Here is a 72,089-nt window from a genome sequence, read left to right as displayed (position 1 = left end):
GTCTGATCGATATCATCTCAATATGGATACATGAAAAACATCATGAATACAGTCTAATTCTGGTGGTTGTTCTAACTAATATGCCACTAGGCCAACTCTCTTAAGAATACAATATGGTCCAATAAACCTTGGACTCAATTTCCCTTTGCGACCGAGTCTCAACACTTTCTTTCAAGGTGATACTTTAAGGAAAACCCGATCATTAAAATTAAACTCTATAACTCTTCTCTTCAAATCAATATAAGATTTTATATGATTAGATGCTGCTCTCAAACGATCTTGAATAAGTTTCACAATTCGCTCAGTTTCCTAAATCAAATCTGATCCCAACACTTTCTTTTCCCCCAATTCAGTCCAACACAAAGGTGTCCTAAATTTGTGACCATAAAAGTCCTTATACAGAGCCATCTAGATACTTGACTAAAAGCTATTGTTGTACACAAATTCAGAAAGTGGCAAATGATCTTCCCAACTACCATGAAAATTGATCACACAACCTCTCAACATGTGTTGAAAAACCTAAATAACTCTCTCGGATTGTCTATGAGACTGAGGATAGAACACTGTACTAAAGTTCAACCTTGTGCCAAGAGCCTTATGCAGCTTCTTCCAAAATCGAAACGTCAAACGAGGATCCCAATAGGATATAATAGAAATCGGTACACCATGAAGTCTCTCAATTTCAGAGATATACAATCTGGCTAATTTCTGCAATGAAAAATCGGTGCACACTGGTAGAAAATGAGCAGACTTGGTCAGTCGATCAAAAATCACCCAAACCAAATCTTCTTAGAAGGCGTCAAAGGTAGTCCACTAACAGAGTCCATAGTAACATGGTCCCATTTTCATTAAGGAATCTAAATGGGCTAAAGCAACCCAGAAGAAACTTGGTGCTCGGCTTAACTTGTTGGCACGCTAAACATCTTGCCAAAAACTCAATCACATCTCACTTAAGTCCTGGCCACCAATATTGTTCACGAACATCCCTATACATCTTGTTTCCTCTGGGATGCATAGCATAAGGGCTACTTTGTACTTCCCGTAGGATGGACTGTCTCAACTCTTTATTTGAAGGTACATAATAACTACCGTGGAAACACAAAACCCCATCTGAATTAATCTTGAAATCCAAAGTCTTACCTTCTTCAATCAGCTTCACATGAGGTACAAGAGACAAATTTGAAGGTTGTTTCAATCTAATCTCATCTAACAAAGTGGGCTTAACTTGAAGTTCTGCAAGCAATCTTCCATTCTCACACAAGCTCAACTTTGCAAACATTGCTCTTAACTCAGTCATCGACCTCCTACTCAATGCATTGTCTATAACATTTACCTTACTCAGATGGTACTTAATGGCACAGTCATAGTCTTTAAGTAATTCAATCCAACGCCATTGCCTCAATTTTAACTTTTTTTTGGTGAGGAGGTATTTTAAGCTCTTTCGATCGGTGTAAATAGTACACTTCTCACCATAAAAATAATGCCTCCAAATCTTAAGGGCGAAGACAACTGCGACCAACTCGAGGTCATGTGTTGGGTAGTTACACTCATGTGGCTTGAGCTGTCTCGAAGCATAAGCCACAAGTTTCCCATCTTGTATCAACACACAACCAAATCCGGTGTGAGACTTATCACTATAAACCACATAGTTTTTCCCAGATTCGGGCTGAATAAAAATAGGCGCTTGGGTCAGCACTGACTTAAGTTTCTCAGAGATAGCTTGCTACTCCTCAGTCCACTTAAATGGCATGCTCTTTCTCAACAGTTTTGTCAGAGGTGTCGCAATCAAAGGAAACCCCTCAACGAACCTTCGATAGTATCCTACAAGTCCAAGAAAACTCTGTAACTCACTGACATTTCTAGGTTGCGTCCATTCCAGAATTGCCTCGATTTTCTTCAGGTTGATAAAAATACCTTCAGCTGATACCACATCTCCCAAAAACATCACCTCACAAAGCCAAAACTCGCACTTACTCAGTTTTGCATACAACTTTTTCTTACAAAGATTTTACAGAATTATCCTCAAGTGTTCTTCATGCTTCAACTCAGACTTGGAGTGGATCAGAATGTCGTCAATAAAGAACACTACAAACTGATCAAGATAAGGCTAAAAAACCCTATTCATGAGATCATGAAAATGGCGAGAGCATTCGTAAGACTGAAAGGCATTACTAGGAACTCATAGTGACTGTACCGAGTTTTGAAAGCAGTCTTAGGTATGTTCACTTCTCTCACCTTAAGCTAATAGTAACTCGACCTCAAATCAGTCTTAGAGAAAATCATGGCACCCTAAAATTGATCAAAAAGGTTATTGATCCTTGGCAAAGGATATTTGTTCTTCATAGTCAACTTATTCAGTTGGTGGTAGTTAATATAAAGTCTCATTGATCCATCTTTCTTCTTTATGACCAGAACTGGAGCTCCCCAAGGTGACACACTCGGCTTGATAAAACCATTGTCTAATAACTCTTACAACTGGGCTTGAAGCTCCTGAAGCTCCTTAGGTTCCATGTGATAGGGAGAAATGGACACCGGAGTTGCCCCAAGCAGCAACTCGATCCCAAAATCAACCTCACATTTTGGAGGTAAATCGGGTAATTCTTTCAGAAAGATGTCTGAAAACTCTTTTACTACACAAATGCTCTCTAACACTAACTCATCAGCTTTCGTATCGAGAATGTATGCCAAATACGTATCACACCCTTTACGAACCAATTTCTAGGCCACCAAAGCAGAGACCACATTGGGCAAGTAATCTCGGTGCTCACTAATCATAACTATCTCTTTTCCTACTGAAGTCCTCAGAGTAACCCACTTCATATCAAAATCTAGGCTAACTCGATGCTCTTTCAACCAATCCATGCCCAAGATAAGATCAAATTTCCCGAAAGGTAGCCCAATAAAATTTGCTGGAAACAATTCTCCCTGAATTTCTAAAGGACATCTCTTACAGATTTTATTCAAATACACAGATTGTCCTAAGGGACTAAGTATAGTTACATCACTAGCAGTGTTTACCACTAGAACTCCCAATTTATCAATCATAGAGCAGGCAACATAAGAGTGAGTTGATCCTACATCTATCAAAGCAAAGTAATAAACAAAATTTATTGTAAAAGTATCTGCGCTAACATCACCTGCATCATGGTCTTCTCGGTGCCTCGCTGTATAAACAAGGTAGGCTGTCTAGCATCAGTGTAGTTCACACCCTAACCAACTGTCCTCTGCCCAGTATTACCATTTCTATTATTACCCCACCCCATTTGATTTTGATACGATTAGGGTTGCAGTGCTTGCCTCTGATCCCTCATCAATGAACAATCCTTAATCTAGTGCTCCATGGCCTCACACCTAAAACACGTTCCCTTGCTCTTCCAACACTCCCCACTATGAGACTTCCCACAATGAGCACAATTACAACTCTGATTTCTGTTACCTGCAGTAGTCGGGTACTGACGCGGTCTATCTTCACGAACCCTCTTCGCTGCGTACGAATTAGAATTTCCTGAACCAAAATCTCTCTTCACTAGAGTCTTGGTCTAATCTCTTTATCTCGCTCAGCCTCTTTCAGCTCTTCAAGGATGTTCACCTTCTCTATTAAAGTCTCAAAGACTTTCTCTTATAGCATGGAAACTTGGACCATGAGATCATACCTCAGCCCATTCTCAAATCTAACACACTTGTCCTACACTAAGGCAACTATTCCTTGTGCATACCACCTCAGCCTTAAGAACTTAACCTCATACTCAGATACAGTTCGGCCCCCTTGCTTCAATTCTATGAACTCCAGTCTTCGGGATTCAACATACCTCGAGCTCACATATTTATTACAGAAGGGAGTTTAGAAGTATTCCCAAGTTATTCTCTCTAGTTAGATACACTCCATGATAGATTTCCACTAGCAATATGCCTCATCTCTCAAAAGAGAAATTGTACCCTTAAGTTTTTGCTCTGCAGTACAATCCAGATCATCCAAGATCCTTTCAGTAGATGCCATCCAATACTTAGCTACTGTAGGGGTCCTCCAAGCAACTCCCATAAACACTTCAGCTCCACTCGATTGAAGCCTCTCAACAATAGACTTGTGGCCTCTAGTTCCAGATTAGCTTTTAGCAGCTTGCTATAAAACCCTCAATAGTGCTTGAGATATCACACAATCAACGGGTTCATAATTTTTCTGCTCATTAACAAACTCAGGCACATCACTCACATTGTCTATAACGGGATTAGTTTCATGACACTAAGGTTTGGTGTAGTTAATCGAGCAGTGCATGATTCTTCTTGGGCCACACGAGAACGTGCACCACGAGTCCTGACCCCTTGATTATTCATAGTGCTTAAGTTTGGTAAATTATCTGACAATTATAGAAGTAAATTCTACATTATCACTTGAATATTTTTGATCAGAGTCTTTACTATTTAAAAGCATAACATCCAAAATTTCATAATCTAAAGTAAGGATTACTTATCTTGGATTACCTTCGGGAGTCTCAGATTTTTCAGAGTTTAAAAATATTTAAATTCAATAGAAAGAGGTTTTTCAAAAATTCTTTTAAAATATGTATGCAGACCCATTAAAATACACAGATCAAGTTTTGAACCGGGCTCTAATACCATTAAATGTAACACCCTAAGTCTGACCTAGATGTTATGGCCGAATCTCGTAAATTACATTAACGACGAGCGAAATTATTTGTTTATTGAAAATAGAGGTTTTGAGTTTCAAAATGTAAAAATTTCTAAAAATGACTAATTTTATCTCTTCAAAAAATATTTAGTAAAATATATTTATTTTTAAAAGAAACACACCATTTATTTTTACTGTTTATTTAAAAACATTTAAATACTAGGATTTTTTTATTATACTTATAAAAATGATTTTTTATAAAATGATTTTTATAAAGAAAACTCATGATGAATTTTTATAAAATTATTTAGGAAATTTAAGAATTAATATTTTGTTTATAATTTAAGAAAAACATAATAATTTTTTTAAAAAAATAATTTATCAAAGATACTTAAAAACCCATAATTTTGCATGCAAGCAAATCAGTTATAAAGTCATAAAAATATCAACCTCGACCAAAATAAAGGTAAATTCCAAAGTCAAAAAGTCCACAAAAACACAACCCAAAATCCAAATAGTTAAAAATCCAATAAATATCCGTAAATGTAGAGTTTTCTGAGAGGCTCCACCTAGTGCTGATCCAAGTCCAATATTTGAGTGTTACCTAAAAGGTTGAAAAACTAATGGGGTGAGCTTTTAAGCCCAGTGTGTGATTAGCACAAACTCAATCACATATTTTATAAACATATACGATAAATAATTATTAAATCTTATAACTCAATGTTCATAAATATATCATAGATGATGATGTCAATGCATATTTCATAAAAACAATGCAAATTTTTGAAAAAAGTCATACCCCACTTTGTTACACGCCATAATCGAGTTTTCCTAAAACTCATCCAACCAGCACACCAAATTGTGAATAGTGTCATAAACGCAGATAAACTACCATATAATCAAATTCATGAACAAGCCATTAGGGTTGCAGATAAACTGCCATATCGTCATAATCATGAATAGTGTCAAATTAACGCAGATAAACTATCATATACTCCCACTTTTCACATATCCTACCCCAAGCATGTGATATGGCCAAAACACTCAAAATCATATAGGCATGTTTAACATACAAATCACGTACGTACTCATGGTACCAAATTTTCACATTCTATTTTCATACGAATATCACATATGTCATATAACACATAACATGAGAATGAGATGTACATATTCACAATAATAGCAAACATCAATATCACACAACATGCTTTTCACAAATATACGGTTTAGGACAAATTCTTACTTGATAAAAATCCATAAGATTTGCTTATCTCACTTTATGAATACATATACTATCCTTATCAAACAACATAATTTTAATAGAATTATTTAAATCAGATAATCATACTAGTCTTAATTTATTTAATGTTAAATCCCACACCTGATTTGTAGATCAGATGTGAAACACTCCCTATGAACGCTCTCACTTAGATCTGGCCCCAAAAGACTTATATAATAAAATCAACAAAGAAGAAAAGTAAGTATTTTCAATGAGTTTCATATATAAAATAACTTAAGTCTCACAACTTTACTTACCCCAAGATCTAACACTCAGATCAACGATTTCATCTTAAACACTAAGAATTTCCCGGATTATTTTTAGGCCCCTCAATAACATAAGAATCGAGCGTTAATACATAAGGAGAAATAAATCTCAATGATCACTACACGATTCATTTAAGAAGGGAAGTAAAGGGAAGAGGATGAATTCAATGTTACTCTTATACTTACACTACTTGGTTAACATAATGAGGTCAACGATTTGTCTTGATAGAGAACGGAGGAATCGAGTGATCTATCAAAAGATCACTAGACTAATGAATCTAGAAAGAAAGAAACGTTGAAATCAACAGTTTAAATTTGATCAGTAGGGAAAGATTGATGATTAAGAAGAAATAGAAAGAAAAAGGGAGAAATTTCAACCACCGAGGATGAAGCAACGATGGCAACAGCGGTGGTGACAATGGTCCAGCGACAAGAAGGGTGGCGGTCTGATGGAGGGTGTAAGGAAAAATAGCCAAAGCGTTTGGACACTAACAAAGGGTGGAGAAGAAAATAAAAGAGAAAGGGTGGAGGATAAAAGATAAACCACGATGGCGTGCGATGGTTGTCACAGTGGAGGAGGTGGTGCTTAAGGCAACATTTTGAGGGAAAAAGAGAGGGGAGAGATGATTTGTGGTGGTTCAGCGGTGAGGTATTGGTGGTGCACAACTAGGAAGGGTGGAGGAAAAAGTAGAAAAAAGGGAAAATAGGGAAGTTGAGAGCTAAACAAAATAGAAGAAAAAAAGAGAAGAAATGGGAAGGAGAATAGAAGGTTGGATGGAAAAAAGTGGTCAACGTAGTTTAGGTTCAATGTACCTTGAACAAGGTAAAAATGGAAGAAAAGGCAAGAGAGGGAGACAAGGGAGTAAAAAGGGGATCATGTTTCATCTTCATAAGGTAAGTTTGACTCATAAAGAAGGAAAAGGATCTCCTATGTGTGGCATGTATAAGTGGTCGAAACAGGTGTTTTAGCACATGGGAATTTCACCAAAAATTTTATTAAAAAGATGCTAAAATTGAGGCTTGAACCTAAGACCTTTAGGATATTAATTAAACACTTAACCATTTGGCCATTTTCTTCATTGTTTCAATTTAGCAACAAAATAAATAAAACTATGGGATGTGACATAATTGTTGTATATTTATGATATTTGCATAATAAGATATTGAGGTGAGTTGACAATGATTATTTGAAGTGAATTGCTATGTTTTAGACTGAATATTGAGATAGTGGACTAAATTGAATAGAATGGAAATTGCATGAATTAATTCGTTTATGTTATTTCATATGCAATTGAGTTGAAACATGTTATATAATATGATGCAATGATAAATATTGAGGAATTAAAATGATGAATTATGAATCAAAATATATACCAAAATTGGATAATTGGTTACCCTATTAGTTGTTCAGACTAGTTTAGATATAGTTGGCATGCCATAGAGTCAGGATATTTATTGGAAACCATCGTTGTCAGGCAACCTGGGATGACAGGATAATCAAATTTTGAAAACCATTATTGTCGGGCAACCCAGAGTGGTAGTATGTACATGTTCTGAATCATTGTTGTCAAGCAACTAAGGGTGACAGATTTGTATCTTCATTCTAAGTTCATGTCTAGTTAATAAGGTTATATAAACATGGTTAGGCTATATGGTAAACTAAAATGAAATGTGATTGATTCGGTATAATTGCAAACATATGAAATGCAATATTCGATAGCATGTGAAAGATCATGTGGAATGAGTTAAAAAGGAGCCCCTGGGGTCGATCAAGAATGAATGACCTAATAGGCTCGAAAATGATTGAGCTAATGAGATGAATTTGAGTAGAGATATTTATGATTGTGTTTGAATAAGTATTTGCTTATGGATGATAATGTGAAAAGAAAGAAAGATGATATGGCAAGTAAATGTATATATGGCATGGTGCAATTATATGAATTGATCATTATGTTTATTTTGTTAGTTGATATGTTACAAAAGAAAGAAATTATACCTTAATTTTGAATAGTATGAATTTTATGTTTAAGTACTATGTAACGATTTGAATTACAAAACGGATATGTTCAAGTTATGTGGTAATAGAAATTTTGGCATGAGTATGTATGTGATTTGACTATAATAGAAATAAATTAGAATGTTTTCATTGATTTATACTTGTACTATATATTTAATTGAATCATGGAAATACCACTAAGCTTTATCGCTCAGCGTACGATTTGTTTTATCTTACGCAAGTATAGGTAAATCCAAAAGTTTCGAAGTTTGATCCAACATCCAATCAAAGATCCTTGACTCAACAATGTTTGTATAGTTCTGTCTTGTTAAATATATTGCATGTACCTAGGTTGAGTCGGTTTTGGCACAATATGTGCTCATGTTTATTTGTGAAATTAGAATTGGTATTTTGGAAATGGTCACAAGGTTTGAAATGCACAAATTACTTGATATGTTTATAATCTATTTAAATATGTATATATATGTCAAATGTTTTGAATGGTTGTACTATGAAATTAACTTATAGGTTGTATGGTATTGATGAAATGATTGCTTGGTATTGATATATTTGTGAACAATGTATTGTAATAGCTTGTTTTTAGTGGTACAGAAACCGATGGTTTTGGAGCCCTATTTACTAATGATTGAGTCAAGAATATTATTTAATAATATTTAATAGTTTTAATAAAGTTATATTAAATTATGGTCAAGTAAATTTAGTGATTATATGGTTAATCAAAGTACAAGGACTAAATTGTAAAATTGTAAAAGTTAATCATCTTTGATTTTTACGTGCCAAATGGTTTAATTAGTGAATGGGAAAGGATTTAAATGGTAATTAAACCACTTTTAAAAGGGTTGGATGGTTAGTGGACATTTTTAATTGAAATTATAATAGTTAAAATGTTAAAGTAATAATAAAATGTAATAAAACATAAAAATAAATGTTATCATCTTGCCATTTTATTCTTCCACCATTTCTACCATTTTTGCATAAAGGAAGAAAGCTTCAAACATTCAAAACCATTCGGCCCTGGCATGTAAATTCAAACCTAGCTCGTTTTTCATTAATTTTATATTTTTATGATCATTGTTCCTTAACCTAGCTAGCCTAGAGACTATTTCCTAATACTATCAAAGTTTTGAAAAGCTACCATTTTTTATTTTTTAAGGTTTTGATGTTAAATGGTTAAGTTTGAAGCTTTATCGTGAAATAAGACTATTTTGTAAAGTAATTTTTGTTAGTTTGGAGTTTGGGGACTAAAATGAGAATATGTCAAAATTGGCATGAAATATTTATAAACATTGATGTTTGAGAGCTGTATAAGGATGTGTTTGAAGTTGGATTTAGAGTTTTGGGCTTAAATATGAAAAATATGCTTATTTTAATTTTAGGGACTAAATTGAATAAACTACAAAATTTAGAAAAATTTGAAAAATGATAATAGGATATCATATGCATTGAATAAGATGCTATAAGGTATTTAGAATTGATAATTTGAAATGAATTACCATATAGATCAAGAAATGAATCAACGAGAAGAAAATCGAAAAAGGGAAAATAGCATATTAGTCCCTAATACTTCTACTATTGTTGTTTATACCTTGTAAGTCCATTCGATATAGTTATATGTGTTTTTAATGTTTATGTTTTAATTGTGTATTTTGGAATGTATGCTTAAAATTTGTAAATTGGTATAAAAGTGAGCAAATGACTGAATTGAAAAGTGTTATACTATCAAATGTACTGAGCCTGGATGAACATAAGATAGGATACAATTATTTCATGCACTGTACGGGTTTGACATGAGATGAGATGATGATGTTGTACTATTTTTCATTGATCGTACCAAAATCCAACATTTGTTGGTTATGGTAATATGGTCTATTATAGGTTTTGTGGAAACAAAGTGTGAATGGCGATGTCTAAGCATATATGTTTGATGACATTTTGGTATGTTTGAGTATGGCTTGATATGGTAATTTGAAGAATATTAAAAGGCTTAGGTAAATTGATAGAATTATATGGATGTTTGGCATGATTTGATGGCATGGAATGATTGAATAGGTAAGATTTTGTTGGTTATGGTAATATGGTCTATTATAGGTTATAGATTTGGCATTTTTTTTATTAATGTTAGATGATTGAAAGTTGTGTTCTTTCTTTGTGTATAAGGTACATGTATCGTCACTTTCTATCTTGGCATGAAACAAGTTTGAACTTTGATTCTGTTCACATTTGTGAAGGTGCTTTGAGGCATATTGGTTAGAATTACGAAAATGATATATTTTGTTATGCTTTTGGTCCATTTTTAATAGGTTTAAAGAATGGTTAAGTCCATATTTATGGCATATGTAAATATTTGGTTTTGTAACACGGGCTAACATATGGCTATGTGTCACACACGAGTATGTGATATGGCCATGTGCTCTTTATGAAATGTGAGGTGATAGGTAAACACAGTTTCAGTTTGTTACATGGGCTGGCCGCACGCCCGTGTGTTACTGTAGAATTGGTCAATGTATTTTCACATGTCCCAGCCATACAGCTGTGTGATTGTTTGTAATTATTTTCATTTAGTTCCACACAGCTTCAGTTAGTTACACGGCCTGGATACATGGCCGTGTGACTCCAATTTACACAGTTGCAATTTTTAACGCGGCCTAGGCAAACAATCGTGTGACCCAATTTTGTGATTTCTTCCTTTGTTGTTTAAAAGTTTGTAATTTAGTCCTTATTTGCACTTGGGCCAACAAAAGAGCTTTTGTAAGCTCGATTAAGACTCGAAATTGTTTATAAATTATGGTAAACATAGATTATGGACTGTTTTGTTGAATTACCAAATTCTAAATTCATAAATGTACTTAATTAGTTTTGTTAACTGTTGTAGCATCTTGTAACTCCGGATCATGTAAGGGATGTTACAACTAAGGTAGTATTATATAAAATTGCATTTATGGAACATGTGTATTTTTCTACAAAGGTGCATCAGAAATGTGAATTATTGGTTAGGTAAGTACAAATTGGTGCCATTTTGGACCATCTGTAAATAGATAATCGCGTCACAATGTCAGACGTTTTTCATTGTGACAAGACCTAGTTAGTATGTTGCGTTGTGACGAGGAACCCTTGAAGTTGGGACGAGGAACCCCTAAGTTACGACATCAACCCTATATTGTGAAATATTTACAATTTGGTCCTAATTTGACCTCGAGTTAGTAATAGACCTTTCGTAAGCTCGTATAAGACCCAAAAATGATTGCATACAATATCATATGCATGTATAACCTGTATTTTAATTTATAATGGTATAAATTGAATATATTTGATAGTCGTTGCTCTGGCAACGAATATGACATCCTAGACCTCAAACGCGACGATTGGGTCGAGTATGGTGTGTCACATGTAGTGGTATCAGAGCTATAGTTTTAGTTGATTCTTGGGCTAAATTGAGCTCAAATTTGAGTCTAGAGGTACATGCTAAGATTGAGTCGAGTCTGAGTCAAGAACTAGATGCTGGAATTGAGAAATGTTATTAAAGAAGAATTTGACAACAGTGATTACCCCATTAAAGGTAAGAATAGAATAGGAATTGATACATACAACATTGATCAAACTGGTCCTTGACACAAAAATAGAGATAATAGACATCACCATAAGGGTTGAGGTGATGAGAGATTGGTCCGCACATTAGTGGATGTACTCTAGAGAGTGGCGGGAAATGCTCAAAAGTTACACCAGTAGCTGTAAATTAGCGATTCTCGATAAAAGTGTTGTGAAAGTAAAAAGTAATTGATTTCTAAGGCTCCCACTAACATATGTATGTCTTCATTCAATCCCTACTCAAAATGGGTACACATTTTAGCTTCCTTTTTCAGCAGAGATACTACACATTTCAAATTGTCCTTTAGGGTACAAATCAATTCATCCAAAACCCTTACAGCACGTTTGGTTCGCTGTAATTGAATAGAGGTGTAATGGAATAGATGCGTAATGGAATAGAGGCGTAATAGGTAATTCTTTTGTTTGGTTGAATGGAATGGAATATAGGCATAATGGTATTCTTGTGTTTGGTTGAATGGAATAGAGGTATAACATCATAAGGAAAAAACTAAAATGACTAGAATACCCTTAGTAGAATTTTTTTAGGTAGATGATTATTGTTATTGTTATTAAATTTTAATAAGATTATTAATATAAATAATAAATAATTTAATCATATTTTAACATAATTATTATTAAATATAATTTAATAAAATATATAATTTAATAAAATATATGAATTTACTAAAACCATAATATATAATACTATAAAAATAATTTAAAATGATTATTATTAAATATAATTTAATAAAATATATAATTTGATAAAATTCTTAGTATTAAATATTCTTATATAAATTTACTAAAATCATAATATATAATACTATAAAATATAATTTAAAATAATTATTATTAAATATAATTTATAATCTACTTTATTATTTTTAAACTGCAATACATATTTTAATGTGCTAGAATATCATTAGTGGAACAAATAATTTAATTATTCTACAATAAAAAATATTACCAGTAATAAATAACTTGAGAATTATATTTTGCATAAACATAATTTTCATATATTAACAAAAGGTTAAATGAAATTCATGAAATTCTATATCATAATCCATATGTTATACAGTTTTAGAACATCAAAAAGTTAGAAGATTGTAATGACATACCATCCCAAATATTACAAACAGAAAAAGTTACGAAAATATCATCAACAAAAATAAGAAGTTTAATGGTCAGCAAGAAATCTTTTGACCCATTCCTATCGCACATCAGAATGTAAACTAAAGAAAACGAGCATTTGAATTGGATGATCTGGAATTTTACTCAATTCTCGATACCGCTCATCCACTGTTAAACCTTCTATTTCACATAAGGTTGAATATAAATTTGTAGCGTTTTCTTGGATGATCTGGAATTCTTCTAACTTCTGTTGAACTACCACATCGGAGGCAATACTCCTACTGATTTGTTCGCCAATGGCCCGCATGTTCTCGGCCAATAAAGTGGCAGCCTCATTAAATGAAGAAGAAATATTATCACCTGCATCAGAATTCTTCTTTTTCTTGTTTGAAGATGAGGACCCCCCTTGGGTTCTATCTCGTCGTGGCTCCGTAGCAGAAACATCCATGTCATCCAAAGAGACGTCAGCTTCGCAGTCATAGAATTTGTTTCTTTCTTCATTCATATCTGTAGTAGGTACACCTTGAGCATTTATTTCTTCAAGAACATCAGCGGCTGTTTCAGCATCTTTCCTAGTCGCTCGATCTCTTGCGTATATGGTAGTAAGGTGGTCGTAGTAAGGGAAAGTACGATGTCTGAATTGAACGGCTTCTTTGTGACTCTAAAAAAAATGAGGAAATCATATTAGTTATAAGTTTGGTAAAAATAAGATAATAAAGAATTGAAATAATTCTTACCTTTAAATAAGAGTCTAAAATCGCATCTTTAGCAACAACGAGCTGCCTATGTTCGTCCCAAACAAAACCGCTATTGTTTTGGCCATTAAGCATGTCATACACGATTGGCCACTCCCTTTTTAGTAACCTAATCCTCGATTCAATATTAGGTCTAGCCTTTAACATTGCATTGGGTAAAGCCTTTTCTAGCATTTTTTCCAACTCGTTTAAATAACCGGCTTTGAACTCGGTATCAGCATTAAATGTTCCAACATTGTGCAAGTCCACCATGCAGGAAACCAATGCTGCATCTTCTTCTGGAACCCATTTCCTTTTGGTTCCTCGAGAAGCTTGAGAAGAAACATTTGATTCTGAAACACCTGACATAATTATCTTAAGAAAAAAACAAATTATATTAATTACTATTAATATCATGAATCAAAAGGTGAACACTTTATAAAATTATAATTAAGTTCAATATCATGAATCAAAAGCTCAACACTGTATAAAATTATAACACATGCTGAATGAAAAGTAATTAAATTATAATTCAACAAGTTTAGTACAATACAAAAATCAATTCAAACACCACCAAAGTTTCACAAACTAGATACATAAAATAACATAAACAAATTAACTCAAACTCATTTTGTCCCTAAACCTAACTAATTTCTAGATGCTTGCCATTCATTGAACATTTGGTTGGCTAGTTCCATCCTCCAAGTAGCCCAAGCATCCGATGGATGAATATTTACGATAGTCGGTTCATTTTCATCTACCACATTACTAGGTAATCCTTCTCCCACATCCACTTCAATAGGATCAATACTCATATGGGTTCGAATAAAATTATGGAGCAAACAACATGCAATAATGATTCTATTGTGCACCCTTACAGGATAGAATGATGGACACCTAAGTATTCCCCATCTAAGTTTTAATAACCCAAAGCATTTTTCAATAACATTACGTGCTGAGGCATGTTTCATATTAAAAAATTCTTGCGAAGAACTTGGCTGATAACCCTGACGCCACTCATTCAAATGATATCGTTGTCCTCTAAAAGGTGCAAGAAATCCCTCACAATTTGTGTATCCAGCATCAACTAGATAATAACAACCTATAAAATATTTTTTTAAATGATTAATTCAGCACAAAAAGTTTGATCTTAATGAATAATTCAAAGTCCTATAACAATCCACTTTACCATGAGGAACATTTAGTCCATGTCTCCTACTAATGGCATCTCGAAGAACCCATCCATCAGTAACAGAACCTTCCCAACCAGGAAGAACATAAACAAATAGCATATCAGGTGTACAAACACCTAGCATATTTGTTGTTATGTCACCTTTTCACGTTCGATATCTAGGTTTATCAACTGTTGGAACCCTAATCTTGATGTGGGTTCCATCAAGAGCACCTAAGCAATTCTATATCACATGATATAAAACCTTGAGTTAGAATACTAAATTTAAATCTAAATCAACTTAATTATGTGTAAGCTATATATAAAACTTAGTCCAATACCTTAAACCATTTCCACCTTGTGTCAGAAGAATTAGCTGTAATTGGCTCTGCTTTTTTAAATAACACATCTTGTAAGCATATGACAACATTTAAAACACTATGAAATGATCTGCTAACAGTTTCCCCGGACCTACTAAAGTGATGCTTGATAACTCAAATTTTCAGGTGATGGAAGATAATATGTAAAAACATTGCCACTTGCTCATCAACAAGCAAGTTTCTTGACGACTTCAATCCCCCTAACGTTTGTAACATCTCACATAGTTAAAAAAAGGCAGTTCTATTCATCCTAACTTGTTCAATACAGGTCTCGTCACTAGCATATACAAGCCTTTTCACATAATCCCGTTTTGCATAAAAATCTAAGATAAAGGACCTAATCCTTGGTCTATAAGTATGTAGGCTAAGGCTGGCACCCATTGTAAGTAAGAACCAAATCGTAATTCTACAAATTTGCAACCATATTGTCAATGCAATACCAATTCTTTTACGCCTCACACTTTGTGCAATTAAAGGCAGACGAGCCATTACTACAACATATTAAAATTAGAACACACTATCAAAGAATTGAAGTTGCAATAACACATTACCAAATAAAAATATACAATACAAATTCAGAATCTTTACGAAAAAAATAGAACTTAAATGACATCGTTGCAACTTTAAATTCATTTCTTTATCAATCACCCAAACAATAAAGAAAGAAAATATATTTAAATACATTTTCCATAAATTTGTGAAGTGAACACAATACAAAAGTCTATAGAAATTTGTATAAATTATTCGTCTTCAAAATTAAAATTTGTAGCTATATGTATAATTGACCTAAACTTAATTGTTGGTATTTGTTAGATTATAATTAAACTCATTATAATTTAAAATTATAAAGCATGTTAAAAGTTTTTGCAATTAGTTTATTTATTGATGATAAAGATATAAACTACAAAAATTTAAAATTTAATTCTTACCCTAAAATTTTTGAACTTCACCCCTTATAATCTTATTTTGTTACGAGTAATATACTCCCACTCTAATGAATCATACATATATAATATATTCCTAAAAGTCCTCCCATTTTTCCTGTAAATTAAGGTTTTCTAATTTTAAAACAAATAAAATAAAGAATGAGGATTTGGTTTAATAATGAAATTGAAATTTTAAAACTTTTATAACATTTTAAATTTAAATTTCATTTCGTATAAATATATATAACTGTTTTTGTAAATTTAATCTCATTTACATCTACAAATAATTATTAAAATGTAGTATTGTATTTGCAATTATGATTGTGAAAGAAACAATAATTACACTTTTGAGATATTTTGTGCTAAAGTTGAATTTATGGGGAAAAAAGTAGGTTTGATATTTAACTTTGGTCGATATATTAATAGTATTCGAGATATATTAATTTCACTTTCAACTTCTTCTAAATTACGCTATTGACATGTGTTATAGATAAAATTTGTTAATGTGATATTTTAAAATTAAAAAATATTTACTTGATAATTATATAAAAATAATATTATAATGAATTTGAATTAAAAAAAATTTTAATATTATTAATAATTTTAAAATTAACGTTAGCATTTTAATCGATTAAAGTATCTAGGCTAATATTGATGTACCAAATTATATTAAAATTAAAATATAAAGATTTAATCTTAAATTTGAACATTATATAAGCATCGAAATTGAAATTTGATTGTTTTTACATAATTTAAAAATAGAGAGTTTGTTATCTAAAAAAATCTTTGTAAAATAATTCAATCATTATTTGAGTCTTTAATAGAAAACAACACTTAATTAACCCTTAATCGAATATAAATAATAGCTCAAGTAACTCATTTACAGCATTTGATTTCAAAATCTAAAGAATAACAGAACTATATCCTACTATACTTGCAATTAAATAATCCCCAAAACAAGCAGGAACCAGAACAAATCAAGAACAATAGCAAAACAATTGCAACAATTTCCAGTTTCATCTTCTAGTCACTAACAACAATAAGCTAATATCTGAATTGAAAAAACAGCACTAACAACAATTTCCATTGTAAACTCTTTGAAAAAACATCACACTATCAAAAAACTATCTGAATTGAAATGGCACTTTACAAGTTTAAACTCTTTGAAATTCTCTGGATCTAGACAGCCTAAAAGCACATACAACTACGTGAGCAACTTAATAGTGCTTCCATTGTACAATGTTCTTTATAAGAACCACATAATACCAGCCTGGATTAGTCATTAAGCTAACTTAGAAAACAAAGCTATAATTGTTCACTGCCTCATGTCTGCAATTAAGCCTGACATTCAATAGTTATGGAATCTGAAACAACTTGATTAGCAATCACATGATTCTAACAGCATGGTAAAACACTTTAGTTGTTTTCACTTTTAGACATTTTCCTATGGTAATAATTCCATGTTTGTGTCAGTCATCCACTATCCAGCATTTGATTTCAAAATCTAAAGAAGGACAAAACTATATCCTACTATACTTTCAACTAATAATCCCCAAAACAAGCAGGAACCAGAACAAATCAAGAACAATAGCAAAACAACTGCAACAATTTCCAGTTTCATCTTCTAGTCACTAACAACAAGAAGCTAATATCTGAATCACTACCAAACGAACCAACCAAAAACCCAGTAACCAACAGATATAAACACACAAAAATCCAGAATTTGGTACACCCATTAAGTGAAACAAATATTGTAATACAAACAAGAACCGAAACAAAGATTACAAATATTTCAAATTTTTTTCTTCAATTCTTTGTAATAAACAAAAACCGAAACAAATATTGCAATCCAAACAGTTTTAGCTTAAGGATTGAACAATTTTTGAATCACAATGCAACCCATTAAACTATTTCGCACAAGATAATAACAAATATTCTTCAATCACAACGCAACCCATAAAACTATTTATCCCTAAAATTCAACAATTCTTTCAATCGAACATTCAATACAAACAATGAAAATACCTTTGGAAAACTAACCTGTAATGAGGAAATCGGGGAAGAGTGCGATGAACAAGAACCTGTAATGAGAAAAGGGAAATCGATTTTAAGGGAACAGTGAAAATACCTCTGGAAATCAGTTTCTCGTTCTTGATAAAATGAAGAAAATCAAAGAAACAATGAAAAATAATCGATGACAGAGTAAGTGGAAGGGAAAGGAAATTACCTGTGCAAGAAAGCGTGGGAGAATCGGAATGTTGAGGATGAGGGCAGAAAACAAAATAAAAAAGATGAAAAGAGGCGGAATAGGTAATCGGCGCTGAGGGGGCATAATGCCTATTACGCGGAATCAAAGTAATAGGCCAGTAACTGATTCGGGGAGGAATAGGCTTACAGTGAACCAAACAGGCGTTTTGTAGTGGGCCCGCTGCATAGGGGGAAGACGCATGCATTCCCCCCAACCAAACGCCTCCTTAAGGTATTTTCTAGTCAATATTCAGCTTTTGTTGGGTCATCATCTTTCTTGTCTCTAAATTCTTCTGCGTCACTTTTTTTAAATTTTAACAATTAAGGGTCGGTTAAAAGTTATCATATTAAGGTTTTTAGGATAAGGAGCTGCCACAAGAGACACAATCGTGGGAGGAGGATGTATTTGGGGCTGTGGAGCTGAAGGGTTAGCTCCCACAAACTAGGTCAACCATTGGTTCATCATCTAGAAAAAGAATTTTATTGCCTCATTCTCAGGCCCTTGTAGAATGGGCAAACTATGAGAAGCTCATTGATCGGAAGCAGGAATGTTACTATCAAATTCATCTGACACGACACGCTTCAATTTGGTCAACATGGTTTATCTATATGAAAAACAGAGTTAATTTGGACCAGAAGGCATCACACTATCACAAGTTATTGTAGCATGTATTTCTAGACTCAACACATACAATGTTTCAATCATAAAATCAACTAAATTATAGCTCTAATACCACAATGTGTAACACCTCTCACCTAACCTAATCACCAGGTCCGAGCTACAGGATGCCACATTCGTTGTCCGAGCAACTACCGTCAATCATATAAAAAATAATCATTAAAAATATGTAATTATATGTTAAACTTATTTACTTTATGTTAAACAATCAAATTCAAGCTTCAATTGAGCTTATGAAGCTCTTTTGTTGACCCAAGCATAAAATAAGATCAAATTGTAAATTTTTGAAAATTTCAAGGTTGACATCGTCACGTCACCAAACAGTCATGTTGTGACCTTAGGCCACATGACGTCGCAACCTAACTCGCTATTGACTGACGTTGCGATGAAGAAGGTTACTCGTAGAGACATAGACTCTGTTTTTGGTAAAAATAAACCATTTGGTACCTATTTCAATGCTTCCAAACCATTTCATCAATTTGCACATAAATGGCTAATTTCACATGTACCAAAACACTCCCAATATATCCCAAAACATGTGCAAATAACCAAAATCATCCTCATATAAACTTATACCACCTATTTAACCATTAAACATATGATTCCAATATCATGACATAGAAATCAAACCATTTATCAAATTTCAAACATTTACCTATCTCAAAACTTCTTGAAATATAGTAATTTACATACCATATATGTACCTTAAGCATATAACTAAAAACATACCATTTCAGCCTATTCATTTATAAGCCATTCATTCAACCAACTAACTAGCCATTCAATGATTAACTTCACATTTGTACTAATCTATGTTCAATCATGCTAGTTTAAGTGTCATGTATAATTCAAACATATTCACCAAAACAAACCATTTTAACTAGCCATTATCATTTTCCAAAACCATGCATGATTAAAAAATAAATAACACTTATATACATGCCACAATTTTAGACTTAAAATGATAAAAAAAATAACAATTTGAAAACAAAATAGTATGAGCTTCTGGATTATTCGCTAGACTTGTTCTGTAAGTTGACAATCTACAAGGAAAAGGAAATAACAGGATAAGCATGTTGAAGGCTTAGTAAGTGTAACGACCCGAAAGTCAGTGGTGTTAGAAAGTGTAACGCCCCAGAATTTGGGCCTAGAAGTATTGGGCCTTGAGCAAGGGAACGGTTAGGAAACTGTGCACAAAAGTCTGTCTGCTTTAGTGGTTAAGGGTCCTGAGAGGAGTTGGAAAATTCCTGGGTTCAAACCTGGGCTTTAGCAGAAAATTTGGTTTTAAGTGGGTAAAACCCTGGATGCTTGGATGTAGGCCTTTTAAATTATTGTGTTAAAAAAATGTCACAAGGAAGCATGTGGTCTAGTGGTTGTGGTGTCAGTAAGGTTGCAAGGGAGACTGGGTTCAATTCTTGGCTCTTGCAATTTATTTTGGTTTTCTTTTAAAGGAACCTGGACTTTTGCCTTTAAACCTTTTTATTAATTGAAGATAAAATGTGACACAAAAAGAGCTTGTGGTCTAGTGGCAAGGTGGCGTGTTGTGTAACTGTGAGGTATGAGGTTTAAGTCCTAGGTTGCGCAATGGGGTATTAATTTTACAGGTTGGTTCGACTAGTGGTTGTGTTGCAATACAATTCTGATAGATAAGAGGTTGGAGTGATATGTGGAGGATATCAGGGAGGATTTTAGGAGTGGATTATGGAGAGAAAGGAGGAGTTTGAGTTGTAGAAGGATGTGCCGATTTGGTATGTTGATGTATGGGAAATTCGGCTATGAGACTTTCTCCTCTCATTTTGGTTCAATTTTTTGGTCATTTTCTTTTGGTTGGCTGCTCAAAATTCTTGAGTACTGAAAATATTTTTTTGTTTTCCATTTTTGGTTGTTGAATTTTTGTCGAATTGACCGTTTAGGGAAAAACTGATTAGTATTACCGAATTCACTTTTTTCAATATTTGTCGAATCGTCTTTCTTCTTCTTCCATTCTTTCTACTTCTCTATTTCTCAAAACCGAATTGTGCTTCTCCCCTTCCTCTTTAATTCTTCTCCTTTTGGACTCTCTTCTAAGCCGAACATCCTCACCTTTCTTCACTTTCTTCTCTGCTTCCTGTTCCTTCACAATCCCAGCCGAACGCATCTTAGGCCTTTCAAGTACTTTCATTTTATCATCTCCTCTCTCTATTGTGCTTGGTCGAATACACCTATTTTTCATTCTAACTAATTCTATCATCATTCTTTCTTTTGGTGTTAAGCCGAATACTTTTTTCTCCTCTTGATTCTCTTGTTGCCGATTGTGTTCTTTGGGTTCTAGAATTTCGCAAGGAGTGAAAGAGTACTCAAAAAATACTGAAGCATTTCGAAACGTTCCTATCATTATTTGTCTGAAGGTAACCCTGTTGCTATTATTGTGCTCAATCTAGAGTGGGTTGGTTGTATATTTTGTTGTGGCCAAATATTACTTTCATTTACCTAGGGGTTTTGTGAGTATGATCAACCTTTGGGTTTAGGCAATCGTGTCTAATAGGAGTGCACTTGTAACACAGATATTCAGCAAGCAACGGGTGATAGTTTTCAACCAGCAATCTAAGGGGAATAATCGCATAACTTCAGATGGGTGAAGAGGGTACTAGTAATAAAGTGATGGCAAAGGTACTGACTTAGTTTGAGCGCGCAGCCTCCACTCCCAAGTTTAAGTGGCGTAAGGTGTCGACTCTTTGGGATTTTTCGCTAGGATACGGAAGGGTGGCTGCACCGAGCTTTGGATCAAGTAGGCAAATCTCAGTCGACCAGTCTAGTCAAGGTTCTGGCGCGTGTGGATTTCTAGTACTCTACGTAATCAGGTGTGTAATTGTACACCGAAAAATATTACTATCGTAAAGCTGAAAAGTTGGAAATATGGTGATTGAGGCCACATGGGTGTGCGAACGCTTGTGTGGTGAACCGAGCCCACGAATATGGGCGTTAGACTGTAGAGGCCACCACGAGCATTCTCGTGCTCTTGGGCCGTTATGGGCCTCGTTGGGCTAAAATGGGGCGTGTGGGCCCAATGGGCTCGTGGGCCTCACATGAATAAATCCCATGTTCAGTGGCAAATACTAGACTGGGCAACGTAGTTCACATAGTTGTGACTGAATTTGGGCTAAATAGGCCACATGAGCATATAGGCCCAATTAGGCCAAATATGGGCCTTAGGCCCATTTACACTGTTATGACCATTTAGGTTATCTGTATCGCTCAAGGTGACTGTAGACCTTTAGAAAGGTTGTTAAATAATCCTAATGCCTCTGAAGGGTAAATGACTATTTTGCCCCTCGAGGGTAAATGACTGATTTGTGCTATGGTTTGATTGACTTAATTGTGAACGATATGACTGATTTTGAGCATGGCATACTGGATACAAGACATTCTGCATGGGGTTGGGACCTTGTATTGGAGGAAGTGATTGATATGTGAGGGTCGCACAGTTTGCATGAGACAACTTTGGACCCACTGATGGCTTTTAGCCGATTATGTGATTGGCAGCTCTGCTGCAATATTGGCTAGTGCTGCAACTAGTGCTACATAAGGAGTGTAGGGATGGGTGGGTTGATTTAATCCCCACAGGAGTGTAGGGTTGGATAGTAGATGGAGTGCAGGGTTGGTATGGGTATTTATGCATTACTTATACTGATTCTGATATTGAGATGGGATTAGGCCCAGATATATGTGATATGTGCCTTTTGATATGGGCTCAGGCCCAACCAAGGCTGATAGGGGCTAAGGCCATTTGCCACCGTTACCGTAATGGGCTAAGGCCCACCCTGATACTATTATTGTTAAGGGCTTAGGCCTAGACTGATTCTGTTTCTTTAATAAGGGGATTACACACTGAGTTTTCGTAAACTCGCCTCATTTTTAACCTTTTAGGTAATACCCAGCGTTAGACAGTTCGGAGCTGCGACAGACTCAGAGAGGGCCACACAACTGCACATGTTTTATTCTGTTTTACTCATTTACTAAAGCACTTTGATTTTGATTGGAGTTGTAATAAGGCCTATATAATTTCTGGATTCTAAATTTGGGATTTGATGTGATTGTGATTTATATCTGTTAGAAGTAGAACACGGTTTTCCAAAACAATAACTATTTTCTAACACTACGTTTCCGCAACTCAAATTTTAAAATATCATATTTTCGTAAATCATTTGCTTTAACTTAAGCTTCCGTAACAACAAGGTTTTGAAGGTGATAAATTTTTAATAAACCTCGATTGAAAATAAACAAACGCAAACTGAGGTTTTATACAAGTTTTTAATGGCAGGAAGTTTGAAATTTCAAGAAGGGTTTTTAATGAAAACATGGTTTTCAAAAAACACTTCAATGTGACACGTCAGATCCGGGCCTAACTTCTAGGTCGGGTTTGGGGTGTTACAGAAAGTGTAATTTTAGAACCCTATTTCTATAAACTAAACTTGTGGAGATATATTAGAAGTAAATAGGGATTAAAGAAGTAAATATGCCCCTAGAAACTATAGATGGCCAATTAATTAAGTGATTATGTATGTTTATATTATATAAAACATTAGTTAATTTTATTTATAAAATGAAAATTTATTAAATTAAAGAAAAGATAAAGGTTTGGTGAATATTAAAGAGAAAGCATTCTTTCTTTTTACACTTTAAAATTTTGAAACCACATAAGGAGAACGAGGAGATGCACGGTTAGGATTTCAAAATTTCAAGCTCAAAACTGGCATGCTCAATTTAGTCATTTTCTTGTAAATTTTCTGTTTTCGGAATCCTAGGAGCTTAAACTAGCTGACCCATGTCTTATTTTTTGGTATTGATAAATAATTAGGAAGTTGTCATTGATAAATAATTGAAGCTTTTGGTGTTATATTGATAGGTTTTACATTGGGAGTTGAAAAGGACTAAATTGTACAGTCAATTGATGATTTTTTGCAATAGGGACTAAATTACACAAATTTTGAATTTTGTGGTAGAAATTAGAAGGCATAATTGCAAAAAAACCCTCAATGTTTGGGGGCTTTCAGTTTTGTACCCTTGACCTTTTTATTTTTTGATTGACACCCTCAATATTATGATTTTTAAGAAATCAACCCAGTTTTAACGATCAACTCATGTTGACCGTTAATCAAACTGTAGGTCAACATAATAGCCCATGTGGCATGCCACATAAGTGCACGACGTCATAAATGACGTCATCTATTTAACAAATTTTTTTCTCTCATTTTCTCTCTTGCCCTTCTTGTTCACCATTGTTGCTTCTATATACAAGATAATTACCTTTGTATATGTGGGGCAATAATAGTTAAATAGTATGGCTTAATATTCTATAATTAGACCTACCATTAGGGCTTTATGCGGAATCCTTTTTCTTCATTTAGTAGTTTGGTAATTAACCGATATTGGTGGGGGTGTTGATGGGCTAAAGCTTTGGATTTTGTTGTTGTTACTATTCTTGAGGTAATTTCAATGGTTGCTACTACTGCTGTATGAATCCTCTAAATCTGATGCCATTCCCATTTGCCTCTTTTTCTTCTTGAAATCCATTGAAGTGCCAACTATCTGCAATGTTTAGATAACATTCAAAACTTGCGAATTGACCCAATAAATGCATTGCAAAAGTCAAACATAATGTACAAATTTGGGAGCTTCACTTGCCCTCAACAGTTTTCTCAGCTGCCAAACAACACCATTGACTTGCCAAGAAAATTTAATTAGAAAGAGAAAGAGAGAAGAGTGGTGGGTTTTTTTTTGTTACCTTGCAACCGAGAGAGAAAAATTTGGATTTGTTGACAAGGCTACACTCATAGACTTCACAGGTTTTGATGACACCCTTTCCTGGCCTTGACTGTGACCTTTCGTTGATGAAAACAACCTTAGCACTATTGATAACATATGTTTGAACTCCAATTATGTCTAGGTATTTTTGTATCTTTGACACCCTTATCACATCATGGTATGAAGACCTTCTTATCTGTCAAAACACACACATTAACAAATCCAAATTAATGCTCAATTTCTATAATGAATGAGTAAATAATAGAAAAATCCTATGGGATTGGTTAATAATATCAATTTTTTATCTATGGTAAATCTCGTAAAGGTCTTTTTGTCAAGAAAAATGGTGTTTGGCAAGAGAGAAAATGAGAGAAAAAAAATGGCAGACGACAGTGGGGAAAAATAATGATTTTAAGCTGAAAATGTGGTGTGGGTTTACAAAAATTACACAAAAGCGTGATTATAATCATAGTAATAGAGATTATTGTAGATGAAATGAGCCAACCATATGTTTTGAAGAAGAAAAATGGTGTTTGGCAAGAGAGAAAATGAGAGGAAAAAAATGGCAGTAACCATGTGTTTGACAATAGAGAAAATAAGAGAAAAAATTTTGTTAAATAGATGACATCATCTATGACGTCGTGCACTTATGTGGCATGCCACATGGGCTATTATGTTGAGCTACAGTTTGATTAACAGTCAACTCATGTTGACCGTTAAAACTAGGCCGATTTCTTAAAAAATCGTAATGTTGAGGGTGTCAATCAAAAAATAAAAAGGTCAAGGGCACAAAACCAAAAGCCCCCAAACGTTGAGGTTTTTTTTTCAATTATGCCAAGTTACAAATAGGAAGTTAAATTAGGCCTAGAGTGAAATCAACATAAAAAATGGAGGTTAAATTTGAAAGTTATGTTAGTTACGATTTTAGGGACTAAATTGAGTAAAATGAAACATTTGTATAAAATAACAATTGAATGTGAAAATGGCTATGTATTGATAATTTTATATGTTTATTTTAATCTGAAGCTAACGTCGACTCGTCGACTCGAGTTCCTCGAAAAAGAAAGGAAAAGATAAAGTTGTCGATGAATAGCTCGGAGTTTATGGTTTGTGTTTCTATAATCCGAACTATCTCAATTGTTGCATTTTACATTGCATTGTATGGTAAGTTCATAAGGTGAGTTATAATTGATTCAGAGAGTTGAAATGATGTAATTGAATTGGTTATTTATATTAAGGACTGAATTGAATAGATTTAGAAATATTAAATATTATTTGAAATGTTGAATTTTCTAATGTTGTGATGAAATATGTTGTTATATATGGGAATTATGGATTGGTTGATTGAGATTATGATGTGAAAATGAAGAAGTGCTTAAAAATGAATGTGAGAAACTATTACCCTATTAATTGTTCGAGCAAGGTTGGGGATAATTGGCATGCCATAGGATAGGAAGAGTTTAGGGTTATATGGCTACATGTCGGGGAGTGCTGGCACCCCATTTTTTAGTTATACCGACTAGTGTTGGGCACATTTATTTGTCAATTTTTACCGGCTAGCGCAGGGCACAACTTATTATTTCGGATTTATTCGACAGGCATTAGGTACCATATTGGTGTGTTGTTTGGATCCGCGTATTTGTTTGAGTCTGAGTCTGAGTCTAAGTCTGAGTCATGTTAATAGGGAAATAAAAATGGAAATCGAAATAACGGTATGTGAAGTGAATAGAAATAAAGATGTTTACGATCTTTGAATTCATACAAATGAAATTGAGATGCAATGAGATATTATTGCTCGATATTTCAAGGGATATGAAATGGAAGTTTGATGTTTCATATTAGTGTTTATGTTAAATTTGGATAGTTAGCTATGAAGTAGTAAAAGTTTACATGTTAAATTGCATTTCATCTATTACTTTTAACTCATGTATTTGAATGTATTATATTATGTTTTAATGTTTGAATTACAAAAATTCCACTGAGTTATACTCAGCATACTGTTTTGTTTTCCATGTGTAGGTTAAGTACTTTTTGGTTCAATTGTCAACTTTAGCATCTAGTGGCAACCCTGGACTCAAGTTTTGGTGATGATTTTGGTTTGGTCATGGCATGTACCTAGGAGAGTTATGTGGTTGTATATGTTATGCTTTGGATGAATTTGGCATTTTGAATGTTATTTGAATGTGTGCATATCTATAATTTTTGTAATGATCTTTGTAGTTGATAACTTGGTTAATAGGTTTAGGTATGTATGTTATAATGCTTATATGGTAAGTAGGTAATATGTTTTGACATATGCTTAGTAAATGAATGGTATGCCTATGCTAAGTTTGAATGAATTTAGTAAGGCTTTGTACATGCTTGTATGGTTGATATTGAATCATTATAAGGTGTTATTGATGGTTAAATGTTGTATGTCATGTTAATTGTATTGAGGTGCCTTGGAAGGCATATTGGAATGGTTTGAATGTGTTGTTTTGTTTGAATTTGAGTTGATGAATTGAGGTGTCAATTATGGCATATTGTTTAGACACTTAGGTTGGTTATTATAAGTGATGTTTTTGGTATGATAATGAGGCTTTTGAATTGGTTGAAAGTTGGTATAATATGTTTCTTGTGGCATAAGTGATATAAGGTTAAAAAGCTTGTTTTTAAAGGTTCCTACAGGTTTACACGACTAGACACACAGTTGCATGTTTTGTATGTTTTAGGTGATTTTAGTGCAAATGGCCTCAATTTGTTACACGGCTCAACAACACGGTCATCTGACATCTTTTGAGTTTTTACACTTTTGACCTACACGGCATTAGTGAGTTACACGGTTTGTTCGCACGGCCGTGTGACTCCAACCCCACACGGCATCAGGCTATTGCACATCTTGCCCACACTGCCGTGTGTCCAATGCCACATAGTCTCAGCCTTCTACATGGTCAGGGGACACAGTCGTCTAACCCCTATTTACAGAATTTTCCTATATTTTTATTTTTGTTTCAAATTGATCCCTGTTTGTTGCCGGGTTGATTTTAAGCTTTTGTAACCTTGATATAAATATAAATTTTGTTGTAATGCTTTTTATACTTGATTATATATAATGTACTCATACTTAATTGAAATTTTGAATTATAAATTGCTTGTAAATGATTCGTATTTGTCTGTAGCATTCTATTACTTGGGTTCGACGATCGAACTAGGTAAGGAGTTTTACAGTAAGTCCATATGAAATTTAATTAACTTACCTCGATAATTTAATAAACTAAACATTTAACATGTTAATAAGGAAATTAGACATTCTTTGGCACATTTTGAGATGGCTAATGCAGAACACCATTTACAACCAATAAGTTAGTAAAACTTTCATACAATGAACTTGTAACAACAATCATATACAATAATTCACATTAGAAGCATATATAATTCAATTCATATCCAGTCCATTTCAATATTTACATTTCATTAGATTAGTGTTTTGCCCTAGGAAACTATAGTAAATTGAACACGAATACACGGGATTATATTGCTCACACAAGCTGATAGTGATTAGGGTTGCTCACTTTTATGAATTTTTCTAACATAAGCTGAGATCGTATCGAGGTTACAATCTAGGCTAAACCAACGATGCATATAAACCAAAGATTTGAAACAAATTTTGGGTCTTATATAACCATATAAATTCTTGATCCATTTCATATTTGACCTTAATTGCTTGCCATACGTATCCTAATCTTTTACTAAGTTCACACTAACATCATTATTATGATCATATCATTTCAAACCTTTTATCAGAATACATGTCACACAAATCCTGTAAACATGTAACATTTATATCAGTACCTTATACCCTTTCGTATAACCAACATTTTCACGTTTTACAATTCAGTCCACAAATAGCTAAATAAGTCAATTTCCATAAAGTCATTTAAATATAAACATAAAATTGAAACAAATACAATTCAAATTATTCAATTTCCATAAAGTCACTTAAATATAAACATAAAATTGAAACAAATGCAATTCAAAAATAATTTAGTAAGTTCCATATGAACTTACCTAAAAAACAAAAATAACTGAGACTTTAAGGACTAATTGACAATTTCTACTTTTCCCTAATTATCTTCGATTTGGTTTAATTTCCTATCTATACAATATTCAATTCAATTTATCAATACAAAACATGTATATCATCTTGTATTATGAATGAATAGTCCAATTTAATTTTTAAAGCCCTAAATTTTTCATTTTATTCAATTAAATCCTTAAAATTTAAATTGTGATAACTTTCAATTTTGAGCTTCGGTTTCAAAACAGATCCCAATACGTCCTTTTAGGAGCCTATATTATCTATTAATACAAAATTTCACAACAACTATACAATTTATACACTTTGTTCCTTTTGAACAAAACTTGCATTTAAATTTTACAATCTAATTCTTTTCACATCTAAACTTAAAATCTATAAATTTAACACCAAATTCTTCAAGAAATCAACAATGGAAACTTCATAAAACTTTAAAATTTTGAAAAATTGGTACATGGGCTAGCTAAATCAAGCTCTCATAACTTAAAAAACATAAAACATACAAGAAAATGACTAAATTGAACTCTCAAATTAGGGTCAAAAGTTTTGAAAGCTCAAACCCTATTCCTTCTTTTTGTATTCGTTGGAGAATAGGTTGAGCAAATTGATTTCTTTTTCTTTTAATTTAGTCTTTTATACTTACTTTAATTTTTAATTAATCTTAATTAATTTAATTAAACTTTAATTAATTAACCATAAGCATGATTAGTCTAAGTTAGTGGATTTTCTCATCCAATACCACCACTTGACTATTTAAAAGGGTTTAATTGCTCAATTGGTCCTTTGGTCATTTAAAAATCTATAGCGATAAAATTTTATAATTTAGTCCCTATACCTTAATTAACTATCAATTTGGAAAATTTATTGGACCAAAATTTAATATGTTTCTATACTAACCTCATAAATATTAATATTTAATTTTTACAGACTCAAAGTACGAAAATAGGGTTCTGAAACTATTGTTTTCGACACCACTGAAAATCGAGTTGTTACAGAAAGGCATGTAAATGGTGGCTAACTCTCACGCATCATGTACCAATGAATTAGGTTGCTTATACATTCTTCAAGTCCAAGTTTCAAAAGAAGAATGTTGGTGAATTATATTTAGAAGATCAGAAACAAGAATTTATAATGTTCTAGCAGGAAAATTAAAATTGGAGTTGTTAAGTATAGTGATATATATATCTCTTCCAAGTCTTTTGAGACAAAAAATGCTCATTGATTAAGTGTGCGAGCGATGCTCAATAGAAATCCAGATAATCTGTTAATCATGTTATTTTTCTATTCTGATGTAATTGTAGGAATGAACTAGTTGAACAAGCAAAGTGTGATTCAAGACTATCGTAAGAAGTTCTCTATTCAAGTCCTAAAAGTGAAATTATTGAAGTCAAAAGCATAAGATCAAGTGATTCTACTCATATCATATCATCAGTTCGAGCGAATAAGCTTTTTAATCAAGGCTGTGAAACATATATGATTTGTCCTATTAACTCGAACTCGATGAAAGCTAAACGAGTAAGATCCAGACAGTATGTGAGTTCCCATAAGTTTTTCAAGAAGAATTTCCAAGATTACCTCCTATTAGTGGGGATGAAATTGTAATTGAAATTTACTTGGGTATAGCTTCTATGTCAATTGCATATCGTATGAAGGTAACGGGATTAAAAGTGCTAAAAAATCAGTTGCAAGATGTCCTAGACCACAGGTTTATACGTCCTAGTATATTGACCTAAGGGGCTCCAATATTGCCCGTTAAGAAGAAAGATGGGTCAATGGGGCTCTGCATTGATTATTAAAAATTGAATAAGTGATGATCAAGAATCGTTATGCATTGCAGTGTATTGAAAATTTGTTTGATCAACTGAAAGGTGTATCAGTCTTCTCGAAAATCAATTTGAGATCATGATATTATCAGCTACAGGTGAACAACATTTCGTATGCTGTACGGATACTATGAATTTATTGTGATGCCATTCGAGCTAACAAATGCACCTACAACGTTCATAGATCTCATGAATCGTATATTCCAATCGTATTTGGATCAATTTTTGGTGGTACTTATCAATGATATCTTGATATACTCGAGATCAGAGGCTGAGCATGATAAGCATCTGATAATCGTATTGCAAGTGTTGCATGAAAAGTAACTTTTTAGGAAGCTCGGTAATTGTGAGTTCTGGTTATTTGAAGTGGTTTTTCTAGGGCACATAATTTCGGCTGAGGGAATTAGGGTTGGTCCCAAAAAGGTTGAAGTTATCCTTCAGTGGAAGTCGCCAAAAAATGTATTAGAGATACAAAACTTCCTTGGCTTAGCTATATATTATAGGAGGTTCATAAATGGATTCTCTAAAATCTTCTTTCCTATGACAAAATTCCTACAAAGGAAAGTGTAGTTTGTGTGGAGTACTCAGTGTCAAGAGAGTTTTGAAAAGTTGAAGGCCATGTTGACAGAAGTGTTGATCTTGACCTTACTTGAATTCAGGAAAGAATTTGTGGTATTCAATGATGCTTCATTGAAAGGATTAGGTTGTTTCCTAATGCAAGACGATAAAATAATTTCATGTGTGTCTCGTTAGTTGAAACAAAATAAATGCAATTACTAGACGCATGATTTAGATCATGTCGTTGAGGTGTTTTTTTTTGTAAAGATCTGAAGGCACTACTTGTATGGTGAAAAGTGTCATATTTATACGAATCAAAAAATTTTCAAGTATCTTATCTCCTAAAAGGATCTAAATCTGATACATCATTGTTGGATTGAGTTGTTGAAAGATTATGATTGCCTAACTAATTACCATCTTGGGAAAATGAATGTTGTTGCTTATGCTTTGAGCTGAAAGTCAACAATTGGATTGAGAACGATGTTTCCTCAGCTTAGAATTTGCAAAGATGGAAAATTATCGACTGAGTTAAAATAAATTAAACCCTTGTTGATTGATTAAATAAAAGTGACACAATCTGTTGATGTCAAGTTAGCGGAGAAATTAAAGCTTGCTCAGCAAGGCATGGTTAAAAATTTTAGCATTAATATGGATGATTGACTTCGGTTCCACAATCAAATTTGTGTTCATGATAATGTTGAGCTAAAGAAATTAATCTTGCACTTTGGTTGCAAGGGAAAGCTAAGTACCAAGAATATTGAACCGTATGAGATCATTAAAAGAGTTCGGTCGGTTGCCTACCATCGAAACCGTAAAAGATTCACGATGCCTTCCATGAATCTATGCTCCAAAGATATCGATTCAATCCTTCTCATATTATATCAGTGGAAGCAATTGAAGTTCAGTCTGATCTATCATATGAAGAAAAGTTGGTAGAGATTTTAGCTCAAGAAGTAAAAGAGCCAAGAAATAAGCGCGTTTCATTGGTGAAAGTCATATGGCTTAGTCATAGCATAAAAGAAGTGACCTAGGAACTGAAGGAGACAATGAAATCTCAGTGGCCCCACCTCATTTCAGATAAATTTTGAGGACGGAATTTCTTAAGGGGGAGAATTATAACGACCCTATTTCTATTAGTTTCGAAAATTTTAGTTTCAAAATCTCATTTTCATAAATCGAGTCCTTAAATATAGTATAAATTATATTAAAATTCGGTTAAGTAATTTAGCTTAAAAAGTGGTTAATTAAGGTCCAAGGACTAAATTGCAAAAGTCCAATCACTATAGATTTTAATTAGGAAAAGATTGAGGACCTAGATAGCAATTATCCAAAGGATTAAAATGGTAAATGAACCAAAAGTTAACATGTATTAGTCAATGGTAATGATGATAGGCATTTTTAAATTAAATAAAAAACATAATTAAATATGTTAATTAAGATTAATTAACAAGATAATTGTTGTATAAATAGAATGGTAGTGGAATGAAATATGAATATATCATATTCTTCCACCGTCCAAGGCTAGCAAAGAAAGAAAAACACCATTTTGGGGTGATAAGCATGGTCAGCAAATTAAAGGTAACCAAGTTATTTTTCATGTAATTTTTATAAATTTGTGATCATGGGAGCTTGATTTAGCTAGATTATGTATCAAGTTGTTCAATTTTTGAAATTTTGATAAGTTTCCATTGTTGAGAATTTGAGGAATTAGGCTTGAAATTGATAGAAATTTATGAAAAGGACTAAATTGTAAAGTTTAACAAGCTTGATTGTTAGCTTTGTTACATTAGGAACCAGATTGAATAAAATGAAAAAATGTTATGAAATTATTGTAAGAATAGAAAGTATAAGGTCCCTAATTTGTAAATGTGAAATCGGATTTTAATCCGAAGCTCTATATCGAAAGTTACAATTATCCCGAGTTTAGGGATTAAATTGAATAAATTGTAAAATGTGCTTGGATTTGTATTTGAATCTGAATTGAATGAAAATTGATATTGTTGAATTGTTGAATTATTATTCAATGCTAAATATGACACTAGTTTGTTGAGAGGGAAAGGAAAAACAATAACCGTCGACAAGTGACGCGAGATATCGCTTTGTAATTCTATGATTCGAGATCAATTTAATGTTGTATATTTATGATATTTGCATAATGTGACATTGAGGTGAGTTGAAAATGATTATTTAAAGTTAATTACTATGTTTAAGATTGAATAACGAGATAGTAGACTAAATTAAATAGAATAGAATTTGCATGAGTTAATTTATATATGTTTCTAGATATAGAATTGAGCTGAACCATGTTATATGATTTGATGAAATATTAATGAATTGAAAATGACTAATCATGAATCAAAATATATAAAGAAATTAGAAAATTGGTTACCCTTTTAGTTGTTCGAACTAGTTTGGATATAGTTGGCATGCCATAGGGTCTGGATATTGATTGGAAGCCAACATTTTCGGGCAACCCAGAGTGGTAGATTGTACACATAAAGTCATCGTTGCCGTTCAACCTGAGGTGACAAATTCATTTATCGATTCTAAGTTCGTGTCTGGTTAATAGGGTTATATAAACATGATTTGGCTATATGGTAAACTAAAATGAAATGTGGTTGATTCGGTATAACTGCACACATATGAAATGCAATATTCGACAGCATGTGAGAGATCATGCGAAATGAGTTAAAAACAAGCCCTGGGGCCAATCAAGAATGAATGAGGTAATAGACATCACGACAACATCCAGCTAGAGATCCTCGACTCAACAATGCTTGCATAGTTCTGTTTTGTTAAATATATGGCATGTGCCTAGGTTGAGTCGGTTTTGACACAATATGTGTTTATGTTTATTTGTGAAGTTAGAATTGGTATTTTAGAAATGGTCACAAGGTTGGATTATGAATTTGGGTATGTCACAAGGTTTGAAATGCATAAATTAGTTGATATGTTTATGATCTATTTGAATATGTATATATATATGTCAAATGTTTTGAATGGTTGTACTATGAAATTAGCTTATAGGTTGTACGACATTGATGAAATGATTGCATGGTATTGGTACATTTGTGAATAAGGTAGTATTATATATAATTGAACTTTTGGAACATGTGCTTTTGGCTGGAAAAGGTACAATAGAAATGTGAATTATTGTTTAGGTAAGTGCAAGTTGGTTCCATTTTGAACCATTTTCAAACAAACAGTCACGTCGCAACGTGGAAACTTTGTTGTCACGGCTAGACCTAGTCAATGTGTTGCGTCACAAGGAAGAATCCTCAAAGTCGTGATGTCAACCCAAGATTTTAAAATCTTTACAATTTGGTTCTAATTCAACCTTGGGTTAGTAATAGAGATTTCATAAGCTCCTGTAACACCCGAAAATGATTGTATAATGTATCATATGCATGTATTACTCATATTTAAATTTATAATGGTATAAATTGAATATATTTTATCGTAGTTGCTCCAACAACGAATGTGGCATCATGTCAGGTACAGGGTGTTACAGTTTCTATAATTTTTTAGATTTTAAATATTTTTAATTTAATTTTTAAGTGATGATGTAGCACAATTTCAAAGTATCATGTTTTCACAATTTTACACCATAACAAAAAAGGGGTAAAGTGTTTGATGGAATACCAGTTCAGGTACCAACCTAGACCAAAAATAAAATTAGGTATCTACTTGGGAAAAATAGTCATGTTCAAGGGCTTAAAATGGTGTATCCCTTTAAATTGTATAATAATTTCAAAATGTTTAAATTGGGTTTTCATTTTATTTTCATTTGGTATCTTCCATGTTGGTTTTATGGTCTGTATTCAAGGTTCATGGTTGTCGCTCTTAACAATTTTGTTATCAAGGTTTAAACTTGCATTCTCTATTTGGGTATACAATGTACCTTACCATTGAAATGGGTTTCCAAATTATTAGTACAATATCAATCAGGCTTTTTGTCAACCTAACTATTAGTGTTATTTTTTTATCATTACAAGGGGAAGGGGAGGAAAAATGACAAAATTTGAACCTGTTTCGTCTAAGTGCTAAACAATAGCTTTAACCATTGCTTCAAGCAAGTCTTAGTGTCAGCCTAATTGTTAGTTAAGACGTTAAATTTCTTCACGGATATGATTTAAAACATATTAAAAATATGTGAATCAAATTTTAAATGTATTTACACCTATAATGAGCAACTTGAATATGACGAGTTTAAAAAAATAATCCTAAATTTTAAAGACACGGTTTTTTTTTTTTTTTACTTTATGTCTAAGCTATCAATGTGCTGAACATATATGTTTAAAGTAGATCTAACATATTTTAAGTATGTTACATTAAATCCAAAATTAATGCAGGCTAGCGTTATGGATATGATCTTAATTAGAATGTTTCAAAATGTAGAAACTAATTTAGAATTTTGGCCAGAATGCATGTGGCAACATATTAGAATTTTTTTTTCCGAATATAGGGCTTGGAAATTTAATAAACAGAGTATAAACATGATTTAGGATTATGAACCTGGATGAAGTAAATTTTCGAAGCAACCGAAAGCATCAACCAAATTTTTGTTTCCAAACATCATGTTAATAAGGAAGAATTCCATCACTGGTTCTACTCCTACCTACTCGCAATTGTGAGAAAGACCTCAACAATGAAGACATTCGATCCAACTGTCTCATAGATGGAGCCTTACAAGAATTGCTCTTCCACAAAATCATCTTTGATGTTGAAGAAGAAGCATCTCCACTGTCATCTATTAAGTTAATGTATATGTGGAACTGATCCATTGACAAGGATCCCTTCAACCCTGTGATCACATGTGTTTTACTTTCTCTAGGGAACACCAGGGGCAGACAATGTCTTAACAAAGTATTTGACTGAACCCCGGAAGTTGATGAGGCCTGATCGCCACCTTGTCCGATGTTTCGAGCCAAATACGGAACCCTTTCTCCTCCAATATGGTTGGCCGGAGGCGATTCTAAACTAGTATAGTCTACAAGTGTTCGACAAATAGGACAGGTAGAATGTGCCAAAAACCAATTGTCAATGCACGGGACATGAAACAAATGCCTGCAGTTTGGCAACAAGCGGATAGTCTCCCCTTCCTTTAGTTCTCCCAAGCAAACAGCGCATTCAGTTTGATGAGTGCCCAATTCTTCATCTTTATCCCTGGAGAAAGACAGGATTGGAATTGTTTCCAGGATTTTATGTTGAAGCCCAGTTGCTATGGAGGGATTTGTAGCATCATCCGGTTGATCTCCCCATCTCAGGCAGTATTTGACAAGTAAAAAATGGTATACAATTAGTGCTAGACAAGTGGCAACTATGCCGGCCAAGGAAATCAACAAAGGAGTCAGAAAGGACCCTGAATCTTGAGCACCATTTGCCGGATCCATGATTCACCATCTACGGGTTTTCTTTCAACTGTACAACTTGTGGTGGTAACTTTAAAAAGATGAAACATGGACAAATTGTAGTGTTTTTTAAAACAGCTGAAACACTTTGGTCTTCTCTCAAGAGAGGTTGAAGACTTGAGAGATTACAAGTGGCATTCTTCGATAGTGGCCCACGTGTATGGTATGTAATTGGCCAAGTGTCACTTGTTTGGTGGAGGATGATTACGTTTGAGGATATGATGATATCACAATTCATATCTTATTTTATCCTACCACCCTATTTAAGATATAATAATTAAGATAATATGGGCCTACGTTAGATAATGACACCAAAAAACTGAGTAATAAATATTTTATTTTCCTAAACATTTTAATGTTTGAATTCATGATTAATTTATTTAGTTTTTAAATATCAAATAAATAACATATCACAAAATAATTTTCTGCTTCGTAAAAATAAAATAGCATTTTGGAAATTCAAATTTAAAATATATGAAAAAAAGTATCCTCAATTTTCTCAAATAAACTTAACATATTTAATGGATGAAGGTAGAAAGTTGAATATAATTTCTTTTTAGTTTAAGTAGTAAGAAAAGTATAGATAACGAAGTTTAAACGAGTGATGCACAGAAGATTATCTTTTAAGAATACATGATAAAATAATTATTCTAAGATAACATATCTAATGTCGTGCAAATTTTGATATGACACATTGTAGGATTTTGGGCTCGAATATCGAAAAATTATTCAGTGACTCAAATTAGAAATTTTATAAAAGAAATTTGATATTAGAGTTGAGAATATGTAAAAAGAATTTAAAAAGTGAAAATCTGACAAAAGACTAAATAAAGTAAATTTTGAAAAGTATGAGGACCATTGTGCAACATTACCCAAAAGTGGAAAAATATGAATTATTATGGATAAGTTATCATGAAATAAATTGGACTATGATTCGGTGGAATGAAAATCACTTTTGAGACTAAATTAAAATTTTGAATATTATAGGAACTAAATTGTAATTTTTATATTTTATCGAAAAAGAGCTAAAGTACGATTTTCATTACTCATAGAGTTATTATAAATATTTTAATGAATTATGAACTTGATTTGGTCTAACTATCAAATTTTAAGAAGAGATCGCTAAATTTGACAAAAAAAAGGTAAAAGGTAATTTTGCCACAAAGGATAGTTTGATCAATTCTCGAGACTTAATGATGACAATAATATTTCAATATTATATTTGATATCCAAAATTATTTTGAATCGTTAGAACCTCTTATTAATGAATCAGGCCATAATTTCACAAAGTTAGGTTTGTAAAAATTGGGTCGAGGCCTTGGGCTCGTTTTAAATTGGAAAATACCCCCATCAACAAAGTTCTCTTCTTTCTTAACCAACAAAAAGCAACCATGGCTACCCTCATCTTCTTCCTCTCCATTTTCTTCCCATTTTCTTTATTTTCTTTTAAAATATTTACCTCCCATCTTGAGATAAAATTAAAATATTCATGAAATCAATTTCCTAAGCTCATTTTCTTCATCATGTCCAGCCATGGCAACTTCGAATTTCATGGTTTTTAGTGAGATAATTCATGGCTAGAGAGAGAAAGTTTTAATAAGGTAAAAAATATGGTTTCCTACACCTATATTAGCTTGATTTTTGCTATGGTTTGTCATGAGAAAGTTTAGAATGAATTAATATTACTTATTGATTATATTTTTTATTTGTGGAAAATGAGTAGATTGTGATTAATGGATACTAAAGCTTGATTTATGGTGAACTAAAGCTTATGAAGACTTGATTTAGAGTTGTAGAGCATCCAAGGAGGTAAATATGTGGATACTAATACTCATCCTAAGTTAGTAAGCTTAGGAATCATGAAATTAATGTTGTAATTAAGTGTTTAATGGTGCTAATATTAGTTTGAAATTTCATGAAATTATGATATGAAATAAATATTAAAATGTGGATTTGTAATTATATAGTCATAAAGTGTTATGTTAATTAAAAGTATGATATTAAGAATTTTCGGGTGCCATGGAAGTATAGGTGGACGTGTATAAACCATGTCATTATTATGTAAAGATTAGATGAGACCACTATGGCTAAAAACATGTCAATGTACAAAGTCCTGCTTAAAACCGACAAGTGTCAATACAAGCTTAAAATATTGAAGCAACAGTAAGATTTTTGTAAATCTTTTGTAAATACTTATCTTATGTTTAATTAACTTTATTGAAATTATATTGATTATAATATTGTAAATTTATATTGTATGTTTGAAAAATGTGGTCTCAAATAAGTAAAGTTCGACTAGGTCGAATGATGTTAGAATCTTGATTATTTGTATGAAATTGACTTTAAGAAAGAACCTTGTAAGATATCTCCTTATGGAGATGAAAATGAAAGTTTTGAAATCTTATGTAGTAGTATAATTTGATTTATTATATGAGTTTTATGATATTATGAAAACCATAGAATAAGGCTCTGATAACTTATATAAATAGTTAGGGTATGATTGGCATGGCAAAAGGGGACTTCTAATTTGTACTTCGGTACTCTTGTTCCTGGTTGCAATACCCCTAAAATTGTTATACCATAAAATTAGTAATAAATAGAGATTGTGTACAATTTATTTTTGGATAAAGTGAAATAAGGAAAATAAAAGTGATGAAAGAGAAGCTTGACTAATGTCAAAGGAAATTGAATTGAGAAGTAGGTTGTGGTATACTAAATTAAAGGAAGAACTAAATAGTAAAGATGTAAAAGTTTTTGAGGTTTGACCGGCACCAAATGTGCAAATGTTTGACCAAAAAATACTACACCAACTATATAAGAAATTAAAGCAGCGGTGTCCGCAAGTATACGGGTCAAATTGAAATATATTATGTGTTACAATGGAACACAGAAAAGTATTCTGAGAATCGTACCCAAGGGAGGATGGAATAAATCTATTGAAAATCTCTCTACAATAATAAGTCTAAATAGTAGTGGTTAAATTCTATATTATGATAAACAATAAAAGAGATTAATAACCAAAATTAAATAACTAAAATAAATAAACAATAAAATAGGTAAACTTTAGTTGCTTGCCTTTCTGAAGTCTAGACCGACTTGTGATGGCTCGGGTCATGGATCACCATGCCCTTGGTTGATGCGCGGTCTACTCGAAATACCCCCTCATAATCCAATGGTGTGGTATGGGTCTCCTTTCTGTCATCATCATCATCTCCTAGATCGTTGCCTTTCTCCTCGCCTGGCGGTGGGAATCTCTTGAACATGTTTGGGAGTGGTGTTGGCGTTGGCCATCCACCCTGTCCCCCAAGGCGAATCAAAATATTGCCCATGTTTTGCATACAACGCGTTTGGCACTTCGAAATGGGCATGTCCATGAGTTTCGTATTCTTTGACATATGAGCATTAATATTTCTCTTGATCGACCCCTTTAGAGTTTTTATAAAAATACTTTATCATCTTGGAAGTATGCAGTTAGTATGTAAGGTATGTGACATTTTTTTTTTACTTCTGTAGGATAATTTTATTCAATCTATTGTTTTCTTTTAATTGGATCTGCATGCCCCCAACTACTTTAATAAATGATTATTTGCGTATTACGGATGGAAGAAAGTTATCAATCAAAGAAAAGAAAGTAAATTTCCTCTACTAAATTCTCTTAACTACATAATTATTTAATTAGAAATGATCCCATATATATGTTTAATACCCCAAAGCGAGCCCCCAAAAGCCAAAACAACCTAAAGTAATGTAGTGTGCCAAATTAGAGCATAGGTATAGGTACCTCTGAAAGAAGTAATTGATACCTCTAGGAGAAGTATTAGTACATCTACCTCAAGATGCTCAATTTTGCTCGATACTCAATTGTTTTGCAAGTACCAGTACGTTAAACTTCTCGAGTAAAACATTAATCTAGAAACCCTCTAAATCACTCTTAAACATTCTAAAATCATGCCAATAAGTTTCAAATTTAAAACATATTCTAAGCCCATTCAAGTACAAATCTAACAAAGAATCCATCTCATTAAAGAACACCTTAAATTTAAAACCACAAAAATGTTAAGGGCCGCATTGAAGAGTTGGACTTTAAGGGAGATGAGCTCAAGGGTGAGATGCAGGGTGCTTTTAATGCCCTTATGGATATGCTGACCCAGAAGAAGTATGCTCTTGAATTTGTGGTAGAGGCTTTGAAAAAAAGGTGGATGAGTTCAATGGGGAACTTGTTTTGTGCAAAGTAGTCATGGGTAGTGGTATGCTAACTGTGGCACCCAAGCATAAAATTTTCATCCTTAAGTAGGGGCGAAGCCAGAAAATACTTTTACGGGGGGCGAAATTAAAATGTAATTTTTTTATAGTAAAAATGTAATTTTTTAAATGATTAAATCAAAACTTTATCATTTTTAGAGGGGGATACCAGCCCCCCTAGATTCACCCTTGTCCTTAAGCCAAAAGAGTTCAAGGGGATCAGGTCTGCGAACAATGTGGAAAATTCTTTCTGGGAACTGGAGAAATATTTTTAAACTGTTAACATCAAGGATGGTGTCGTTAAGGTAAATACTGCTTTTATGTATTTTACTAATGTCGCTTTTTAGTGGTGGTCTCATAGGTGCACAAATGAAAAGCATAATGGCGTCACTATTAGGACTTGGGTAGAGTTCCAAACAAAATTAAAGTAGTACTTTTACCCATAGTATGCCAAAGATGAAGCTTGTGCCAAGTTGTGATGACTTATGTGACAAGACATTGTTCGAGAGTATGTTTGTGAGTTCAGTGAACTTATGGTCCAAATTTCTGACTTGGGTAGAAAAAAAAGGCTCTTTTTCCTTCATGAATAGACTTAAACCCCAAGCTAAGCAAGATTTATAGTGGAGAGGTGTCCAAGATCTTATTACATCCATGATTATATCAAAGTCATTGATCGATCTTGGCATGAAAAAGTTGGACAAGTATGAAGCTTTCAAGCTTAAGGAAAAAGACAATAGAAGGAGAGACAAGAAGAATAATGTAAAAAAAAAGGCAATAGGATGCCACCAATAGGGAACTTTAAGTTCAAAAAATAGTGGAGAAAGAAAAAAGAAAAGGGGCAGTGAAGTGCTTCTTATCACACCCAGATTTTTTTGAGGTCTTGAATTTAAAAGAGCATTGGGAGTTAATTGAATAAAATAGTAAGTTGGCAGACTGTATTGGAGATTTTGGAAATTTTGTGGTTGATGAGCAATTAGTTGAGTTTCAATTCTGGTTTGGTTAAGATGGAACCAGTTGTTTCCATAGTGGGAGACACAATGATTGTCAATGGATGGCTAACTGAGATTTGGAGAATGTGCAAGGAGAGATATATTTAGGTGAGAAGGGATATTCTTACTAAAGGAATTCTTCTCATCTGCGTCGTCTTCTTCGATTGCTCCGTAGAAGAGGAAGTTAAGGAGATCGCTGCATGAGGCAACGATCATGAGATTTGAAGTTTGGATGTAAAGAATTTGAGGATCTGGAAAGTTTTCCTATTTTTAGTACTCGTGGATTAGAGGTAGAGGGAGAGTAAGGATTCTTGATAAGTTTTTGTATAATGGATTCTGAGTTTTAAGGTTTGAATGCCTTCGAATTAATCGATATATGGTTTTCATGCTTAGCTTCTAGGACAGTAAAGGTTTTGCCATTTGGAAAAGCTAAGTTGACGAGGATAAAAGAGTTCAGATGAGCTTCTATACTCCACCTTTAGAGGATTAATGATAATATGATGTTTGCATGATTTGTGTTGGTGTTTGTTCTGAGTTCGTCTGGCTCTACTATTGTGAATGGAAAAGTGAGCATGCATTTTAATGTGTAAGTATGTACACTAGATGTCAAATGATTATGAATTGTCTAAGTGATCAATGTCGCGCTGTATGATATAGTAATAAGTACATTGACTTGAGTGATATGCATGTCTATTGTATGCGAAGTATAAAGGGAGTTACATTGTCGGATTAGTTGTAGTAGGAATTAGCGTTGTGGAAGAATGGACGGATAGATTGAGAAATGGAATTTTCGTTATTTTTTTGTAATTCGATTTGGCATGTGTTGCAATTGAGTTTGGCAAAGGCCCGACCTTACGGCTGAACACTTCGGTGTTCGAATTAACAAGGAGAATTTAAGGTGGAATGGATGGGCAACAACGAGAATGATGTGTAAGACTATGTCTGGGCTATGGCACCAATCAGAGGGGAATGAAAAAATCAATGTAAGGATCCGCAAATGTGGTGAAACCTTAACTAAATTGCCAATAGTAGTCGCCAACCCGTATTTGTGTTAATGATTATAAGTGATAAGTCACATCAGGAAAGGTGCAATGAAAACCTAAGGGAGAACTAGACAAGGTTAAGTCCCAATATAGGGTTACTTGAAAAAGTACACCAACAACGAAGTTAGTTGACATGTCCTCCAACGATTAGTACAAAGAACGCATGAGTGTCGACTATGCTAATCAAACTACGGAATCTTCTAAGTTAGCTAGGTAGTTTTAATCCTGTCCTTTTACTCTTATTATCAAATAAAATTAAAGTATTTTATCAATAACGCTATGCAGAATCTCACTAAGGTCATTTGAACTTACTATTGTACTACTTTGAATGTAGGATTAAGGATTAACTCGAGCACTACACCAAAACAGGCTTTTAGCAGCATTCTTAGTGGCGTTTGGACAAAAAACGCCACTAAAAATCAAGCATTAGCGGCGCTTTATACAAAACACCGCTAAAGATCGAGCATTAGCGACGTTTTTAGGAAAAGGCCGCTAAAAATGAGCATTAGCGGCGTTTTTTGGAAAAATGCCGCAAAAAACCTAAGCCCAAGGCATCGTTTCCTGAACTTTCAGGGCTTTAGCGGCGTTTCTAAAAAAGGGCCGCTAATGCTCAGAGATTTAGCGGCGTTTCTAAAAAAGCGCCGCTAATGCTCAGAGCTTTAGCGGTGTTTCTAAAAAAGCGCCGCTAATGCTCAGAGCTTTAGTGGCGTTTTTAAAAAAGCGCCGCTAATGCTTGGGCTTTTAGCGGTGTTTTTGAGAAAGCGCCGCTAATGCTCGGGATTTTAGCGGCGTTTTTGAGAAAGCGCCGCTAATGCTCGGGCTTTTAGCAGCATTTTTCTAATGCTCGAGCTTTTAGCGGCGTTTTTGAAAAAGCGCTGCAAAAACATTTTATCTGTTATTTACTATTTAATTTTTTTTATTTATATTAATTAAAATTCAATTTATTTTAATTGAATATTTGTTAAAAATGGAAAAATTAAAATACTATTATTTAAAATAATTTTAAAAATTTTTAGGTACATGACTAATTGATTTTTAATTTATATATTAAATAATTTCATATATAATTGTAAAAGATACGATAGTATTAATTTTAAAATATTTAATTAATTATCATTATAGTTTAAGGTTTAATATATATGGTTTAGGGCATATGGTTAATTTAAGATTTAAGGCGGTTTAAGAGTTACAATTTTAACGTTTATAGATTATGGAATTAGGGATTATGGATTAGGGATTCTGGTTTAAGGGTTGTGATTTAGGCGTTAGGGATTAGGGGTTAGAGATTAAGAGTTAGGGATTTAAGGTTTATGGATTCGGTGTCAGGTTAGGCTTTAGGGTTTAGATTAATTAGTGTATTTTAATTTTTATGAAATAAGGTTTAAGGGTTGAGGATTAGGGATTTAGGTTAGGATTTAGGGTTTTGATTAATTAATATTTTTTTTAATTTATATATTAAATAAGGTTTAGGGGTTAGTGGTTTGGGGTTAAGGTTAGAAGTTAAGAGTTAGTGATTTAGGGTTTAGAGATTCGGGGTCAGGTTAGGGTTTAAGGTTTAGATTAATTAGTATTTCTTAATTTATTTATTAATTAAGCTATTATATAATTGTAAAAGAGGGCTTAGGGGTTAGAGGTTAGGGATTAGGGGTTAGGGGTTAAAGATTAATTGTTTACATTGGATAATCCTAACTTAATAATTAATTACACCCATTTAATATTTGTTCTTATTAAAATCTATGATATTTATTTTGAAAGTACTGAATTTTTTTATAAAAATTTAATTTAAAAAAATAATAAATATTTTATAAAATGACTTAACTAATAATTTTTAACAGATAAAGTAAAAGATTTTTAGTAGAGCAAAATATCGTCATTTTGTTCAAAATAAAATAATTTTTTAACAGATAAAAATAAACAATAGCGGCGTTTTTATACGCAAAAATCATTTTAAAATGGTGCCATTTTACCCCAAATTTTCCCCCCGTGAAATCCCTAATCTTCCCATGGCCATACCCGTTCCCTTTCTATTCACCAAGTCATTTCTCCTATTATCCTTTCCCCTCTCCCTTTCTCTCTTTCCTCTTCACCTGACCCTATCAAAGGAACCCAGCTTTCCATCTCGGTACCAGACGACGATGTTTTGAACTCCTTCTTCATCGTTTTCTCTACTTCCCCTTCTTATTCTGGTCTCCAATGACTATCCCCGCCGCAAACGTTTAACAAAAAAAATACCCTTTTGTTTATACCCAATGCCAGTGTATCCACGCGCATTATGTGTTTTTAATTTGTAACCAAGATTATCAAGGTCCCTGAAGACTTCGATTATGAGCTTTACAATAGGAACGACATCAACAGGATTTTGGGTCCTAAGGCTTCTTGTATCTCTTTCAAGGATTCTGCTTGTAGGTGCTTGGGGTACATGGTTTCCAAGAAGAAATACATCTTCCCTCTTCTCTTTGTCAATAAATGCATACTTTCTTTATGATGTATTAAAAATATTCCTGGACTGATATTGGAAATTTGTTTTCTCAATTATTAGAGGATGCCACTTGATTTTCTGCAAGGAGACAGGTTTTGTGAAGCAGCAGTTAGTTACATTCAGCCTCTTCTAACAAAGGTATTAAGCAAATGAGATGGTTTTTGTGCTAGTTTGACTGGTGTTACTAGTATGTTGAGTGAAATAATGATACTATGTCCTCTTGTGCCTTCAGGGGGTTCCATCTTTATTTTCAGATCTTTCTCCTTTGTACAACCACTATGGCAAGGTAAGATTGCTCTTACTATTATTCAAAATTAGAATTAAGTTCATAAATATTAATTATACTATAACTTTGTTATAGTGGGAAGTGGTGCATTTAAATGAGTGAGTTATACACTGCTTGATGAGAGTGCAACTACCTCTCATCTCTCACTATTTATTTAATAATTTTAAATATTTTTATTTTTATATCATATTCATGTTATCTTTTAATGATATTTTGTGTCTGTCTTTTTATTGCTTGCACGCTTTTTATTGCTTTTATTTTATTTTTAAATTGAAAGTGTTCATAAATTAGGTTCAACCCATTAAAAGTTATTCCTATATGAAAATGTATATACTTTATCATTAAATATAAATAAAATAAAATAGAGATGGAATCAAATTAAACCGATTTACTTTGCATTGATATGACCGATATATCCGAATAACTATCCGCCAAATATGGGCGGACCTGGTGGGAATTACCAGTCTTAGATATTTGTTTTAGATGAATTGAAAGAAGACATTTTTAGGAACATTGTAGATAAAGAGAATATCTGTTGAGCTTGTGGCTATTAAAATGAATTGCTGTACTGCTGTGGGTGTTTGCTAAGTTCATCAGTATATCTTCATTAGTACGAAATTTTGTCGTCTTGGATGGACTGCTGTTGATGTTTTCTAAATATATTATTATGATGATGATGTTGGCGTCACTTAAATTTGGATATGTTTAAGCTTTTTATTGAAGAAGTGTCTGTTTCTCCTTTGTTCATTACAAGTAATGACTCCATCTATCATCCCTTTGTTGATTAAGAGAGAATTTGGTGGTTAATTTTTAAGTTAACGAGATTTGCACAATGTCACCAAGGCATGCGCACAATCTCTTTTTTTATCTTTTAAGCTAGTGAGAATTTAATGTTGGATTAATTATAAATTTGGTCACTAATATTTGTATTTTTGTCAAAATGACTAACTGCATTTTTAAATTTTTTTTGGTTATCAACTTTTGTTTTTATAAACTGTTTTTTAACATATTTATTGAATAAGTTTAAGGTTTTAATATTTTTTTTCAAAAGGTTTTAATCTTTCTTGAGATGTTTTTTGAGTTAATTTTTTTGATAATTATGTTTATTTTCTTTAAATTAAGTGTTATTTTTTAATTTCATGTATTATTTATTTAATTTATTATTTTTACATATACATCTTATAGGGTTATTTAAGTTTACATCTCATAAAAATATTTCACATATGAAATTTCATATTATCCCGATTAACTTTTTTAATGGTACATTGTAGTTTAAAAAGAAGTTGATAGCTAAAAAGATTAAAAAATACAATTAGTACCTTTTGAGAAAATATACAAACAATAGTGGTCAACATTTTCATTTACCCTTTAATGTTTTAAAAGTTTTAATTTTTAATCTTCTTTTATTATCTTTATCATACTTTTAAAATGAAGTGGGCCTTTGAAACTCAAACGCTATCGGAAAGGTTTTGCATGTTTAATGATGACGTCATGGTGAGCACTTGGCCCACAAGTTGCTACTTTTATGGATAGGATTAGATTCTAGTGCAACTTAGATTGCTGCAGACATCACTATGAATGCCACCAATATTAGAAAGTTGTGCTTACTTAATTCTCTTAGGGAATCTTTGGAGTTGCACTTGCTTGGATTGTTAGCAACCTGTAAGGGCACAAGGTCGATCTTTGGATGATTTTCCAAACCACAAGATTGTTGTGGTGGGAGCTGGAAGGTATTTGGTGACTTATAAAGCTTGGTCTTTCAATCTTTCACCATAATTTTCTCTGGCTCCTTGCATCCATTCCCTCACGACTTTATTTCTCATAAAACTTTTCTTTTGGCTTCGGTCAGGGGCTTGGTGTTCTTAGCATGGTTGTTCAAGCTGTTGTAAGGATGACGAAATGCGAAACAATTTGCACGAACTTCTTCCTACTTGATAAAGATGTACAATTTTGTACCTCCTTTCTAGCTTTTTCATCCTATTTGTGCAAAGCCTTTTATGTTCTTTTAGATATGTAATGTCCTTTCTCTTGTGTAATGAAGATGTGGATTTTATGAACTAATCATGTAAAAATGTTTTGCTAGAAAATCATCTGTGGATTTCTTTTTATTATATCTACTTCATTCATAGTTTTCTTTTTCTTTTAGTTTCTTACTTCTACGAGAAAATCATTATGGTTTGCCTCTAGGAATCTAAATTTTCTAATTTTTTAATTGTGTTATTAATTTATTATTTTAAATTCTAAAGCTAAATTCATTAATTTTTATATTTAGTTTTAAAGTTAAGATTTTCATAGAAAATTTAATTTAAATAATATTTTTATTTATCCTTAACAAGTATATTTAAAGTTCAAATTTAAAAAAAAATAAAATATTTATCATAAAAATAAATATTATTTGATTAAATAATTTTTTTAAAGGTTATGTTTTTAGCGGCGTTTTTGTCAGAAGCGCCGCTAAAGGTTTGTTCTTTAGCGGCGTTTTTAACAAAAGCGCCACTAAAGGTTATATTCTTTAGCGGCGTTTGCGGCTAAAGCGCCGCTAAAGGTCACAATCTTTAGCGGCATTTGTGGCTATAGCGCCGCTAAAGGTTACGATCTTTAGCAGCGTTTTAGTCACAAATGCCGCTAAAGGTCACGATCTTTAGCGGCATTTGTGACTAAAGCGCCGCTAAAGGTCATGACCTTTAGTGGCGTTTTTCACATAAATTAGCAGCGTTGTCAATAGCAGCACTTTTTGCGGCGCTTTATACTTTTAGTGGCGCTTAAAAGCGCTGCTAAAGGCCTAAAAAAACGCCGCTAAAAGTCTATTTTGCTGTAGTGGAGGGTTGTGGAGGGGCAAAGCCAAGCATCGCTATGCTTGTGCGAACAGCGCCATAGTTGTATCATATATATAAAGGGGCACCCCAATAGGCCACGCCTTATAGACTAATTTAGTGTCGTTGTAGTAGAGCCTTACATTGAAATTTGTAATTAATTATTCATGTTTAATAAGAATGAATAACTGCAAATGTTTGTACTATAAGTTATAGAATTTAATTGAAAGTTAAATTTGAAATTTTTCGTTATCTACGTAATTGAGTAAGGGTTTAATGGTAACAAAAATAAATATACAATTTAATATAGTCTAAGTTTTGTAAGTAAATCATGTTAGAAAAGTTGTTAGGTTACTCGAGTTAATTTTGACACTTGATACCTAGACCCGGTGATCTGGTCGGGTATAGGGTGTTACACTTCTTATGTAAGAGTTGGCACAAAATATGGAAGCCATATAGTGAGACTTTGAAGCTTGGCTCTATGGTACTCAATTCTACTAAAGCGATGAGGAATCGATAGTAAAAAAGGTTAGTGTGCATAGACATCAATGTAGTAGGCATATGAAAGAGTGTTCTAGTTGACACAAGAGCATTTGAGATGTTCATATTTGAGAAGTTTGCATATAAACATGGTCTTAATATTGATAAGGCAACTGGGTTGATCAAGATCATCAATTCTAAGGAGGTACCAACTGTTGATATGACACAAAGAGTTGAACTACAAATTGGAGATTGGAGGAAACGAAAACATTAAGGTATTTTATTTAGAATATTATGATTTTGTACTTGGGCTAAATTTCCTTGATTAGATTAATCTGCTCATTATTTCTTTTGTTGATTGCATATGTATCTTGGATCCTCACCAACAATGCATTGTGTTGGTGAATCAAGATGAGAATGTTGAAACCAAGATGTTATCCGTAATATTGTTAGTGAAGGATGTTCTTAATGGTGAAAACATTTACTTAGTAGTTCTGAACATTAATATGACCCCTTTGGAGGTTTTAGAGGCGAAACAATCCTTTACTAATGTGAAGCTTATTGAGTTATAATGGGACTACCACGTATGAGAGAGGTGGATTATGCATCAAATTTTGTAGGTAAAAAAGTTTTGATGCAACATGGGTAGTCAAACATAGCAAATGAATTAAAGGGGTAAATCTCAAACACGATTTTAGTGTTATACAGTGTGATTTGCCTAAATTGTTAAATATAAGTTACTCATAACAAGTCTAGTAGCTTGTGGGTTTACTAAGGCTTAAAAAGACACAATGATCCATTTAAATGACTAGCCAAAATGGCCTAGAAACCAAATATGTCATCAATAATTAAGGTCCACCCAGTGTTCAATGCTAGTGTGCCTAAGATTTTCTTATAAGGACCAGGAAGATTCAAACCGAGACAAGTCACAACAAGCTCTAGTAGGAGTGAGGGCCTCCTATGACCAAGTTGTACAGTGTGGCAGTGTAGATCGAATTAAATGACGATAAAATTATAGACCTAGGCAATTTATTCGATGGAAGGGACCACCTGAAAGTGAGGTTAGTGGGAACCAATCGAAGCATTGTGGCAATTCAAAGATAAGATAGAATAGTTTTATTTCGAGGTCACAACGAGGGGATAGTTAAAACAGGTGAGAGAAAATGTCACAGCCTACACACAAATGTCTATGACTAAGGCACATATAACAAACCAAGGCATTCATTTGAGTAAACTGGGCTTTACTTAATCCACCAAATCAGCCCAATTCTAAGAATATTCTAGAAAGCTTATCTACTTAAAGCTTGGTGACCCAATAAACACTTAGTGAATTATACTAGATTAATCTAAATTCTAAAATGACATAAATAGTAGTGTTTAGATTTTCTTAGAACTCTATCTTGTAAGTAAGTTTAAATCTGAGATGTTGATGTAATTCAATATGTCCTACTGATATAAAGGGGACTCAACTATAAATAGGGAGGCCTTGCTCAATTTCATTTGTATCATTCAACTTTGAGTAAACATATAGTGAGAAGATTTACTCCAAACTTTCTTCAGTCTTTTTCCTTTCTTGCTTATTTCACTTTAGTAGCTTTCCAGCTTCAGTCCCTTGGAGAATTCTTTAAGATTCTAAACTTCAAACATACCTATACTATATATTAAGCCCTTAACTGAATTGATTTCATGAATCAACTGAGCACAACTTGATTGGGCAGTAACTAAAATACCATTATTTTATAAAAGTAAATTATATTATTTTTAGGGTATTTTTTTACATCTTTTATATAAAAATAAAAAAATATACACACATAGTAGAATTTGAATCTAAGACATGATTTTCAAATCTTTTTTCTGTACCATTTCAATCAAAACTTAATTTATTTTAAAATTAATTTTTATAAATATATTTATTATATAATTTTGTTTTTTATATCATGGATGTACTATAGTTTAATAATTTAAATTTTTTTCCTTTGTTTCATTCTTTAAAAAAATCAATCTAAAGATTTTGACATTTTCAATTTTAATTATTTTTCAAATTCCTTTTTTCATAAACAATCTAAATTTTAAAAATCCTTTTCTAAATTGAAAGAATAACCAAAATTTCAAAAAAATATAAAACCTTTGAAATCTAAATATACAAAGAAAATTTGAAGTTCGAAAACCACAACCTTTTAATTAATATCTCAAACCCAAAAGAAAAGCTTTCTACTTTCATATTAAAATAAAATTTTGACACTACAAATCAATTTTTTAATTTTTAGTGAAGATTTGATTTTACCTAATTTTAACTTCTATTCCAAAATTTTAACGATTTTGATTTTATTTTATTTGTTAATCGATTTTATCTATTGAAAAGATAGAAAAGAAATGTGGCGGACAAGAAAAGGAAAAAAGAAGTTAAAAGTATGCTCTAAATTGATACTTTTTGCATATTTGGAATATTGAAAAATTAATTTCGTTATTTTTCAAATTTAGACATATAAGTTCAATTGTTAATATTATTAATTATTTTTATTATAAATTTTAGTTTATTACAACATCAATTTTTTTATATGGCTATTAACTAAGTTTTTTAATTCAAAACATTAAACCAGTGAATTTAAACAAAATAATTGGGATTAACAATTCAACTTGAATTTAGAAATCTTAAAATGGAGGACTAAATTCTAAAATAAAAGTAAGTTGACTAAATTTTAAATGTGTGAAAAGTATAGATGGAGTATGTTTTACCTAAATAATAAAATATAAATAGTATTACCAAATAATAAATCAAAGCTAAAATTAGTGATAAATCAAGGACTTAATTCACGATTTGGCCTCCAAAGTATACTCGTTTTTCACTTTGGTATCTAAACCCTTTTTTTTCTAATTTTGTACCTAAACTATCCTCCTATTATGATTTTTAATCCAAAAGTTAGATGAGTTAAAAAAAATCATCCGATTAGAGAATGCCACATAGTAGTCTTCATATTTTCATAAAAAATATTACTTCAATTATTTTTACTTAAATATATATTTATTAAAATTAAATTTAATAATAATAAATTATTTTTCAATTCATTTGTTTCACATTTTCTTTTCCTTTCTTTCTCTCCCATTCATCTTCTTCCCCATTTCATATTCTTATTTACTCCATCTTTCTGATACGAGCTTAGAATTTCCAAAAATAAGTATAGAAAAGGAAGAAGAAAACCAGAGAGAAAAGAGAGAATTCAGGAGGATGAGAATACTATTTTCATTCATAACTTCCAACCCTTTCCTCAACAGCTTAAAAGGGTAGAATAATGGCTTCCAATTAGTTTGACAGCTTGTAGTGACAACTGTGTACATAATACGCTCCATTTTAATTAAGAAACATAGATGAAAAACACACCATTTTAACTCACTAAAACAACACAGTTCCACTAAACTAAACCTATAAAAAGCGCACCATTTGACGAAACAATAATAAAAGTAAAAAACATAACATAATTTCAATTTCATGACCATTGAAGCTTTCCTATCGTATCAATTTCTCCCATACGTAAGGGATCTTTGTCCTCAAGGATCAAACTAGGGATAGAGCTACTGGAATTTGTAAAAGTGTTCCCAAGTAGCATCCTAGGGAAACGTGTTTTCCCATTCAACCAGTATTTCCGTAACAACATTACTTCCTCGCTTCACCATTCTTCAATTTAATATTTGGACTGGTATCTTCTGAAGAGTGCGATCTGACCCAACTAAAGGCAAATATTGCTGTGTGAGGACAAGAACAACATGTTCCTTGAGTTGAGAAACATGAAATGTATGATGAATCCGAGAGCCTTCAGGTAGTGCCAATTTGTAAGCAACTTGCCCCACTTGTGTTGCTACTGGAAAGGGTCCAAAATATTAAGGGAAAAGCTTCTAGTTATAGTGCTTCCTCAATGAGTGCTGATGATAGAGTTGTAATTTTAAGTAATCATAATCCCCAATTTGAAACACCCTTTCACTCCTCCTGCGGTCTGCTAATTGTTTCATATGGTCTTGTGCCCTTCTGAGGTGAAAATTTAAAAGTTTCCTAGCTATTTCCCTTTGTTGAAGGCTATGGCTTACTGCTGCTACTAAAAAATTTCCAACTAAGTACAGTAGATGGTGATGGGGTTCCTGCCCGTACAAGGCCTCGTAGGGAGTTTTTTGAATGGCTGAATGGTAGGTGGTGCTGTACCACCATTCAATAAGAGGTAACCAAAAGGACCACTATTTAGGCCTTTCTCCAGCCATACAATGCAAATAAGCCTCTAAGAAATGGTTAAGCACTTCAGTTTGGTCATCCATTTAAGGATGGTAGGCTCTGGACATGTGGATATCAGTGCCAAGGCGTTTGAAAAGTTCTTTCAAAAACTTGCTAAGAAAGACCGAGTCCCTATTTGATACAATGGTGCAGGGAGGACCATGCAGTTTATAAGTATGATCTAAATAAGCTTAGGCCACTATAAGTGCTGAAAATGGGTGAGTAAGAGCCACAAAATGGCCATACTTGGTCAATCAGTTGACCCCAACTAGAACATTGTCTTTCCTTTTCTAGCTTGGGAGGCCCTCGATAAAATTTAAATTTACTGCAGACCATACTTGATCAAGTATAGGTAAGGGTTCAAGTAGGCTAGTAGAAGCAGCCTGGTCAGATTTGCAAGCTTAGGAAATGGGGCACTTCTTCACCCATTCCTTGATGTCATTGGAAAGGCCTTTCAAATAGGGTAAACTGGCCATTCGATATTTGGTAGCATGGACTCCAAAATGCCCTCCAGCTACCCCCTATGGAAATGGTTGAAGAGGTAATTCCTAAGAGTGTCATAATTGCCCGTTTCAACTTTTCCTTTCCTCCTCAAAACCTGTCCATTCCACAAGTACTTAGGGTAAAGGTGTGATTGTTGTTGAACCTCTAAGCAAAGTTGATGTAGTTTAGGATCTGCTAGTGAGGAAGCTAAAATCCTAAACCATATTTTAGACCAAATGATACTACTAGTGCATTGCAGGAGTTGTCCCTCTTCTATTTGTGGTCTTCGAGATAAAGCATCTGCTACTACGCTTTGAGTTCCCCTCCTGTATGTCACCAAGTAATCACGGCCAAGCATTTTAGCAACCCATTATTTTTGGTAAGGAGTAATGGTATGTCCATTAGTTAGAAATTTCAAACTTTGATGATTTTCCCGTATGTGAAACCTTTTTCCCACAAGATAGGGGAGCCACCTTTTTACTGGTAGCAGAACAACCAACATCTCTTTGTTATATATGGACAAGGTTTGATGCTTGATCTCTAAGGCTTTGTTGAAATAAGCTAGAGATCGTCCCTTCTATTGCAAGGCTTCCTTAATACCTTGACTATTGGCATCCGTGTGAATGCAGAGTTTGGTGTTGAGATTGGGTAGGGCTAGAATTGGTGTCAGACACATTGCTGACTTGAGCTGTCGGAAGGCTGCCTAAACTTCAGAAGACCAATGCCGCTTGACATATTTTTTTTAACAAATTGGTTAAGGGATGAGCTAAGGTGCCATAATCTTTTATAAATTGTCTATAATATCCAAGAAGTCAAAGAAACCATTGAAGCTCCGTAAGGCAAGTAGGGGTAGGCCAAGTAAGTACCGCTTCCACCTTAGTGGCATCTATGCCCATTGATCTTTGGAAATGATGTAGCCCATATATTCAATTTCAGTTGGGCCAAAAGTGCATTTGGACCATTTAGCATATAATTTATGTTGTTATATGATTTGTGGGGCTGTTCAAAGATGCTCCAAATGTGATGGCCAATTGTCCAAGTACACAAGGATGTCATAAAAAACTACTAAGACAAACTTCCTCAAGAAGGGCTTGAAAATAGAATTCATCAACGATTGAAAGTTGGAAGGGGCATTGGTTTGTCTTAGTAGGTTTATGAATGTATTTATCCCACGAGCAAATATGGTAGTACCCGGATCGTAAATCAAGCTTGGAAAAATAGGAAGCAGTCCCTAGTTCATTAAGTAGTTCTTTTATAACCGGAATAAGGAAGGTATCCTTGATGGTATATTGATTTAGCTGCCTATATTTCACACAAAGGCGTCAACTACCATCCTTCTTTTTCATCATAATAATGGATGATGAATAAGGGCTACAATTGTCTCGAACGACCCCAGCTTCAAGCATTTCCTTTATGAGCCTCTCCATTTCACACTTTTGCACAGTAGGATACCTATATGGCCTAACCTTCACTACCACATTTTTATCCTTGATGGGAATACAATGTTCTTGCAATCGGTGAGGTGGATATTCCTTTAGAGAATGGAGAACATCTTTAAATTCACCCAATACCAATTGCAGATCCTCACTGTCAACCAAGCCTGACATGTGTAAAAGGGTGCACATACTCGATGTGATGAGAAATGGATAAGGACTCTTGACTATTCAGATGCACCAACTTAGTGCTTTAAGTAGCTGTTATAATATGAATGGCTCCTAGAAGTATTCCTTTCAGAGTACATCATTAATCATTGTATTCAAACTGTATAGTAAGAGAACTGAAATTGCAGATGATGGACCCCAAAGTGGTTAACCATTCAATACCAAGAACCAAGTCGCATCCCTTGAAAGCTAAGACTAGGAAATTTGTTACAAACTACTGAACTTGTGCCTACCACTATACAAACCTACACACACCCTAAGTAGACATGATTCCCCCATCAACAATAGTGACTTGCAGCCTAGTAGAGAGTTCCACAAGGAGGTTCATTTGTTGAGCTAACTTGGCATCAACAAAATTGTGGGTGCTTCCAGAGTCCACTAGTATTATGACATTGGAATTCCCTATTTGTACTGCCATCCTCACGATTTTTGACCCTTGAGACCCCTGTAGGGCATGGAAAGACATAGTCAATGGTGTACAAGTCTCCTCCTTTTGGCCATTAGGTTCAAGTTGATCCAGATAGTCTTGATACTCACCAGATTAGGGATTCTTAGCTTTACTTTCTACATCAGACTGAGGCTCTACAATCAATTGATACAATTGGGGCTTAGTACACTTATGGCCAGGAGTGTACTTAGCTACAAACCAAAAGCACAACCTATTCTTTCTCCTATCTTCCATCTCACATTGAGAAAGAAACTTAACAAGTCCCTTGTGACCACCATTTGTAGATGTAGGTCCACTCTGTCCTACAGTAGATCCAATCGATGGCAACATTCTAGGTGTTGAAAACAATGTTAGAGTCTTGCTAGTACCTGATTGAGGATACTCCTTTGATTGATGGTTATGTACATAATATTCTCCACATGTTGAGCAACAAGAAAGCCTTCTACTAATGACTTGGGCTTGAAGAGTTGCAAATATTAGCCTACTTCTCACTACAGGTTACTGACAAATATGCTAAGAGCATAACTTTCAAGCAAATGTAATTGGTTCAACAAGCTTACAAAGGCATCATGGTACTGATCAACACTACCTTGTTGTTTAAGTGAAACCAACTCAGCCATGGGGTCCAAAACAAATTGGACCCGAATCTCTCCTTCAGGCTTCATGCGTATACATCCCAGATAAGTATATGAAGGCCACCTTACCTTTAAGCAAAAAATTTGTGCCAATCTAGAGCGTTACCTTCTGAGTGAAGCATGACAATTCTTATTTTGACATGATCCAAGACTCCTTTAGCCTCTAAAAATTGCTCCAACTTCGACCACTAGCTCCTGAAGTTGGTCCTATCAAATTGTAGCATAATATTCTCTACTTGTTGAGAAACGAGAAAGCCCTCTACTAATGACTTGGGCTTGAAGAGTTGCAAATATTGGCATACTTTTCACTATAGGTTACTGACAAATATGCTAAGAGCATAACTTTCAGGCAAATGTAATTGGTTCAACAAGCTTACAAAGGCATCATGGTACTAATCAACAATACCCTGTTGCTTAAGTGAAACCAACTCGGCCATGGGGTCCAAAACGAACTGGACCCGAATCTCTCCTTCAGGCCTCATGCATATAAATCTCAAGTAAGGACATGATGGCCACCTTACCTTTGAGTAAAAAAAATTGTGCCAATCTTTTGCAGCTGAAAGATCTCTTTCTATAAGTGACCTATTTCCTTCTGCAATTGAGTGGTGACACCCTTGTTGGCCATGGAGAATCGATGGCTTTGATACCCTTGATACGAGCTTAAAATTTCTAAAAATAAGTACAAAAAAGGAAGAAGAAAACCAAAGAAAAAAGACATAATTCAAGAGGATAAGAATACTGTTTTCATTCATAACTTCCAACTCTTTTCTCAATAGTTTAAAAGGTCAGAATAACAACTTCTAATTAGCTTGGCAGCTGGTAGTGACAACTGTGTACATAATACACTCCATTTTAATTAGGAAACATGAAAGAAAAAGCACTGTTTCACCTCACTAAAACAACATCGTTTCACTAAATTAAACTCTGTAAAAAACGCCTCGTTTGAAGAAACAATAATAAAAGTAACGAACATAACAGAATTTCAATTTCATGACGTTTAAGCTTTTCTCCTGTATCACTTTCTTCCCAAAACAAACAACCATGACTACAATCTTCCTCTCTATTACCACATATACATATTCATATCATAATTACCATCACTATACACCAAAAAGAAAAGAAAACAAAGGCATAAAAAACCTTCAACCAAAAATTCAGCCAAAGCAAGAATGGATTTGTTTGGGGTATTGTTTGGTTGATGGAAATAGTGAAAGTGAAGCTCATAAAGAGGAAAGAAATATAATGAAAATTGAAGACAATTTGACGATGAAAAATACCTAGGTTTGTTGTTGAAGTTTTGAGATTTATTTGTAGATATACAAAAATCTAGTGTTCTTTTGAAAAAAATATATCCTCAAAATGAAAAGAATGGGTCGAAAACAAGAGAATGATGAAATTTGGACTCAAACAACTACTAGCAACCCACGGCTGGTGGTGGAGCATGATGGCTGGCGGTGGCCATTGACATCGAAATTTGCAAATTTTTTCGTTTGAGTTTTGGTTTGAAACTTTAAAAGAAAGATGATTTGAATTTAAAATTAATTAAATTAAATGTAATTAAAAAAATTAATTGAAGGATATTGTAAATAATTTTGCGTTTGTTTTTGTTTAGGTTAGTGTGAACAAAAATATAAGAGAACCTAATCCTTCTTTTTCTCATACGAATAACATGATATAATAACGAAGAACATCAAAAATTTTGTTAGATTTTTGGGTTAAAACATTTAAATTATTTTATGGAATTAATGATTTTTTACTTTTATTATTGTATATTTTCTATTATATATATTTATAATTTTTAAAATTGATATATGAATTTATGATAAAATATATTTTTAATTAAAATGTTAGGTGACATGTTTTTGTTAACCACCTATTTTTTTAACTGGTGTTAAGAAATTGAAGCAAAATATATAATGGAATTATATTTTAGTTATCAAATTAGACAAAAAAAAAAAAAGGTATAAAAGTGGAAAAATAAATATACCTTCGTTGCCAAATTGTGAATTAATCCTAAATAAAAAGGTAAAGTAAAATTGGGCATAAAAGGTTAATTGAGCCTGGAACCTAATTGAAAATGGGCCAAACACCTAAACCCTTCTAATATCCAATAAAAACAAATGGATCAGCCCAAATCAAAATGGATTAAAACCCAATTAAAAGAGATTCAAAATCGATTAGTTTGAGCTTAGCTTTCAAAACGGGTTAAACATTAAAGAATTATACAAGCTTCCCAATACGAATAAATCAATGAGGTGCTAAGGAAGTTTTAGTTGAAATTAAAGGTGAGCAAAACTTGATTCGACTCGAAAAAATCGAAAAAAAATTCGAATCTCGAGTTAAACGAATCGAGTTATTCGAGTTAATCGAATCAACTTGATTTTTTTTTTCAAATTTCGAGTTCGAATCGAGTTGAGTTTTCGAATTCGAATAACTCGAATAATTCGAATAATTCGAACATCAAACTATAATATTTTACATTTTTACCTGAAACTCCCAAACCTTTTTACTTTTCCCTAAAAATTTTTACTCCTTCCCACTTTCCCCCCAAAACTTTTACTCCCCTCCCAACCCCCAATCTACCCAAAATCCATTTCCCACCAAAATTTTACTCTCAAATTTACTTTTTCTCAAAATTTTTCTCCCAAAAACCCTCAAAACCTTTTATTTCACCCAAAATTTTTACTCCCTCCCACTTTTTCCCTAAAATTTTTATTTGCTTCCCATCCCACCTCCCATCTACCCAAACCCTCCCCCTCGAATTTTTTTTTTTAATATTTTCTCTCCAAAATTTTACTCCCCCGATTTACTTTCCTTCAAACTTTTATTCCCCAAAACTTTTTATTTCCCCCCTAAACTTTTACTTCTCACCCTTTACTCTCAAATAAAAAATCAAAATTATCCAAAAAAAATCACTAAACATAAATAGTAATAATTTTAATTATATCTACTATTTATATTATTAAATTAAATTTCACATTGTATATTATTTATATTATTGAATTGTTTAGTCATATTGAATATTTATATTAAAATTGAATTATTAATTATGCCATAAAATATTTGTGTTAAAATTTTATATTGGTATCAATTTCACGTTTTATTTTTAAAATAACTTTTATTAAAAAATCATATTTTTACATTTAATATATTTTTAATTCCAAAATATATAGTGACAAGAATTTGAAGATAATTGAAAAACTAAGCAAGCAAAGAAGCTAACCAATATATAAAAAATTAATAAATAAATTATGAGGTGATGAAAGTTAATAAAAATTTTGATTAAGGTGGACAAATTTTATTACGATGGGTGACAGTGGTTACAAGGACCCAAAATTATTTTTTAAAATTTGACTCGAACAAATATATTCTATTCGATTCGATTGGAATTCCATCTCACTCGAATCGATTCGAGAAAACTTCAAATAAAGTTAGGATGATAAAATGAGATTCGAAAACTCGATTAACTCGAAAATTTTCGATTCGATTCGATTCGATTCGATCGAATGCTCACCCCTAGTTGAAATTGCAAGGTTGATGGAGGAGGTTCTGAGAATTTTGAATCTTAAATTTGAGTTGTACTGTGTGTAAATATTATGTGTTGATTGTCTTCAACATTTGTTCTAGCTTTAAATTACATCATGAGTGACTTTCAAATTTGTTTTTATTTAAGTTCACGTATATTCAAATTGTGTTATGTATCAATTTAATTTCAGTTATAACTATTCTATCATTTATTATTATAGATGTAATTAAATTTATAGTCTTTAAAAAAACTCAATCACATCTAAATTAATTCAAATCAAAGAATGAATTAATGCTTCGTTTGTTTCAAATAAGAGCTTTTGAAAAATATTTTCAGCTTTTTAGATGTTTGTTTCATGTAACACGGATGATCAACGTAAAAAGTTTTTTAGTTAACTTAAAATTATTCCTTTATTCCTGTAATATGTCTTACCAAAATTTTTTCGATAAGAAATTTTCCAAAGCGATAAAGATATGTTTAATAAAATATCTTCGACATTTTTCGGTTGACATTAGCTACGGATTAATGTAAAGCATATATCACTATCCATAATTAACCAATTCACAATCAATTATCAATTTATACAAATTTTACAATTTATTCAAATTAGTCATTAAAACTACGTCTAACATAACTTTCGATTTAAAGTTTCAATTTGAATTTTGATTTCACTATTATACATTAGGAACTCCTATTTCTTATCTTTACAAGAATTTTACATTTTATTAAATTTAGTCTCTAATATACGAAATTATCAATTAAGCTTTACAATTTAGTCCTTTCTCACATCTAAGCTTAAAATCTATCAATTTAACACTTAAAACTTCAATGAATCAACAATGACAACTTTCAAAAACTTTAACAATTTTACAAGTTGGTACATGAGCTAGCTAAATCAAGATTTATGACCTCAAATTTATAAAAATTATAAGAAAATAACCAATGACTTTAATTTTGAAGTTAAAAGCTTGAAGCCCTAAGAATGGCGTCTCCCTAATTATCTTAATGTTTTACGATTTTACCATAGATTTGAGCTATTTTAATTTTACTAATGGAATAATAATGTGGTTGGTTGCAATGGTAAGATACATTGCACTCCTAAAAGGAGGACCCAAGTTCAAACCTTGGAGACGGCATTGTTGGGAGGGTAAGCCACGGACCTCAAATGTCACATGCCAAAAATCGGGGTTACTAAAATTAGGTTTGTGAACCGAAAGAGAGTGTTCATGCCCTAATTTTTTAATTTTTTTGTGTGTTTTTTAGGAAATAAATGAGTTAGTGGTCTAATGGTTAAGTGTTAGTGAAATTGTCCTTGAAACCTAAGTTAAAATTCCTTCCCTCGCACCATTTTTTTTTATTTTGCAAATTTTGCTTCAAACTTGTAAATTCTCAAATTTTTGGTTTAAAGTTTCTAAATTTATTTCAATAATGAGTAATTGGCCTAGTGGTTAAGAGAAAACAAGGAGATAGTGCAATTTGCTTAGAAACACAAGTTCAATTCCTTTCTCTTACAAAATAACTTAATTTTTCTATTTTTTCTCCCTCCCCCTATTTTTGTGCCGGCCATGCCTTTTAACCTAGGTATAAATATCAATTTTTAACTTACTTTTTAGCCTTAAGTCAAATTTTCTCCTACCCTAGCTATTCTCCCCTCCTCTCTTATTTTCTCTCTTAAAGTTTTTTCCTTTCTCTTAGATTTCATCACAATTGTGCTGCCCCCATTGTTAGAGTTTTTATTTTTGTTTTTCCAGCCACCCTATTTGATGCGATCCTAGTTGCATCATGTCTTGATGCAATTTGACGACATCAGATTTGGCCTAAACGCAAGGGGCCAAGTGCAAAATGAAGCTTTTAATTTTAGTTTGTTAATTTGGTTTCTGAAAAATTAAGACTTTGATTTATTTATTTTATTTATTATTATATGAGTCTTTAATTATGTCTTGTTTATTAAATGCATCTTTAATTAATGTCTTGCATTATTGGTCTACTTTTTTTAATTATGACATGCATTATGTGTTTTGCATTTAATAAAGTCATGCATTATGTAACTCTCATGTTAGTTAAGTTTGCATCATAAATTATTACATGCATTATGTAACTCCCATGTTAGTTTAAGTCTGCATCATTAAATTAAGTCATGCATTAAGTAACTAATTTGCTCATTTAGTTTGCATCTTAATTAAATCATGCATTTAAGCATCATAGTTGTTTGAGTTAGTTTATAAGTGTGTTATTTAATTTGGCTATTATTTTTTTTAATGCATGAGTTATAGTGTGTTTAATTTTTTTTTGTGTGTTTGCTGTAGGAAAGTTCAAAAGGCTGGTCACATATTTTAAAGCTACAATAGGGCTGTTCGTTTGCCAAGAAGAATCAAATGTTGTCACATTCAATTGGCTGTCTAGTTTTGGCATAAAAGAGTGTGCATTTGGTCACTTAATTGCTAGTGCATGTTTGGAACGTTTTTGGGGGATATTGAAGCACTCAAAGCTCATTATGGTGACTTTTCAAATGGACCAAGAGTGACTCTTCAAGTCTGATCGGTTTCATGCACTCAAAGCTAGTTGTGGTGCCAATTAAAGAGATGAATACACAAGCATTAAGGCATTTGGTTAAAGGGGAAAATGAAGGGACATCAAGCAGCACATTTAATGGACCATTAAGCCTTCATCAAGTGACGAGGCATGGATTTTCAACTATGCAAGAATCAAGTGAAAGGACATGGCTCTTTGGCTGCCCATTAAGAGTTATAACTGAATTTTAATAGTTGATATGAATGTTGAATTTGAATAGTCATAATAATGCCTATAAATAGTTTGTAAGAAAACATTGTTTGGTTAGACAATACACTTTGACATTTTATGAATTTTAATTCATTTGTGAGTTTATTCTACTCTTTTATTTTGTTAAAGACTCAACTCGACTTATTTAGCTTGCTAGTGGTGTCATTACTGTTTCTTTGAACTTGCCACTCATCACCGGGTGTGGCGTTCACCCCTTGAAACCTTTAATTCTTAACTCTTTATAGTTAGCGGGTCAAGGTCCTTTATTTCTTTTCCAGAACCTTAAGTGATGTATAAGTTTCGAGTCAATACTCTTCATAGTATTGGTTCACTCTTGTCCTTAAGCTAACCTATCCATCCTATTCAACATCATTGCTTGTTTTGTTTCATTTACTTAGCTGAACCATCCTCAATCTATTCTTAAACCTTTTAAAACATCTTGCCATCCCTTGCCATCCTTTTATTTAGCTGAATATTCTGTTACTTGGAGTAAGAACGATACTTTTCCATTTTAACGATCGGGCAACAAACGACTCGAATCATCACCGAGACGAGTTCATATCACTATTGAATGTCTAAACCTCCTTAACCAGCCCTATTTTCTTCCCTAAAATTCCCTTTTTTCCAATCCTAACAGCCTTCTTTACTGTCCATTGCCGCCTCTCTCCCTTATTTGTATCAGTGTTGGTAAGTCCTATTTTTCTTTCCTTGTTGTTGTGCTTTGTGTGCCAATTTTTGGGTGATGTTTTTATAGCCAATAAATCACCATTTCAGCCCTTAAAATTTTTATTTTTGGCTATCTAAAGATCCCTCATTGTGACACCCTAGATTTGCCTTTTCTGTCGCCTCAAGTGGTGTTGTCACCCTCTTAGATCACCATTGTTTTGTGACTGTTATTTCTCTTCAGTTGTCACCCCTACTATTGTAAGTTTTTAGATTTTTCCCTTTATTTGGATATGATTTACATGTTCCTAATTGAGAAATTAACTAATACGTTCATCTAACAACTCAGATCTAGGTAATGGGTAGTGCAAAGTGCAAACTTGTGCGAGATATTCCACTGTTTCGCTTTGTTAATAATTTATGCTTTGGTTGATTGAATTAAAGTCTGAATGGAGGGTTTTTTGTTATTTATTTTTGGGGATTAATTATTTTTAGGTGCTGATTTAAATGTCATGGATCAGCAGTGACTACAGATCTCATTCACGCATACGTTTCGCATCAAATTAGTGTAAGTAGCCTAGTCAATTTGGATATGAAAATTATTATTGTAATATTGATTTGATTGATCCTTTAAGAGGATTTTTTAGGGCTGATTGGCAGCATTTTAATTCGATAAGTGTTGTATTTTAATTTAGGTTCATTTTAATTCTAAAGGAGGAATTGCATGTTTCACAAGTAGTGCTACGGTTGTGCGAAAATAAGGTATGGGTTCTAACCTATAAAATTTAAATGTTGAATAATTTTTTAATAATTAAAATGATGATTAAGATTTCTAGTCGGACTTAGTTAAATGGCTAAGTAAGGGACTTTAAAGGTGGTCGAATCATGTACGTTTCGAGCCCTAGTTAAATGGCATGTTTGTAACGTTGTATGAGTGATTGAATGTTTGAATGTCTGGTTTTGGTATGAATTAATATGATTTTTTTTGTGATATAATCTATGCTGGTTGATGAGTGGCCTGTATTAGAATGAAAATGAAATGTATGTTTGGATAAAATGCTGTGAAATATACTGAACGAAAAACTACTACACATGCACTGGAAAATTGATTATGAATTATAATAAAAATTTGGCATGTTGGAATGTCACCGTATTGATGGTGAAATTTAATGATTGATAAGTGTTATTACTGAACGGAAGTGAATGCTATTATGAGAGCATGTAAAACATGCTATTGAAATGGGAATGTAATGGAAACATGATTTTGATTGAAATTTGTATGGCATACCGCATGTGCATTGAGTGGGATTATGTGGATGACGGATGTAATACCCCTAACCTGTCTCTGTTGCTGGAGTAGGGTTATGAGACATTACTATACAAATTAGACCATTTAACTTCAAATAAAACAATTAAGTAACTTAATTAAAAGCATTCAAAAATACATTTTATTTAATGTAATAATACTCTTACAGGCCTTAAATCGAGCTTACAGGGCCCTAAAAACAATTTGGGAATGTTTGAGGATCATTTTGAAAAAATTAGAAAATTTTAGAAATAGGGGTCACACGGCCATGTGGCCAAGCCGTGTGAGTATTCGATGTATGGGAGACATGACCGTGTCCCAGCCCGTGTGGATATTCGAAATAGGGTCACACGATTGTGTCACATGCCGTGTGCCAGACCATGTGTGCATTCAAAATTTTGTCAAACGGCTGCGTCGTCTGGCCATGTAACTCTCTGAAACCATGCGGTTCATTCTGCATCTAAAATTTAAATTACACATAGCCGTGTGGAGTGGTTGTGTGTGGCACACGACTATGTGATAACCCGTGTCCCAGGTTGTGTGTAACACAAATTACCCCCAAAACAAGTCATTTCAAACCCAATTGCTCACACACCAAGCCAGCCCATTCACACTTACATTCATATGACCAAATTACATTCAAACACACTTTAAAACATACCAAATCAACCACCCTATAATACCTAACCAATATGACATCAATTGGAACCACAATTCACATACCAATTCGATTCATTGAAAGCCACATTCCATACTGTAAACATACATCACACACTCACACACATCATTGAACTACTTCGTTTACATATCAACAAGTCATAAACCATCTATTTACAAAGCATTCAAAACTGACCAAAAGACATGTATTTACTTATGCATTTACAAGTAAAAAACAAAGCATATACCCAAGAAAACTTAAACCACATCACATTGGCCAAATAACATAATTAAAAATCCTATTACATGTTATTTATAACTATTACACAAAATAACCAAAAACTACCAATATGATGGATGGATAGTGTGATGACACTCCGACGAGAATTCCAACTGAACGAGTTTTCCGATGATTTAGTAAACAGATAAAACAACTACGTAAGCAACTAGTGCTTAGTAAGCTCATATAAAGAAAACTTAAACTTATCGAACATAAATGATTAAATCATTCAAACACTGTTCATTAAATCACAAGGATACATTTCTTTCCTATCCACAACACTTCACATAGTTCGTAGATATATTTAAGAAAATATCAACCTATGAAACATGGAACATATCATGAAATAACTTTCAATATATATGAATCATCCATCACATATTCAATTATTTCCCTTTTCAATCCAATTACACATATCATATTTTCCATTTCATATGCTCAATGACATAACTCATTTCATATATGTACCTCTTTGTTTTAAACCTTAATTACTCGTCGTACTAAATAGAATATGATCAGATACTCAGGAAATGCTCACACGAGCTGTGACTGTAACCTATAATCATAAATGCTCACACAAACTATGAAATAGGCCTGCTCACACGAATTGTAGGTAAGGATGTTAAACTACACGATGTTGCTCACACGAGTTGTAGAGAATTCGCAACAAATGCAAGATCTCAACCATCGATAGATCATCCAAGACCAACACTTGAAACCATTAAACCCGTAATGACATGTCATTTGTATCCTAAGTATTCTCAAGGTTCAAAAGAGACCATTAAACAATTCAATTTAATTAACATCGCAATCTGATCCAATATCCAAAACATCATACAATTATCAAATTAACTTATACATAGCATAATATTTATTAACATATAATCAAAACATCAATTAATAAGTTTAATACTTATATGAACTTACCTCGACTAACATAGTTGCAAAAGTAGAGCCGATGACTAATCCGAAACTCTAGTTTTACCATGATTCAAGTCCGGTTTGTTCGTTTCTTAATCTAAATAATAATTTCATTCAATTAAATATTTTGAATAGCTTAAAATAATTAATTCAAGCCTATAACCCATTTTATTATGAATTTACAAAATTACCCCTAACATTTTAACTTTTGTATTTAATCTCTAAATTTGAAACTTGCAAATTCACCATTTTTAAAGAAAACCCCACTAGACAAATTTCTAAGTGTTCATTACAACCCATATTTCCACCATTTCACATTATTATCATTGAATTTTACTATTTTCAAAATAGGTCCTTAAACACAAAATAATAAAAAATTCACTTAACAAAAATATTTATATTTAACTGTCAACTTTAATAATCTATTAATTAAATTCAAAAACACTTCAAACTCATTCATGGAAAGTCCCTATACTTTTAACGATTTTACAAATTGACTCTCGGGTTGACTAGATTAAGCTAAAACGATAACAAAAACATAAAAATTATTAAAAAAAAGGGACTAAAAAATGTACCATGCATGAAAAAAACACCATAACCGAAAGCTCCTTATTCTCTACAATGGTTTTCGATTTGAGCAAAGCAAAATTGGAGAAGATGATAGCCATTCATCTTTTCTTTAAGTCACTTATTTAATTATTTACTATTTTGCCCTTATGTTATAACTTAATAATTAACATAAACATGCCCATAATTGTTCACTATCAACATGCATGGTATAATTATCATAAAATTCCATTAGTGTGAGATTCCATAGCCATTTGACCCCTTTAACTAATAGAAATAAACTTTTACACCTTTTTCAATTTAGTCCTTTCTACCTAATTAACTATTTAAACATGAAACTTTCTTAACCAAATTTTAATATGACTCCAATAAATACTCATAAACATTAAATAAAATTTTAAACTCTAACTCTTTTGTCAGAATCGTGGTCCCAAAACTACAATTTTCGACACCACTACAAACGAGCTATTACAATGAAGGAGTTCCGTGGAGTAATGGCGGCATATTAAGTTCGCATAAATGTTTTCAGTGCACTGCACTAGGAGTAATGAGGAGAACGACGATTATATCGCATTTATTTTGAATGACAATATATCTGCATTACGTATAATGGTGGTTTAACCACTTCAAGCTCAAATCACAATGTATGGAGTTTGGCAAACGAGTTCTAGGGAACTCATGGTGTGTAGTGGATGGTTGGGGTAGGAATTCATTTTGCATTATGTTATGTCCATGACACTTTTGAATGGTAATGTTTATGCTATGTTTGTGTTATAATGTTATTAATGGTGAATGATATTTAAATGAATTTTTGAATGTTCTTATTGTTTAGACTCACATTGAGCTATGAGCTAGTTAGCTTACCCCATAGTTTCAACCATCTTAAGTAATGCTCGAGACTAGGATCAGACATGGCATGTGAACATACGACGGACTTTGGACTTATAAATTATTTTTCTTACATTTATCCTAAATTTATTTGGTTTTTGGACTGTAAAGGTATTTGGTCTGTGGTTTGGGTTTTTCTCTTTGTTTTCAGGTTTTTTTGCATGCATACCCATCTCATTGATTGAATTTAGATACTTATTTTGAAACCAGACAATGCATGTTACTCGAGTTATATTAAAGTCATCATATTTTTCCGTTGCAAAATCTGTACTTGAATTTCTGAAAAGTAAATTATAAGTCAAATATGTTTCCAAAATTAATAAGAACTTTCGTTTGTTTTAAACTCGGTAACATTAATATTTTTATAAAAGAAAAGCCACTACGATTTTCTAAAAATAAGCGAACACTTTAAAAATAAAATTTTGAAGGTTTGATCGTTTCTACTTGGCCATTTCGATGATCAATGTGACCTCCAGAATCCGGTTGTAACGTCTAGACTGAGTTTGGGGTGTTACACCGAACATGGACCGTAAAATGGACATGAAGAATATAAAAAATAACTTTTATTTAATCTTTATTCTACTGGTTTCTTGAAGCTATTTTATTATTATTCAAACAAATATTGCAGTTGTTATGTGGTGTACTACTAATTATACACTTGAATAATATTATTAATTTAATGTTATGTAGTACTAATTATGGTTTGGAAGCTAATTTATTATTATTCAATCTTTTTTTAATAACACAATTAGGAATCATCCATTCCCTTTGGTTGTTTTCAATTTATGATTGTTAATATTCTAGCTTAATAATTGAGTAATATTTTATATTTAATTTGATGTGTTTTTTATAAATAAATCATTACAATATATGTAAAAAATTGTAAAATATGAATTTATAGATATAAAATAAACTTGATTAAACAATGAAAAGATATGGAAATTTCAAATCTATGTTTGTTTCATTGAAAACAGTTTTTATGAAATATTTTAGAAAATCAACCAAACAAAAAAAATTTTACAGATTCATCCAAACACCAAAATATATTAATCTTTTTCAAAAAACAAATTATTTTCCAAAGAGTCATTTTCAATTGAAACAAATGAAACCTAAAAATACAACTCAAACAAAACAATATGTTACAATGTGTAGTATTCTTTTATATATAAAAGATATAATTACTTAAAAATCAAAATAAAATTTAAACTTTTATTTTAATTTATTTCACATTATTTTTAAATTAACTATATTTTCAATTGATAAAGTTGATAAAAAATCATAATATATATAGGTTTATTTCTTTTGAAAGTGGATTATACCTATTCATTAATCGATTCCTGTTTTCAAGGTAGATACACTTATTTTACATTATTCACTATTACCAATTTATTCTCTCTCCTAATTGTTTTAATTTTTATATAATTACATAAATAATCACTTATTTATTATGTGCATAAAAATAATATTAGTTATTAATGAAATTTTAATAGAGTCTGTGCCCTATATGTGTACACTGATAAAAGTACGTTGACCAATATTACAGTTTTTTTAATTATTTTGTTTTTATAAAATATAAAAAAGTCAACTTAAAAATTAGCCGTTCCTTATTTCTGCTCAAGCCAAATTCAATTATATCTCAAAAACTTTGTACATTATAAATAAATAAATAAATAAATAAATGATCATATGGTTTAATTAAGAAAATAATTAGTGTTTGAGAATTGTTAAAACAATTTTATATGTTCTTCAAACTATTGACTTTAGAAACATGTTAAAATATTATAATTTCATCAATCACATTCATATGTATAAACTTTTTTATAGTAAAAATAATTTCGAGAAAATTATTCATTCAATTTTTATTAATTTATTCTTAAGTTAGAAAATAAGAAAAAATCAAAATTAAATCCTTATCACACGATTCACGAGAATCAAATCTAATTAATTAAAAAAATGGTATTGACAAAGGATGAAGATATTATTAAAAAGGGTTGACTTTATTGAAAATTTTTAAATTCAAAATATAAATAATAATAAAAACCACATGCAATCTTAAGTCATCAAATTTTTGTGTTGGAGGTCATCCATTTTCAATACAAGATATAAGGTAAAAACTAGAAATAATGATTTCTAAAACAGACAACGGAAAGATTTAGTCACTTCGGATCAATCTTTCAGCAAAGCCCTTATTCAAAGTTACAAATAGTAGAACTTCTGTTTTAACTGCTCTTTCTGCCGCAATAGTCCAATGCTATCTCCTCTCTTGCAAGCTTATCACAAATGAACTTCGTCTTGTTGTGGAATATTGGGTTCATTGTAACGGGGATAGTTGTTCTTGTTGAAGATCTGCTAACACTCCTTTTTACAGTTCTCAGTGCGTCTTTTTTATTAAAATATTTTAATAGAATTTATTTTTATTTTATTTATATACAGGGACTACAAGGGACTACAAGGTGTCGAGAAAAACAATAATACATACAAGGGTGAAAATTTTATCTGAATAATATTTTTGAACTCGAATAAATTCTAACTTTTTGAAGTATTTGTGATACAAATTTGCAAGACTATAATTGAACTCTCCTTGACAATTATGATTCAAATTTGCAAGACTATAATTGAACTCTCCTTGGCAATTATGATAAAAATTCTAACTTTTTTAAGTATTTGTGATACAAATTTGCAAGACTATAATTGAACTCTCCTTGGTAATTTTTCAACACTCCTCATTCCTTCAATTGCTGCAAATTCTAAGCTTTTCTTTAAGAAATTCAAATTTTCTTCTAGGCAAAACTTTGGTAAAAATATTTGCTAGTTGAAGATCAGCCTTGCAATACTTTAATCCAGTTAAACCTTCTTTTTGCACATCTCAGAGAAAGAAAATTTTGATATTGAAATGCTTGGTTTTCGCATGGAAAATAGGATTATTTGAGATAGAAATAATTGCTTTATTATCTACGATCACCTCTGTGCACTCTTCTTATTTTAAATTCAAAACAAGTAACACTTTTCTAAGTCATAAAGCTTGATTTGCAACAACTATTGTTGCAATAAACTCAGCTTTAGTTGTAGATTGTGTCACACTTTCTTGATTTTTTAGAACACCAATAAAATATCCTTGGACCAAGATTAAAACAATAATTAGAAGTGCTCTTCATATCATTCGACAAACGAGCCAAGTCATTGTCAGAATATCCATGTAGCATGGACTTTTGACTTGCATAGAACTTGATTATGAAATTTAGTGATCCTTTAACATATCTCATCACCCTTTTAGCTGCTCTAAAATGGGTGTTAGTTACACAATTACTGAATTTGGATAGAGGATTTACAACAAATAAAATGTTAGGTCTAGTAGCTATAAGATACATGAGAGAGCCAACCATACTTCTATAAAGAGTTTCATCCACTTTTTTAGCTTCATCATTCTTGCTCAGCTTTTCCTTCTGAAACATTGGAGTAGTTGTTTCTTTGCAATTTTTCATTCTGAAATTTTTTAAACAGCTCACATGCATATTTCTTTTGACAAATGAACACTTCATTTTTCTTTTGCTTGGTTTTCATTCCTAGAAAAATAAATCATTTCTCTCAAGTCTATCATGTCATCTACATATAGTAAAACAACAATGCAGTGGTTTCATCACCTTTAATGTAGTGAGTAGCTTCACTAAGGCTTTTTCTAAAACTCGATTGCAATAAATGTTCATCAATCCTATGTACCAAGCTCTAGGCGCTTGCTTTAGCCCATACAAAACTTTCTTGAGTTGATACACTTTATCATCACACCTTTTAACAATAAATCCTTTAGATTGCTTAATGTGAATCTCCTCATCAAGAAATCCATTTAAGAATATAAGTTTAATGTCTAATTGGAACACTTTCCAACTCTTCTGTGCAACTAAAGCCTATAATAACTTGATGGTTTCTAATCTAGCAACAAGAGTGAAATTATAAGAAAAGTCCACTTCACTCTAATGTCTTTTCTATCTT

The 72,089-nt window shown here is 32.5% G+C and overlaps 2 protein-coding genes across 2 annotated transcripts; both read right to left on the bottom strand.

The window, feature by feature from the left end:
• Positions 1-23,977: 23,977 nt before the first annotated feature.
• On the bottom strand, positions 23,978-33,792 carry LOC105767785 (protein RGF1 INDUCIBLE TRANSCRIPTION FACTOR 1-like). Its single transcript, XM_052629423.1, has 3 exons — positions 33,675-33,792; positions 24,810-25,025; positions 23,978-24,613 (listed from the first exon to the last, which is right to left on the bottom strand). Exons 1-3 carry the CDS (start codon positions 33,780-33,782, stop codon positions 24,518-24,520), a joined length of 420 nt encoding a protein of 139 aa, XP_052485383.1. The 5' UTR covers positions 33,783-33,792; the 3' UTR covers positions 23,978-24,517.
• Positions 33,793-35,723: 1,931 nt separating this feature from the next.
• Positions 35,724-36,795, bottom strand: LOC105767790 (RING-H2 finger protein ATL52). The gene has a single exon (XM_012587354.2). The coding sequence runs from the start codon at positions 36,676-36,678 to the stop codon at positions 35,866-35,868; it is 813 nt and encodes a 270-aa protein (XP_012442808.1). The 5' UTR covers positions 36,679-36,795; the 3' UTR covers positions 35,724-35,865.
• Between the last annotated feature and the right edge of the window lie 35,294 nt (positions 36,796-72,089).

Source organism: Gossypium raimondii, chromosome 4 (genome assembly GCF_025698545.1).
Source record: "Gossypium raimondii isolate GPD5lz chromosome 4, ASM2569854v1, whole genome shotgun sequence".
In the NCBI taxonomy this organism is placed as follows: Eukaryota; Viridiplantae; Streptophyta; class Magnoliopsida; order Malvales; family Malvaceae; genus Gossypium; species Gossypium raimondii.
The sequence above is the reverse complement of the archived record's forward strand: the minus strand, read 5'-3'. Positions and strand labels throughout refer to the sequence as shown.

Bases quoted from the DNA above. Each gene is read 5' to 3' on its own strand.
- LOC105767785 (XM_052629423.1), bottom strand. From the start codon at position 33,782: ATGTGTACAATCTACCACTCTGGGTTGCCCGAAAATGTTGGCTTCCAA. The intron at 25,026-33,674 runs GTAACCAATTTT...GTGTTTTGACAG, and splicing joins TAGTTCGAACAACTAAAAGG to ATAAGAAGGTCTTCATACCA. The intron at 24,614-24,809 runs GTAACAAAAAAA...TAAACATTGCAG, and splicing joins TTTTCTCTCTCGGTTGCAAG to ATAGTTGGCACTTCAATGGA.
- LOC105767790 (XM_012587354.2), bottom strand. From the start codon at position 36,678: ATGGATCCGGCAAATGGTGCTCAAGATTCAGGGTCCTTTCTGACTCCT.